This window comes from Toxotes jaculatrix, chromosome 5 (assembly GCF_017976425.1).
Source record: "Toxotes jaculatrix isolate fToxJac2 chromosome 5, fToxJac2.pri, whole genome shotgun sequence".
NCBI lineage: Eukaryota > Metazoa > Chordata > Actinopteri > Toxotidae > Toxotes > Toxotes jaculatrix.
In genome coordinates this window covers 21,602,843-21,663,790 of record NC_054398.1, presented here as the reverse complement: position 1 = coordinate 21,663,790, position 60,948 = coordinate 21,602,843, and the positions used below count along the sequence as shown (strand labels likewise).

The following is a 60,948-nucleotide window of genomic DNA, read 5'->3' as shown; positions in this document are numbered from 1 at the left end:
GATCAACTGTGGCATATGCAAATATTTACCCAGACTTTTTTCAAATGGGGCCTCATCTAGTAAGGGGTATCCTAATAAAGTAAAGGTCTCTCACATGAGTGCTCACAGGAGAAGTAAGTGAAGGGTACTTTACACAGATCCTAACACACACTAAGTCACTAATAACAAAATACTCAGCTTTGTAAAATGCTGCTGATTGCTCCACGCTCTCGGTTTGTGGTGGAAAATTTCTGCCTTTGACAGACAGCCAATGAGAAAACTGGCCATGATGGTTAAAGTAGGTAAGAGGTGTGTACACAAAGATTACACAGTGTGTCAACACTGTAATGACAGATTTGATCAGACCAAACTCATTTACCCTCTCTGACCAAACACGACAGAGAGAGCTCAACCAGGTTAACCAGTTAATTCATGTCAAAGTCTGACAGACAGCTGTTGTCTCATTGTGCTCCTAAAGGTGTATGCCAACATAGATTTGGCTGTCATGTTAAGGCTTCAGTACTACACTATAAGAATAATCATAATATAACTAAGTAAGCACAATGTCCAAAATCAATGTCCTGTGTTGGGGTGAATCACGTGATTTTTATAACAGTTTGATACTAAAACATCTAGGTAATATCACTGCTGGAGTCTAGGTAATGCTAAGGAACTATTCTCAACTGTGATTGAGCCATAAAAGGCTGAATAATAATGTTAAATGAGCACATTAATTTATGAGGTTATAGTTGTTGTTTTATGCAGTATATGATATGTAGTCGCATATATCATATGCGCATATGCAGTTATATACAATCTTTTCTTGCAGTTTATCAAAAACACAAGCAAACAAACAAACAAACAAACAGTATGTGTCAGAGGTTTGTAAATCAAATTTCTGTTCAGATTTCTCATTTTTTGACAGCTATCTTTATTTCCAAACCCACATCAGTCTGATAGTTTTTGATATGAGGTGTTCTGCAAAGAATGTTTGTAATGAATATATATGTAATAGATCTGATAATAGAATAAATAACACCCACCCCTCGGGCATGTTACCAAAGATATGTCTTTCAACACGATACTTAACCCAAAATTCCTCAGGGGCTGAAATGTTTGGATAGCAGGACAATGGAGGATTTAAAAAGAGACCACTTTGTGACACGTGACATGGTGTTGTGGTTGAATTTTGCTAATACTTGCTAAAAAGTGCCAATACAACCAACCAACCCTGACTGTTCTATAGCTGTTGTTTGCTCTAATCATAGATTATTTGATTTGACCATGGTACAGGACTTTGGTCAACTTGTGTGTGTGTGTGTGTGTTTTGTGTTTTCATGTGCTTCATACATTAAGTGACTTATTTGAAAACCAGGAGTGACAAACTCAATGTAACATATCAACACTGCAAGCAGCACTGCCTAAGAAGGAATGAGGCACTACTTGGCAAATCTAAAGTGGCCATTAGCTAAAAAAATGGATCGCTATATCAGCAAACCAGCAAAGCAATAATCAAAAAAAAAAATGCTCTAGATATGATGTATTATGATATGATGCCACATTCAATTCAAGTGGTCTGATATTCAAATGAAACTTTATTTGTAGCAGCAGTTGCATCAGTCCATTTCAAATCAGTTGAAACTAACAACTCCCTCTCAGTATTACACATGCTTCATGTAAGACTCATTTGAAATTAACATGCAAAAAATATACAGTTATCCATTTCACATCAAAGCTTTATGTTATTCTTGAAAACCTTCTTTTATCTATTTTTTAACCTTTGTCTTCTTCTTTCACTGTGAGCTAGAGCCCTCTAGTGTTTGCTGTGGAAGTGCATCAGTACAAACCTTCAAAAGTGAAAAAGATGCAGGGTAAACATCCTAGCAATTATTTGTGTAAAAAGCTTAAGTTGAGAAACGATGTACATCACAAAAAATGAAAATATCTAATATTCATCATGAAATGGGTACTCTGGATGGTCACTCCACCTGTGTCAAAACAGAAAGTTATTATTTCTACGTGTGAGAGAACTTATTTTTCTTTTATTACATTACACAGCAGATAACGATGCTAAACAACAATGCAACACATTATAATATGAACTACAGCTTATGAATTTACATAAAGATTAGGTACAGTATTAGGTTCAGTTCAACTTTCACACATTTCTTCCACATTAAAGCTTATACTCACATTAGCAGCTCCACAAAGCGAATATTTTTGTTCAGTGCTTCAATGGCTTTCATTTCTTCCTCAGTGAGTGAAAAATCGAATATCTGTATCAAAATACAATATAGTTTTATTAAAATTATTTATTTATGAATATTCTTGCAATGTACATTTTGTTCTGTGTAATGAACACTACACTGGGTAGGTGTAAACTCACCTGGAAGTTGTGTTTGATCCTCTCGGGACTGAAGCTCTTGGGGATCACTACAACTCCTCTCTGGACATTGAAGCGCAAAGCCACCTGGGCACTACTCTTGTTGTACTTTTTGCCAATTGATACAAGCAGCTCATCCTCCAGCAGGGGAGGACATTTTACATTCACCCTAAACCAGAGACAGAAGAAAACACAAGTGATGGCAAAACACAACAGAGTTTTTTTGTTTTATGTTTAGCATCTGTAATATGATGAGGGTTTAATTTAAAAATAATAGTGTAACACAGACATTTTTTTTAATTGTGCTTGAACATTGCCAAATAATGATCTCTACTCCAAATATAATGTAAGTTCTAGGCCTAATAAGTAAATAGGGTTTCCCCTCACTTTATATAAGTCTCACAGAGAATTTTAGTGTCATGTGATTGTCTAAATATGTTGTCTCTCTGACTTTTTTCACCTTTACATAAAGCTGTTTCAGGGGAGACAAAACATTGCAAAATATCAGCTGTCAGCAACTGATCTTTAAAAATATCATCCTGGCCTTGAAAAGTGCACATACCAGGATGCATCTCTGGAGGAGCCAACTGGGCAGTAGCCAACAATCACAATGTCATTCTGGCGACAGTACTCCAGAAGCTTGGGTTGTGTGAAATATGGATGGCATTCAACCTACAGGTAAGACAGACAAAACACAATTTACAAGAAACCCAAAGTGGTCTGACACTACATTACATCAGCCATAATAAAACTAAACGCAAATGGAGAGAGCCACCATTTTTTAAACAATTTAAGCCAAAGAAAGATGTCTTTTGAGATAACCTTTGACTGTTTTGTGACAAGGAGTATTATATAAGTTGGCGCAGTATTAAACTTTTGATATAAGGAAACCAAGGTAGGCAGATTTATTGCGGCATCTTCTGAATCTTGGTGTAATGTTGTAATGTTAGCCCAAAAAATCAAAATGAGTAATAGATATATAAATGGATCAGCTGAGGACAGATAAAGCTGATACTGCTTCAAGTAAGTTTGCAAAACAATGGTAAATCCTAACAAATAACTTAAATCAGCTCAAAGATTTATTGACAATCTGTCACTGATTTCTTTTAACATTTTCTGAATGGGAAGTGGAGAAGCAATGCCTTGTTTTTAACAGCCTATGAAGCTATTATATTCTGTACACCATGCTATTTCTGATATCAGTGGGGTTCTAAAGAGACAGGGAGGAGCTTTCACCTGGTTGGATACAGGTTTGTGTTTGAGGCCAGGTTTATTCAGCAGCAGCTCCAGCTGTCTGTGGTTGAAGTTGGAGACCCCCAGAGACTTAACAAGTCCTGCGTCTTTGCAAGCCTCTAAAGCCTGTTGAGAATAAAAGATTTATATCTGCTCAAAGACTGATAGTGATTATCTTTACAGACTTACTGAGACAGTGGGAAAAAAAACTAAACATAAAACAGTGAATAGGAAAAAAACAGAACACAGCTTGGCTGTTTATGATACTGTCCTTGACAGTTTCTGATGCTGCAGCACAAAATGTTCTGGGATCAGCATTCAAGTATGAAGGAATATCACATGCCGATTTCAAAGTAGTTTCACATCATTCGTTATTTCAGTGTTATTAATGTCATATTTTTGTATTTTCTCAAAAGTCATTCATGACACAATACATTACAGGTATCACTAAAACACACAGGAAAAAAAGAAGGTGAAGAAGTTCCAATGAATTACAGATAGCACACCTGAATCAAATAAAATTACACTGACTCTACATTTCATTAGATACTTCTAATAAAATCTGATGCAATCCAATGCAAGATCCATGCAGTTAGTCTTACTGTCATGTCAAAAAAAGTGTCATGAAATGTGCCAATGCGTCATGAAAATATATCCAGTGTTGAAGGAGGAGATGAGCGAAGTCATGCAAAGTCATCAAATAGCAGGAGCATCCATTGTGAGCTCAATAAAACCCACCTCCCACGTTGCACAGAGGTCTGTGTGGTGGTAGATGTATTTTCCATCCGGGCGTTTTGGATAGAACTCTTTTCCAGGCTAAAATTTAAGCACAGTTAAATCATTTGCGTTAACTCACTGTGGTGCCATGATCTGGTCATGGTGATGCTGAAATACTGTGAAAAGTGAAAGCACGGAGGTGCAGCTGGCTTCAACCTGACTATTTCAGTTAGTTTTACAACTCATACAAATATCAGACTATGCCCAAAACAACCTGAAGCATAGCCAAATGGCTCAGTTTGACCAGCCTTAACCAAACATTCCCCTGTCTGTCTGATCTTATTCCAGACCTAAAACTTATATGCAGCTACCACACATAAATATCAGTTAACTAAATAACTAAAACAAACTTTTATGCATGTGTGACCATTGAGATGTGCCATGAAGTTTGTGTTGACATCCTCCCTAATTCTCTTCTTTCTTTTATTTCTAATAGGTTTGGATCAGCACTTCTTGAAACTGAAGTATCTTTATGTTTCAAGCCATTCTGTTTGACAAGGAAAATCTAAAAGAGCATTATCTCTGTGTGTAAGGGCAATGTTCAGACTGTAAACGCCTGGCTGATAAGTTAGCTGCCATCTCCATGTGCATTACATACAAACCTTGAAGGCCATAGGAAGCTCAATGATGTAGAGATCCACATAGTCGAGTTTTAAGGCTTTCAGTGTCCTCTCCAAAGCTGGTCTCACCAACTCTGGTGGATGGAAGGTATTCCAGAGCTGAGGAAGATAATACAGAACTTGAAATGAATCACACAATTCTGCTGTAGGGAAAGTGTTCACAGATGAGTGCTCAAATTCTTAAGAATAACATTATGAATTCCTCAACTAAATTAATAATGTTCCAACTAAATTCAGACAAATGAGACACCTGACATATGTCAGAACTTATTACCTTCCCGCAGTAAAAGATGTCCTCTCTTCTAACGGTTCCATCAGCAATCTTCTCTCTAATGGCCTGACCCACTTCGTGCTCATTGAAATACACCAGTGCCCCGTCAAAGTGCCTATAACCAACATCTATGGCCAGCTTAACACACTCAAGTGCTGTGCCTTTGGGTGTCTACAGGAGGTCCACAGAAAATGTAAATATTATATAGTCTTGGTTTGAACTGAGACATGCTGTAGTTTGCGGAAACATTCATTCCTGTCTGAGAGATATATTCAGATTTTGCAGTGACATTTCTTATAACTTCTATTAACTTATGTTAATGTTTATCCAATCCCAGCCAGTAATAAACACTGACACTCCCACGTTATGGCAAGTCCTCCTGGTTAAGCAGTCATTAATAATACAAGTTCATGTCTAAATCTAGAAACACAGACATTTAACCGTTCTCACCGTTCGAGGGTCCCCATAGGTGCCGAGCCCCAGCAGTGGAATACGGTTTCCATCACTGAGAGGGATACTGTGGCTCTGTGCAGTCAGATTCATGTGTGTGTGTGTGTGCAAATGTGGTTAAACTGAACTGATCTCAGCCTGTTTAATCAATAATGTAGTGCATGGTCATGAACCATGAACCTTGAACCTTGACGCTTTAACTTCCATGCACGTACGTTGGTGGCTTCTTGCTGAGAGCATTTACAGACAGACTCCAACCAAAACAGCTAGACCTGACAATTATGATGAATTTAGTGAACACCAGTATTTTACATTGTGGCACACTGTGGTGTTGAAAAATGTGAAAGTCAGTTTTTACCCTTTGTTTCACAATCCTGTGTAAATATTATTCAGCTTTTCAACATGCGGTGTTTAATAACTACTAAATTGGCAAGAAGCGATTTAGATGAATTATTACCTGAGCACACAGTGTGAACGCTTTGTTAGTGGTGACGCCGTGTGGTCAAATTATCACCAGCACATTTCAGGTCAGACGGATGAAGTGGCAACGCCACGGAAAGTAACGTTACCAGAGGAGTAACGCGGTATAACCGGACTAATTAGCTGCATTAATGGGGGGAGGGGGGGGGGGCTTAACTGGTTAATAACGGTTAACAAACAAACACGCGGCTTTGACCGGTGGAGTTTGTCCTCCATCACTCAGCCAGTGACCCTCCTATCAGAACGCGCGCTGTTTTGATTTGATCCCACCCCTCTCGTGCCGCAACGAGCGCGTGCGGTGCAATTTGAGCAACATCTGCAGCACGCGAGCGTGCGACACCCTCACGCGGAGGCATTGTGTTTTATCTTTTGTGCTACAGGTTTGTCGCTACAGTCGATATATTAACAGAATTACAGACATATCAACAGCGCTGTGTTTAAAAAAAAATGCTGAACCGACTGAGAGTGAAGAGGAAAATGCAGGTGTGAGAAGATGCTCTCTTCGCGAAGGGTGGGAGGAACATGAGCCCGGTGGTCTGCTCACCTGTGCGGGTACATCTTGTGTACACAGATAGCTCTAGCCTTGAAGGATAAAAGTGCAGGAAATGGATGGACGAAGAGATAAAGAGGAGTCGGAGGATGCTCCTGTCATCATCGTTGAGAACGAGGCTGAGAGCATGCCAGTGCAAGAGGAAGAGTCAGGTGCTGCCGGCCAAAATTACCTGGACACTTGCCCCTTTTGCCATCTTAACTTTCACAGTCGAGAGCCCAAACTTCTGCCGTGTCTGCACTCGTTTTGCAAGAAGTGTTTGCCTTCACCGTCCAGGAATTTGTCCATGACAGAGGCGCCAAACTCCCTGGTTGACAGCGCGACCAAGCCACGTGAGTCACTTTGTTTACAAACATATGGGCATTAAAGGGCATCACCTTTAATCAAGGCCAAGTAAGCTCTGTAAGGTTAATGTGTTTAAGGGCATGGATTTTAATCAAACGTGTTTACTGCCTTTTACTGCCTATCTTGTGTCATGTGACAGTTATTTTTCCATAAAGCACATACATTCAGTTTTACTTATTTAGGCCAACATGTGTGTTTCTATTTAATTCCAGTGAATGTGATCCGCTGTCCCGTGTGCAGACAGGAGTGTATGGAGGCGGATGTGGTGGAAAACGTCTTTGTTAAGGACTCAGCTGAGGCTCCCAGTAGCACAGTGGAGAGGACAGTCCAGGTTAGTGACAACATGCGTTGCCATATGGGGGCAGCCTTGTTGCTAGTTTTTAGGATAATGACCATTATATTCCTACAAGATGAGCAAGGCCAACTTGTGCCCCGAGTGTTTGAACAGAGGAAATGTTGACAGCAGACTTGTTCCCTCCCTGTAAATATTTTTATTCTCACGCTTAACTTAGCTTAGGAGTTATAGATATTTAGGTATGTCAGAATTTTCCACTCTGATGTCATTCTTGCAGATAAGATCTAAAATAATTTGCTTCATCAGACAAGAGGTACACATTGGTCCTCTCCTGTCTCCTGTCTCTGATGCTTGTCTCATCTATCTGTAGCTCTGTATGACCTGTGATGACAACACTGAAGCTGCTGGGTTTTGCGTGGACTGTGTTGAGTACCTCTGTGCCACATGTGTGGAGGCCCACCAGAGGGTCAAATTCACCAAAGACCACACCATCAGACATAAGACAGAGGTATCACAAGGTATTCTAACCAGTGTACTTATCTCAGACCTTTTCATCTGTCATCTGATTTCATGACAAAGGCAAGAGAGTTATAATGGGATCAGTGCTACAGAATGGCACACTTGTTCAACACTGCTTTAGTGTTGAATTTTTTTAGTCCAGTATAACAGATATAAGGGGTAAAGGCATAAAAACTCAATGTCCTCTCTTTTAGGGCAGCCCATTTCATGTGACCCAGCATACAGTGTGTCAAAAATGAAATCATCTGCACAATTTTGGCATATGGTTTTACGGCAATATTTTACATTCTTACACTTTTGACTGCTATTACCGTTGCTTGAAATTAACTTTAATCTCAACTGCCAATTGGGGTAAAACTAAAACATTGCCCCCTTAGAGCATTTCTAATGGCCCAGAAGAAAAATATACATTTTCACATAGAAATCCCCCAGTTTTAATGCAATTTGGTGGTACTGGGAGGTAATTTAACACCTAATAACTCTGTTAAATAATGGAACATGCTTGGAATTGCTCATTAAGTGAGGAATTTAAATTAAGAAAGTTTGTTAGTTTAGTTGGAAAGAAGCAAAGACCAAAGCTGTGTTAACAATGGCTTCAAATATTATTGGCCCAAAAGTTACTTTACAATTGGCAAGTAACCTGAAAGAAAAATATTTTCTATACCTATAAATCCAACTAATTCCCTAACAATACAGAAGACATGAATAACATGAATAACATCATTACGTCAAGTAAAATAACAGACAGGCATTATCTTAATTATTAGCTTTAAAACTGCTGCATGGTCCAAGCCCAAGTGCCCAGGCAGTGAATGAACAGACGCTGTCTTCTCTCTCAATAAAGGTCCGAATGATGAGCCTTCTGTTGTTTTCCAGAAGTCCATGGTGTGTCGACGCAGAGGCCAATGTTCTGTGACATCCACAAACAGGAGCCGCTGAAGCTGTTCTGTGAGACCTGTGACCAGCTAACCTGTCGGGACTGCCAACTAGTAAAGCACAAGGACCACAAGTACAGTCACAATTTGCAATATAATGTAATACCGTACTGCTACATATACATTATGTATATGTATACATTTTTTTTAAACATTATGCTTAACGAAGTTGTACAGGTCAATGTGATTAACATCTATCTGACATTTGATTTTGCATAAACAAGCCATATATTGATCTCATACTAAAATTCTCATGGTTATCATGGTATTGATTTCAACCATATTGCCTGTCTTTGTTGTGCACTCTGGTGGAATATTCTCAAACAAGGTCCTGTATATTCCAATTTGAGAAGAAAAAGGGATTAATTACAGTAGAAGAGCAGAACACTATTATTTAATCAACATTTACTTTATATTGTATCCACTGACTCAGTGTTCCTTTTGGATTAGTTATCAGTTCCTTGAAGATGCCTACAAAAACCACAAACAGCACATGGAGTGTATGACCCTTCAACTGCAGGAGAAGAAAAAACTGATTGAAGAAGTGTCAGACTCCATAAACAATGGGTATGTATTTCCACTTACCACAAGATTACACATGTGAAGAATGCAAAATGTAAACAAAAGTTGGAGTTTATAGAACTGCTTGAAAAACACATGGTGGTCCTTCGTATGACCTCTAAATCCCATGAACAAGAACATATAGTAAATTATTCACCTTCAGTAATGAGATGTCTCTAAAATGTGTTTTGAAATATGTGCTGAGTGATGCTGAATATAGTGTGTGGAATGTGAATCTTCACTGACAGTTGTAATGTATGTCTTGCAGACTTCTTCAGGTTGATCAGAATCGTACATCTGTTCATAATGAAATAAAGAAGTCCATCTGCAGTTTGATTCTCGACATAAACAAGAAGGGCAAGACGCTAGTTAATCAACTTGAGGTATGACTAAAGCTTTTAAATATATCGTAAATAAAACAAGGTTATTTATTAGTTTTACCGCATGACGTAGACTAGTAGCTTACTGTGGTGTTGTTTCCAGAAGAACATTACTTGCTTGCAAGCTCGGATGACTGTCTTACCCTAAGGCCCAGAGCACATCCCCTCAAGCTGTTTGAACACTGCAGATATTCACTTATTCATGTTTTCCAGGCTGTAACAAAGGATCATGAGAGTGTCTTGCGAAAACAGCAGGAGGACATCGGCTATCTATCCAGACACCTGGATCATGTCATCAACTTCACCAAATGGGCCACAGCCAAGAATGGGGGCATGGCCCTCTTGTACTGTAAACGTCTGGTGAGGCCTGCCTGATCATTTATCCACTCAGCAGTATCTCATCACAGTCTTGTTTTCCCAACGTGCAACTCAGCTCAGCTCTGAGAGCCTGTTAGGAGCCGGGTCTATCTTGCACGTGATGAAGTGGGAGCATATGCCTTTTGTAACACACAAGTGTCCTTCTCTAAAAATTATTAATAACATCCCTTCTGTTGCAGATTCTGTTTCAAATTGGAAACCTCCTGCGGGCAAAATGCAGTACCTCATTTATACCACAGAGCACTGTACGCTTCCAGTGTCGATCCTCTTACTGGGCCTCAAATATTGATCTGGGTAAGATATAAATATGCATGATAAGAAATATACGATATCAAATATGATGATATATACATAATATGAGATATAAATGTCTCTCTGTTATAGAAGCTATTATAGAACCTGATTTATATTTATTTTTCATTTTCATATGTTACTTCAATTTTCATTTATCACGGCTTACTTTTAAGAATATTTTTGTACATGCCCTCTCTCATTATAATCTATGCATGGGGAGTCTCCTAATTGACTTCAACAGTTATAGTCCCTAAAAAATATTAAAATGGACTAGTGAACAATACCCATGGTATCTATCTGGAAACTGCATCAGCAGAGGTTTGTTCATCAAAAACCAAATCTCTTTGCATTTCACTGTTTCCCAAAATCTCTTTTTATTGTTGCTTGCACACAAGAGTTGGGACTTGTCATTTCATACATGCAGCGGGATAGAGGATGATTGATTCTGAAATGGAACAAATTCGAAATTTTTCCATCACTGCCAGTTTCTTCATGCAAATCACACCACTTCCCAGAGATTAGGTAGCTCTCCCTTGTCATTTGGAAGAAGAATGCTGAAGTGAGGAGAAAGCTCAGAAGGATTCAGAGGTTCCAGGGATTAACGTCGACTCAAAGCTGCAATTGCAGCAGTTGCAACTCATTTAAGCCTGACAATTGTGCCTGAAATATGAGCTCAGTCAATTATTCTGTTCACAGTGACAAATAGCAATTTTTGTTTTATATCATTGTAAGTTACATATCTTTGAGTTTGGCATAATTAATCTATATGTATAGTTGTATATACATTTTCAGCAGATTAATGAATACCATAACATATAACCAAACAGATAAAAATATCATTAGTTGCATCCCTACTTGACATGTTATTCCTCCCTTAATACTGCCCAAAATCTTCCTAAACCTTTTTCCGTATTATTGCACAAACCTTCTCTTTCCCAGAGTTCTCTGGAGGAGTTTTGTCTTTATTGTGTATTTTTCATCCCTACTTGTTATGCTCATCCTGTCTCTCTGTGTGTATCCCCTCAGGCTCTTTGGTGGTAGAGAGCGTACCAGGCCAACAGCTGGTGGGTTTTCAGGGTATCCCTCATCAGCTGTCCCACCCCGGGCAAGGCCCCTCAGGCTCACCCCACAGCTTTGCCCTGGGAGCTCCCCATAATACCCTGGCTCAGCTCCAGATGCAGGTGGACAAGATAAACCCGCAGGCCCACTGGCAGTCACAGCCACCTCCTCCACCGTGGACGTGGTACCAGAGTGTCCGACTACAGCGAACTGTCCCAAGGCCCCTGCAGGGAGGCTCTCCCTCCCATAGTATGCCTCCTCAACCAGGTCGCAGGTTTATAGTGCCCCCTCCCAACCACATCAGCCCAACTAGCAGCCTACCGAGCCCTGGGTTTACGCCCCAGGTTAGTGTGCCTTTCTGTGTGTGCATGTGTGCCTTTGTCTGTTTGACTGACAAGCCCTCTTAACAAGCACTGACAGCAGATGGCATTGTCCTAAATAGAGCTGACAGCCTTCACATCCTGGGCAATTTATGTCTTTCCTTGTCAGGATATATTTTAGTCTTGGATGAGCTTATGACTCAAAATCATAAAATAAAACAGCTAAATCTGCAGTAAGGCAGCAGCCAACATGTGACAGAGGACAAACCCAAGTTTCCACAAGAAAAGGTTGATAACATCTCGTCATCCAAGGTGTTTAGTCTAGTTCACAGGGTGTTTTGGTTCCAGCTCTGAAATATATGCTCGTTCACAGGACAATACTGGCATGTGAAGTGAACGCATAAGTTGCGTTGTGCTGATGTGAACAAGCTGTTACAGCTGCATAATGACCTCTCAAATGTTCTCTGTCTTAAAGACATATACTAGAATTTTTGCATGTTTTACTACAAAATAGTATTCTTTAAAGCATGCTGTAGTAGGTATTAAGACTGGCTTGTGTTGTGGCTAGTATAATTTTAAATGAAGAACTGATTGAGAACTGAGGAAGAAAAAAGGTTTTAAGTATATGTGATATGTGTAGTGGAATGCGCTAAAACATTGAAAATGGTGGTTCATAGAAATGCTGTTTGGTTTCATGGATTTGGGGAGAAAAAGATATGCTGCACCTGCAAGGTTAAAAATACTGTGGACAAAAAAATCTCAGACACATCTTCCTGAATCTTTTGTTTATGGTTTAGGCCTATCAACCCACACAGGCAGTGACAGGGTAATGAAAGTGCACCTTTTCATCTGCACCTCCATCAGCACATGCTTATAGATTCTGACAGGAGTGTAACTTGACAACGATTGAAGCATTTATCTCTATCTTTCTGTGTCTCACTCATTCAACTGTAGCCTCTGAGGGGGATGGAAAGCAACTACCAAGCCAAACCTATGGAGATTTTTTCTTCCTCACCTTTGTACAACCATGTTACACCTCTGCCCATCAATGGTGGCGTGAGTTCGTCTCAATCACGACAGACAGTAAGTGACTCAGTCCCTCTATTGACATACCTTAAGACTTTGTACCTACAGATTATAATTACATTATTTTCGCTATGTAGTAAATGACATGCAATGCTCTGTTTAGATTGAGCCCACATATCTGAACAGGAAGAATGATTCAGCTGGTCCAGTATATATGCTGAAACCAAACTATCCCCAGAGCCTGCCACCTTCTTTGCTACACAGAAATGGTATGTTCGCATCATTTGTACTTTTGTATTTTTTCAGTGGTACACAAACTATGTATTGTTGTGCTGTTAAGAAATTAAAACACAAACAGCTTTACATTTCTCTCAAGTGCAAGGACAGCAGATTTCACCAGGGTACACTGCTGTATCCCAAGTGGAGAAACCAGGGTAAGCGGACAGCTGTGCACACAAACACACACATACACATAGAAAGACTCTGATTCTTTCTCTCTCTAGCTTTGAACAGCAATGCCTTGATATGATCCCAGTCCCTTTGTGCCATTGGTATCTCCAATGAATTTCATGTTATCATAATTGGCTCTCACTTTGTTCCCAAGGACTGTTTCCTGGAAACCTCCAGAAACCCAACAGGCTAGTGGAGCAGTGGGCTCAGCTGTCAAGAAAAGACGAAGGTCGTCACCAGGACCCATCATTGTCATCAAAGATGAGCCAGAAGACAACAGTAGCTATGTAAGGAAACAATAAATTATTATTACAGTCCAATGAGTATTCCATATATAGATTTGACTTTTGGTGGGTACTTTTATCCAACGCAATGTTATTTTTGTTTTGGCCATTAGACAGCCAGTTACCATAACAATGTACGCACCAAAGTTATTGGGGAGATTTGGAAACAGAAAGTTAGACGTGGCAAGAAACGTAAGCGGTAAGACAGGATGTAAACAAGCCAACAGGTTTGCCAGACTGTCTAAACCTCTTTGTTTGGCGGTCAAATGTCAATAATCCATTATTGTGCAGAAATCTGTGTGGAGGCACAACTATGGAAATTACTGTAGGTCAAAGTTGAACCAAGATAGTTTGGGTAATAGTTTTACTGTTTACCTTCTATTTCTTCTCCAAATAAGCTTGGCCAACTTGAAAGATTGTTTAAAACTCTTATAATCATCTGACTGCTCATGTTTCTTGCCCCATCTGTTTCCTTTTCAGTAAGGCCACCACATTCTCAGATCCCAGTAATCAATGAAATGCTCTTTTGACCAGTAGGAAAGATGGCCCAGATTGTTAAAACTAAAATCCATTTTGTATGAAACCAAATTTCCCTTTAAATGTATGAATGTGACTGTGCTATTGACCTTAATAGCAATTTAGCCACATTGGACCTCTGTGTATAACAAGTGTTTAGCTCAGTGGAATATGTGATAAATGAGCCCATTTATCACAAATCGGTTAGATTTTTATCTCTGTTTGTGGATTTCAGATACAAAACAACAAAAGAGCCAGTCTTCCTGACAGCACAGGTGAACACCCACCAATCAGTGCCCAAGGCGAGGGGAACAAGGTCCCAACTCCTCTTCAAAGCACAGACGACAAACCCCTTAGCCCTTCAAAGCCTCCAAGCAGACCATGGGACCAGAGTAAGACTAATGTTCCAAGTCACATCCAGGCAGGGGAACAGCAGGTAGACCAAAATCAAGCTCGGCTGGAAGACACTAACGAAGTCTTGTGTGCCGTGTGCCAGTGTGGAGGAGAGCTGCTGTGCTGCGATAAATGTCCCAAAGTTTTTCACCTTTTGTGCCATGTTCCATCTCTCCTCAAATCTCCCAGGCAAGTTTTGTCACATGAAATTTATCTGCTGCTGGTCTCAGATGAAAATCCCATAATTCAAGTTTATTTTAATTCTGGTATTTATTCTAGAATCAGAGGATTGTGTTTGTCTGTGAAATGAAAAAAATAAGAATCTTCAGCTTTTAAGAACGAGGCTGTTTTTGACAAGTTGTCTTCACATTTTGGCAACGTGAGATTTTCATCTGACAGCAGCTTTATACACTTTCTAATGCATGTTTCTTTTTTCCTCACTTTTGCAATGAGTCTCAGGGCTGTCTGTTCTCTCTTTAGTGGGGAATGGTTTTGCTCTCTCTGCCGTGACCTGTTAGTGCCTGAGATGGAGTATGACTGTGACAGCAAACCTGAGGCCAAAACAGTAAAGAAGGAGCCAGATTCCGAAGGAGGCTTTCCCCCTGTGGACAAACGAGTCAGTACTTTTTTAAAAATGATAACAGTAATTTGGTTACAATACCAACTGAGCAATGATAGTAATTCTAATAAGAAATGGTTAGATTTAAACAAAGTTAAAAAGTTTAGCATTATCAAGTACATGTTGCAGTCCCCTGCTCTTGCTCTTTCACTGAGCAGTATTCAGTGTATTTGCTGCCATATTTACAGCCGGATTGTTTTACTGATGTTCATCAGTTATAATGTACAGTAGAAGAATAACACCGATAACAGAAGAAAATCTCAGATTGAATGAATTTATACAATTTTTCTTTTTTAATGCACAATGTGTTAAGCGGTGTATCTGAAAGTTGCTTGATGCTGTGTTTTGAAGTGACTTAACAGCTAAAAATCAGTGCCAGGCCTGACACAAAGAAGATCCATGTCATACAAGTGATAAATACGGCTATTAGTTGACATGTGTTAAGTTAGATGTCTTTTCCTACCACTGCAGAAGTGTGAGAGGCTGCTGCTGCACTTGTTTTGTAGTGACCTGAGTTCAAAGTTTCAAGAACCTGTATCCCCCTTGGTGAGTCTGAAAGCATGTCTGTCTGTACAGAGGAAAAGTTCACAGGATTAATGTCACATGGAGTTACTGTAACTGTAATCTTAATGATGTGTAATATGCAGTGTTTATCATTAAAGACAGAAAAATTATGAATCCGAAGCAGAGCAACTTTAATCAAGTACTATAAATATACAGAGATTTGTCTTGCTAACACAGAGCTTGGAGTATTTCTTACTGCCCAGAGTGGATTAAAATGAACAACTATAGCCTATAAACTGTACATTGCAGGACATAAAATGCTATATTTGTGTGCTGCACTTAACCACAATGTCCATTTTTGGCTTGAAATACCTTTGTTTATTATAAACCTTCACATAACAATATTGGGTAAAAATTCATAACTTCTTGTGCACAATGCTGACATTTAATATTTTATAAATATGAGATGTTAATCATGATTTTACTTCAACATCTGCCCATGAAATTTTATTCTTTTATTATCTCTCCCTTTCTAAATACTGTAGGTATGTGCTAATAACAGGCCCAGTCTTTCAACTGTGAAAAAACGTCTGGACACTGGGCAGAGTCTGTGCTACCAGAGTGCTGCAGAGTTTGTATCAGACATCAGGCTCATCTTTGGGAACTGTGCAGTCCTCAGTGAGGTACAGTGTTTCCCAAAAAAACTTTTTTCTGTATTTTTCATGACACCTGGCAATAATACTTTCCTTCTACTTGTATGTCAGGCAGCCACAGAGGTCACCGTGGCAGGCAGGAGGCTTATGGAGTTGTTTGCAGAGCAACTGAGGATCATCTTTTCTGACCAAACCTTCCCAGAAATCAAACTGGAGATGATACCTACTGCCCCCCCTGACTCTCAAGTCTCATCTTTTGAAAATATTTCCCAGCCTGCAAAGCGCCAGCACACATGTTCAGACTCCCAGGATACACCAAGCTGTCCCCATGGAGAGGGGGGACTGTTATAACAGCACAAATGTTCTTATTGGTTTAGTTATTCCACAACACTGCCAGCACCAACTAATATGTGGTGTGTAAAACTTTATTACAAGCAGTTTTGTTTTATGATGAATTGTACTAATGATGATACAGGGCACCAAATTTTCTATGTTCTGGACTGCACTGTGTTACAGCTGTTGGATTAACACTGAAACTGAATTAAAACTGAAGAGCTCAATTAATCCGACTGGGATTTATAGCTGGAAGTACATACGATACATGCAGCTCATTTAAGTACTTAACAGGGTACAGATGACTGGTTGTTATAGTATCCAGTCACGTTTTTGGTACATGGAAGTCATGAATTCATTCTAACTTTATCATAAGTCTTATTACACTGAGCTAATTGGTGGTGTGGACAGGTTTGGTGTGTGTTTCCTGTGTAATGCTGCGTGTGTAAATATAGCAGTGATCTAAGGAGGGATGATGATCATGAGGTTTGATGTTTGCGGTCTGTCTAATGTGGAATAAGATGTGTTATAGGATGTGTCATTTATTTAAACATATTATTTATTTATATTAAAAGAATATTTTATCTTTTTCATCAGATTTATCTGACTTTATTGTGAAGAACTAAACACATATACGTTTCAATACTTTCAGTACTTTTTTTTTCCAAGATTGGTTTTATTCAGTTAACATGTTTTCATCTACACACTCACCATTGTGAACTGTTATCTTATCCAAGAGCCAGAATCTCTATCCATAAACACTTGCATTTAACTCAACTTGCAAGTGCTTAAAGTGTACAATAAAATATTTTTTGTTCTGGGTAATAATGCTGGGAAATATTAATGTTATACACATCCTTCACCTCATAACTGCATGTTAACAGAGCAAGGCTACTTTCCCCTTTAACAAGTTTCTGTAGTTGTACTAAATAGCACTGAATAAGGCCTTTGGGCCCCAGAAGCCTGCAGTCTGCCTGACTGTGTTAGAGGCTCTCTGCTGATTGACACAGACGTGGCAAGACAAGCTTTGTTGAGCTTCAAAGGAACTGTACCACACCCCCCACAACAAGATTATCACTGTTTGAATGCGACTCTGGCCAGTCCAATTTCCTCCACCTATGAGCTAGGAGGTCACCTCATCCTGCTGTTTCTTGTTAAAGCCCAAATGTAGATTGGAGGTGGAGAGGAGGAGCGAAGGTTGGTTGTTTCTGGAAGGCTAACAGCCCAGGGAAGTTTGCCTTAGATGTTCACTGTGCCATAACCAGCCCCGGTTGGAACCAGGCATTGACTATACTCTTATTTTGGCCAATCCGTATATAGCTGTCAGGGGCCTATATCTCTTTTCTGCATTACACTAAGGCAAAGATAAGATTAAAGCCTGGTCAGCAGTAAAGAGGGTACTCCTTTACTGCTGGCTGTTGTTGTGGTAACTGTTACATTACAGAGGGGGTTGCCACATCCTTGACTGATAGATGTCTGCAGGAACCTTATCTATGCTGCCATAGCAACAGTCTGCTCTTAAATTACTCTGAGTTTCACTCATTAGTTTCAAAGATAGTAACACTGATTGGCAAAAATTTTGCTCGAGTTATGTAATTATAATAAACACCATGTCTGCTGTTGTTGTTGCTGTTATAGTATTCTCATGTGGCAATGTAAGTTCAGATCTCTTTTCTGCTTTACCATACAACAGTGGAGTGACAGACAAAAATAAAAACAGACGTGTTGTTCACTGTGATGGATTAGCCAAATGAGATCTCTGCAAGCTCATTTTTTATGACAGTGCAATGTTTTTCAACTAGATATATTTGAACTTAATGTTTTATTATTAAAGAATTATTTAAAATTATGGAGACAAGTGGTTGTCTGGAAGTCAGACAAACACCATTCCTAAATGTATAATTTACTTTTTGTGGCAAATGCTTACTGTACTGAAGAGCGTAGAGATTAAGACACAGCTCATCACACTCTACACTTTTACAGTGCAGTTATCCATTTATAACTGCCATAGACTTGTGGGCTTCCATGTATGCCTGTGGTGTCCCAATATCAAGTCCTTGGTGATGCTTCTAGACTGGCTAGACTGGTGGTGGAGACATATGGCTCTGATTAGAAGATCATTTAACCTCTCTCTGTCACCATGCCCAGAGTCAGTAGACTGATTGAATTTGCAGAGGGCCCTAGTTGGTACAAAATGTTTATAATGCAGTCTAGCAATTATTTCTCAGCTTCTTGCCAATTCTGGTAGACTTGTGTGTGTATGTGTGCCTGTATGTGAGTGTGTGGCTTGTTTATACCCAGCTCTTTCTCACAGTTTATGATCACTTTGGCTGACAGTGAGCCCACATCTGTGGCACTGTTACAAAAGCATTAATTTATTAACTTTGAGGGAAAATGCCTCATTTCTTTGGTACAGCTGTAGAGCTTAGTAACTAAAGAGAAGAATGAGCTCAGTAGGAGGCCTACAGGGGCCAGTTATACTGCTGTGCAGATATCAGAGAGGATTAAAATACAAGGGTGGATGCAACAGCACAGAGCCAGCTTCCAATTTAATTTATCATCTACCTTAAGGTGCAACAAACCCAAATGTAGCAGTGAATAACTGCAGTTATTTGCAGACACGGTAATGAAAATGTTTATTTTTTGATTCCCTCTATTTCTCCTAACTGAGATATCCAAAAAGTTTCAAGGCTTACAGTCTGGACATAGCCACAACGGATTTTTAAAATACCTCAAAACCAGCTCCAGATGTTGAGTAATCAGTACAATCATTAGTCACAGACAGAAAAAGTCTACATTGCTTTTGATGGGAAGACAGTTTCCATTTATGTATGTATACTTTGCAGCACAGTAGCCTGAAGATACTTGAAATTCCTATTGGAGGCTATGCAACAGCAGTGATGGCAACTCTTTCCAATCAATATCAGTCATATAAAACACCTTGTAAGGATAGGCCTTTTGTAGAAGCATTCCTGTTAGAATATGGTCATGAATTACATTTTAAACTCACTTCTGAGAATTATTACCAACCCCTGTAGATGTGTTAGCCAAAATGTATTTTTAATAATGTAATACAGTGTAAATGAGCTCCCAATTAATGGATTTAATCTGGAGTTTGTACCGGGGAAAAAAAACAGGTTTGATTAGTAATAAGTCGGTGTCTGTGGCCCCAGCCCGCCCCTCACAGTGCCATAATTAGACGCTCATTCCTCCAGTCACGTTGCAACTGCGACTCACATCCACCATCACATCCACCTCTCGGACTCGGTCTTTCTTTTTTAAAGGAGCACTGCTGTTTATTCCCACGTCCCGCAGAAAGAAAAAAAACTGCTTCGGGAAGCTCAAAGCGATCGGACACCTACTTTAAATCAGCATTTGGTTGAATCGCTCTTCATTCAATGGGTCCGCGTGTAGTGCTGCTCTGCTCTCTGTTCGGAGTTCTCCTTGGCCAAGGTAAGTTACCTCTCTGTGTAAATCACTACGACGTGACGATTTTTAATTAGGATAGGCCAAACCAAGCCAAACAATGGCTCTGGTACATGATACTGATGTGGGCGAATAATATACTGCAAGATATTTCTGCGTGGGTTTGTAAAGGTATGTACAGTAAGAATCAAACTGATAAGAGACACGGAAAGCTGATGAATTTGTCATAGGACTAGTTGAGACATGAGATGAAAGCTCACTTTACAAAGTTGGGTGCTTCAAAGTGTTGCAGGTCTGTACTGAAATGAAGAAGAGTTTCAAATTCCTATGATTTCATTGCATATATGTTTTAAATCACAATTAGTGATTAAGAGGGATGACTTTATTCATTTACAACTTACATCGTAGGTAATGATATTAAGTGTATGTGGTTTCTTAAACCTATGAACTCTGTGCACACTGCATTGTGTCTGACAAAATCCAGATACTCAGATACTACTTTTTTATGTAACATGAAAATGTTGTATCAAAAAGTAAACTCTTTAACTCCCTCTTTCATTCTTTGCGTGGCATGTATGGCATACCATAGAATCAACTCGATTTACAAAGTCATGAAAGAAAAGATGTCACATCAAATGAAGAGTTTTAAACTGCAGTTTCAAATAAGTTGTGAGAGAAAGTTCCCACTGCCCCGGTGGCTGTACTTCCTGCCCTGCAGGCCAAAGGCAAAGTACCTTGGTGTGCTGTGATGCTATGTCGGAACGACCAGTGTCTCACCAGGACGTGATGGTCTAGACAGATGGGTGTGATTTATACTTGAGCGCCCACAGCAGGGTCACCAAGGTGTAGGATGAGGCATACCCAAATGCTCGTGGTCCCCTGGTCACACATGGGGCAATTTTCACAGTCAGCGGGGCCACTTCTTTCTAAGCTGCCTTCATTGTAGGGGGTTGTGTCACAGGTCAGTCTGGAGTAAAATTCAGCCAGCTGGACCTGTTACATGACCGAAACATGACATAGATAGATAGATAGATAGATAGATAGATAGACAGATAGATAGACAAAAGCTAGAAGTAAAAAAATCATCTACCTCTTGAGTAACAGCCTTTTTATACCACAAAAACTGTCAGAGACCCCCAAATAAAAGCCTATGAAAGAGATGCACGCTTCTATTGTGACGACTGGCCAACTACTCTGTTTGGGCTCATTAAGCCTTGTTTACATGAGGAGTCTAGACACAGGCAAGCTCTGCTCTGCCAAGACAGAATGGCCCTCACAACCAGTACCTTCATCCAAGATGGAAATCAGCCCTCTCCAGACAGACAATGCCTCACATAGACACAGAACTGTGGCAAACTGTGTCTGCGCTGGAGGACGGCTGTGTCTGGTTTGCTTCTTTTGATAAAACAGAACCACACAATTTTAAAGAACTTCTGGTCTTTCAATTTAGGTTTGCAAAGTAGCAGACAGTGGTGGCGTTGGAATGACTGTGTGATGCTTAGTGGGTTAGAGTTAGTTATCAGCAGAGACCTACTGTGGGGAGAAATCTCCACAACAGATCACTGGGAGCAGTTTGAGTATGCGACCAACTATTCCTGTCATTTAAAATATACTTACTGTGCCCCTGGAAAGAAAGATTCTGGGATTAGTTATTTTGTGGAGTCTGGAAAGGTGCTCCTTGGATGCCTTTCCAGGTTTTAAATACAAATTGGGTGTTTTGGAAAGGGGATGTCAATTACTGGTAATGGTCAAAAAAAAAAAAAAAAAAAAAACTCGCAGAGTTGGGAAAACTGCTCTATTTGACAGTTGGTCGTTAACACCTTTATATGAGGCATTAATGGCATGCAGAACAAATTTATATCATCAGCTTTTTGCCAGCAAAGTATTTTGTTATAGTCTCATTGGAACATCCTGGTATTACCTTGTAGATAGAGGTCTTTAACATTCACAGACAGAGAGAAACTCCGAGAGGGTCTACTTGGTAGGCCCATGTGAAACGCTTTTAAAATGCCATCTCATTTCATCCAGCTGCTACAAGGTTTATTGGCCAGGGGATTTAGGGATGTGCCAGACTTCCAGAAGTCAGTAGTGAGTCAGCTAATGTGGCTGCCTAGTAATAAATCCTCTGTCCATATTCACTCCATTCTGTCAGGTTAATCATCCTAGTAGCAACAGTTTCAATGTTTTAATTCTCTGCTTTGATTTCCAGTAGCCTGCCTCGCTTTCTTCAGAAAAAACACAAATATGAATTGTAATAAACTATTAGTCATTGTTATATCTTGCTCATACTTTGTTCTGGGCTGCAGAGCTGGGTTTAGAAACCTGCAAGCAATTCTGAGAAACTGAGTTTCATCACAATGCTTAAGTTGCATTGTTATGAAGTTTATCAGTGCAGAACTTGTGATGATGTCTGTTCCTGCCTGTTCCTCATCTTTGATTTAATGGTTATAATAAAATTCCTCCTGCCCTTCTGAGCAAAAGCAGCAAGTCTGTAAAACTGAGGACTTCTACTCCAGACACTTGTCCTCCCTACCTAATCTAACTTACAATATGAAGTTGCTGACTCCTGCCAGACGTCATGGCAGACGCTGTGTCTCAAACAGATGGATTTGTTCAGTGCATTTCACAATCACTATTCCCAATAATTCAAAACGTTCTGTCACTAACCAGCAACAACTCGTATTCTATTACAGTGGATCAACAAAATTTATTTCACGGTGAGTTTGTTTTCTATTCTTTTTTTTTTCTTCTCAGAGAACTTATTGTTAACAAAAATTTGGCGCACTGATCCTGGTGTGAGCCGAAGGCAAAAAAAGTCCAAGGGGCCGATCTGCCAAAGCTATTTCACGTTTGGCAGATCACACAAACCACAGGCGAATGAATGTACTTGATGTGATTGCATCGGGTGATTGTTTACAGAGTTGAGGCATTCCACGCTCTCTAATCCACATGAATAAACAGCCAGATCACCACAGAGTTGGTTGTGCTCCAGTAAAAAAAAAAAAAAAAAAGCCTCTCTTGTGTCTGCAACAACATATCCATCATTTATTGTCTTTGGCAAAGAAATGCCTACAGGCAGCTTAAATTGCCAAAAACATTTTCAATTTTGCTTTTTTTTTTCGTCTCATAGAACACTAGGCAACTTGCCTTCGAGGACACTGGCAAGATTCTCTTTTGTTTGGGTTAGATATCCAAATCTGATCATTGTAATTCACTTAATTAGCAAAAATATAGGGTGTCAATCAGCATGTTTTATTTTTTTTGTTCCAAAAGAAAATGTGTTTGTCAAAGAAATAAAGCTTAACATCATAAGACAATGCTTAGGACTATACCGTTTCATGATAATCAGGAGCAGCTCAAAGGGTATAAAACCATAGTCTGAAGGTGAGTGTATAAACCACCTTATGTGGATACAGGTTGGTGTGTTAAGCGTCTGCAGTTTACATGTATCCACCAGTCACTGCTGCTGTAAATCAGATAATTCCCTGACAGTGAATGGGATGTTCAAAAATGTACCACCTTTTTTTTTTTTACCTGGTCACGCATGCAAAAACTTAACCTGTGTTGCTTTTAATGTCTGAAGGAGCAGAGCAGATCTCGATAGAGGACTGCTGTAAGGATGGCCAGAAGCGTGGCAGTGATAATGGAGACTGTGCATCCCTTCCTCTCATCTCTGAGTCAACCACATGCAGGTAAGTAAGTGAAGTATGCTACTTTGCTCTCACTGATCACTAATCTACACACCATAAGGCTGAGAGGGCTGTGTTAAAAGACTTGCCTGAGGCTTATTCAGATTTACAAGTCATTAACTACTGCGCCCTTTGTCACAATCTTTCATTTTCTATCTGCACAACAGAAGCTCCTGCAGTATTGGCCCAGAGAGATTTAGTCTGTACCATGTATGGGGGAAATGTCTCTAGGTGCTTAATATGAGATTGCTTTACCTTATACCCATAAATCTCCCAGCACATTATTCACTTCACGTGTGAGCGGGAAGCACTAATAGTGATGGGATAATAACAGGTCTGCTGGTAACCGTAGAAGGTGTGCTGCCACAGGTTCAGGGCTCATAAGCCAGGGAGATCTGCTGCTGTGAACACTGATGGCAAACACATTTACCATAGCCACCCTAAGTGATCCCAAATTTGTCTAAATTATAGTGTGAGGGGAAGAGAGGAAAAGGGCAGAGGTTTGTGGGGGAGTAGGGTGTATTTGGGGGTGGAAAGGGGTGAGGGGGGGGTCAGAAGAGGGGCTCTTTCAAAACCCAGGAAATACCTTAGAGGTGAAACGCGACATAGAGGGAGGATGGAGAGAGGCAATAACAGGAAATCTAAACGATTACTTCAGACACCAAAGGAAAAAAAGTACGGAAGAAAAGAGAGGAGAGAAGAGGAGAGAAAAGAAAAACAGGAGTGTGACTGTGCCCTTAAAAGGTTCTGCAGAGGAGGTGTGCGCCTTGACGTAAATTTGAGATCCACAGTGGTTTATGTGGAAAGAGATTTCTGGTAAGAGTTGATAAAGAGGCTTGTTGGAAATGAGAGAGGAGATGTGAGGGGGTGGCGTTTTTTGCTCTCTGTCTTGTAAAATTGCAGTGAGACAGAGATCCAAGCCAGACAGAAACAGTCACCCACTCTTAACTGATTGGACTGCACTAACAGACAGCAAAGGATAGACAATACAATGAAAACTGATCTAACCAAAATATTAAGTAACAGATATTTTGATAATAAAGGGCTGCGGCTGTTCCAAATTATGGCTTTGTCATTTTAAAAAAATGACATTACAACATGCAGTATTGTATTGATCCTTGTAGAGATATACATTTTATGATCCTTCTTTGCAGTGAGCTCAGAGTTCAAAGTCAATTAGCTTTTATTCCCTTTCTGTACCAACATGTTACTTACTTTATGATAATAGAAATGTTTTAAATCCAATCTAAAATATGTTATCTTGTATTTATAAGGAAACAGTGGAATGATTCTGCTCTGGTTGCGTCACAGGGACCGAGCAAACTATGTATACTTGCAAGTGTCACTCTGTTAGGACACAGCAAGCCTGTCTTAAGGGAGTGGTTTGTTTTAGTGATATCATTAGAAGAGTAATGCCTTCAAAAAACCACAATCCCACCGTGGGTGAGGACATGTGGAGGTGGACAAATGTTAATCTTGGGAGTAAAATATTGGTTTAGCTCAAGTCTAAAACAGCAGGACAGAGACCTCAGGGACTGCTCAACCCAGTTAAAATCCAGTGATGTCAGCATTGCAAAACAAAATAAACTTCCACTGAATCCACACAGGACTCACTCACCCCACTCACCCTTGCATTTTTAGTGTGACAACTCTGACTCTCTGAGCTCGCCTCAGGCTGATTTTAATGGGCTACACTTAAAGGCAGTGTTGTATTGCACTGAGGAGATTATTGATAGAGCTGAGAATAAATGCACTGCCTGTGTTTTGCATTTTGTTCTTGTTGACAGGGTAGTGCAGGAGCAGTGCTGTGTAACAGTGCTTGAGGATAACATGTGCACCAATGGTATCAACTTGGCCAAACAAGGAGCCTGTGATTCTTTATTCACCAACACCTGCGAGACCAAGACTACAAAGGTCTGTTTGTACCTGGATGTACACATGAATATGCAAATGTTTGTGTGTGTGTCTTACTAACTGAGAATACAGTAAACAGGAACCAAAAAAAGGGAATGAAATCTCTGTGTTGAACCAAAAACCTCCCTCTCCTCAATGTACAGTATATCACTCTACTGGACTGCCAGATTGGAGGCAAATGATTGGTGAGAGTGATGATGTGTATCTCTATGTGTGTGTGTGCTGTGAGCAGGATGAGGCATGTCACTCCAGGGAGGAATGGAGCTTGTTGCTGTCAGACAGATTATAAATTCTGACTCTCGAATCTTCCTCGGGCTCACATCCAAGCACTTTTTAGCCTCTCAGTGCTTTTATTCCCTCTCAACCTCAACCCTCTCTGTGCCCCTTTATTTTCACAAATAAAGAGACTTGGCAGATAAATGTTTGGCAAAATGTGGAAAGGAGGGGATACAAGTTTGTACATTTTCTTGACAGGATGAGGTAATTGTCAGTGGGACAGCTTATCTTCATCTATCATCTGTAAGGGGCAGGTAGTGACTCATACTTAAGTTTTAGCTATCACTACATAGCCAACGTTAGCATTAACAGCTGTTTACTTACCAATCTAGAATAACCATTGCAAGTTTGGCATCAGACTTCATTCCTTTTCTTGCCAAGAGAGGAAAGCTATGCTAATATGAACTTCTGTTTTGCCTGTATTTGTGTAGCTTCTTTTCTTCTACTGAAGTTAGCATCCTTATCGGCTAGCCCCGGCCTGTCCCGTCTTGTAATAACCCTTAGCAATAGTGAGTCACTGAAGTGTCCTTTCTACCTTCGAGTTCAGCATGAACATCAGAGAGGTTGCATTCCAACCTCTTGTCTTGTAAATGCAACAATGGCTGAAGCTCTTGGCAAGAAAACAACTGCTAATGCTAACGTTGGCTATGCAGTGATAGCAAAAGCCTTCAAATGCACCTGTAAACATATACACCAGGTAAGGCGAATAAAGCAAAAATATTTATATAGATGAGAAGGAGATTGTGTCACTCACTGTAACTGGATAAAATAATGGGCTAGTCAGCTTTATTTGTCTATTGCATCGCTACATTTACAATACCAAAGGACTTTGTTATATTATGAAACAAGAAATGAAAATCGGTCTCTAGCTTTAACCCTCGATGGCAGCTTGGAGAGACTCACGAAAAATTGTAGACAGATACCTCTCACGTGTCGTTTTATTATAAATTTTTGACCACTTGGGGCTGTGAAAACAAATTGTAAACACTTATAATCACCTTTTAAGTTCATATGACTAACTTCTTAGCAAACATTTCCCCATTCACACATTTAGCTGATACAGAGCAGTATTAGCATTTAATGGGGTCATATTAAGTATGTAAGTCCAGTATTTACTCTCCTTTTAGTTGTTTCCTCTTAATCCTGTGGGAAATATTTAACTGTGTAGTTCACAAGACAGTCACTGACTTTGCCTGTCTGCAATTTGGTGGTAAGCAGGTAGTGTACACTACGTCTTTAGAGCTTTTTCACTGAAATCAGCTACCTGCTGTGGCAGAAGAAAGCAAAACAGCAAAGTTGGAGGATGGAAAACCAAACCTATGATGTGAAAGACACTAAAAAGCTCAGTAAAACTGAGATGAACAGCAGAGTCTGGTGATAATTCTCTGTAGGTTTGTCACTAAAAGCAACCCCTTTTTACACATAGCCTAATCATTTGATTTGTATTATGAAAATATTGATTACACTTTAAATGCAAGTTTCCCGACTTTAAATTAGTTTTATGCATTTCATTTACTATTCTGAGGTTCGCAAGTAATATATCATCATCTGACCTGCCTTGATTTAGTTAACTTTGCTGATATGGTCCTTGAAGCAGATTAAACCATTTCTAATTATATTCAGGATTGGATAGCTTTGTGTTTGCAAAGTTTTGAACATGCCAATCCCTAGATTTTATCCAGCTACTATTGTTTGCACTGTCCTGAAAAGTTTTCTGAAAACTTGACAGTGTCAAGGCCACACAAGCATGTACCCACACATAAACACAGACAGACAGAGTAGCAGTTAACGACTCCTAGTGCACAACTTAAAAAAGCTACAAGCTTTGCAATACTTGTGGCATATATTCAGTCTTGCAGTCACTACTGTTACCACACACATACACCACAGACTGTCACAGTTCATGTATATACCCTCAGTGCCCTAACCGAAACACAAGCACACCCATTCTCTACACTCTGCACCTCTCATGCCCCTCCCCGGCTGCCATTACCAGGCTGCTATAATGATTGATTGAGCATACTTCAGCCAGAGGGGATGATGATCATCTCAGTACTGTTTTCCCATCTGTCTTTCTTGCTGACTTATTGCCTTTCTAGTCCTGTCTGTCTGTCTGTCTGTCTGTCTGTCTTTCTGTCTGAAGCCTGTCAGTTGGTCTGTCGTATCAGTCAGTCTCCTTTTCTGTCCATCTGGTTAACTGAAAGCTTGGGTGTCTATCTGTCTGAATCACCTCATCCTCATTTGTCAGTCTATCTAAAAGTCTGTCTCTTCTACCTACAGTATTTTACCAACCATCCCATCTATGTTCCTATGCTATCTAATATATTACATTGCATTCTATTTTCTGTAGATGTGCTGTGACTGCTGTCTTCTGGGGAAGGCGACCCAGGAGCAGGGCCTACCCTGTGATCACAACCTGTCGGTGGGCTATCAGTGCAGCCTAGTGTCCCGTGCCTGCTGTGTGGATGGAGCCCGAGATAACCAGACAGCATCTGCAGGACAACCTGAGCGTGGGTGAAAAATAATCATGCAGTAGGCAGCTTTTTCAAACATTTTTTTTTAAATCAAAGCAGGTAATTAACTTTACAGCTAGGATAGAAAAACAGAGTAACAGAGAAGCTGTGCAAACCACGTACAATTTCTCAAAATACTGGAGGATGAACATAAAAAAGAAAACAGAAATCAGAGCACCACTGGTGTCAAACATAAGTCTGTGCTGCCCTCTGTTGGACACATGTGCTCATTGCCTTTAGTTTTCAATGGAGGTCAAGAATGATATCACTCAAGGGATAAAAACTGCTATTTGAATAGGAAATATTACAATTAAATGAAACGTATTTATGATTTTAGGCAGGATTTTTGTTGGTCTAATTTATTAATTACAGTCCTGACATAAAAATCATGGCTCTGTGACTATGGTTGATGTTATAGCGTTAGCAATTTGTTGACCCTTTAAAAATCAAGTCAACAGATTATCAATCATGAAAATCATTCTTTAAGTGACCGTTGTTTTTTGTTTTTTGGACAAAAAAAAGCTCCACTTTATGATATGATTCAATGCTTAAGGTGTTAACATGTGACTGTATGAATAACCATGCTTTATTTTTCTCTCACACAGTACCAAACAAGGATGCTACCAGTGAAAATGGAGAAAATTCAATATTAACTGATCAGTGTGAAGGTATAGTATAATAAAATAAATAATAAATAAATATTTTTTTTAAAAAAAGTTTAAAAATGACGTGATCAGTTATTTGCATGTTTGCCTTACCTTTTCAGGCAAATGTGCTCATCAGTGTGTCGGCAATCACACTTGCACCTGTTTCAAAGGCTACAAATTGAAACCAGATGGAAAGAGCTGTGAGGGTAGGTAGCCTTCTTGACTCTTCTCACCCTTCAGTTTGAAGGTTAATGCTTTACACACAAAGAGAAATTTGTGTGATAAAGAAATTAGGTACAGATAACAGTAATGTTTGTGGAATGTATTTGGCTGGATTTGAGACAACAAGGACCTTGCTGAGAAGAATGAAGATATGAAAGCTCCTTTCCTCTTCCAGATATAAACGAGTGTTTGCTGGGAGCCAGCAACTGTCGGGGAGGAGAGCGTTGTATCAACACAGAGGGTTCATATCGGTGCCAGAGAGAGGTCAGCTGTGGAACTGGCTATGAACTCACTGACAACAACAACTGCAAGGGTCAGTTAAATTGACCAGTCTGGAGAGACTGGTAAAGAGACACTATGAACACAGATAATGTGCATCTCAGTCATATTTTTGCAGTGTGTTCATTGGCAATTCTGCTGTGATTTCTTCATCCAGATATTGATGAGTGTGAGACTGGTACTCATAACTGTGGCCCAGAGTTTGAGTGCCAAAACACCCAGGGGTCATTCCGTTGTGTTCCCAAGGTCAAATGTGGGGCTGGCTTTATCCAGGATGCCCTGGGCAACTGCATTGGTAAGCGCCTGCACCATAAAAAATTACAGTATAGAAATGTCCCGTCAGACAGCCATTTCATTTGCTCTTCAACCCTGTATGCCTTTACGTCGCACCTACAGTACAATCCTTGCCATATGATTGGTTTTTCACATTCGCCAACAGCACATCTGATGTTGTTGCATGTTGGGATAAAATTTAGGGGGAGACTGCTAAATTTAAATCATAGTAATTCTTTGAAGAGTCTAGCTCATCATACATGAAATGACACTGAGTGAGATGAATCAAAGCAATCTTTTTAACAATGTCACCTGTGTCTGTGTTTTCAGATATCAATGAATGTGTTAGCCAGACAGGTCCATGCAACAGAGGGCAGGTCTGTATCAACACAGTCGGCTCCTACATCTGCCAGAGGAACTCTGTTAACTGTGGTCGAGGATACCACCTTAACGAGGAGGGCACACGCTGTGTTGGTACAGCTGAATAACTTGCCACTCCTAGACACAAAACATCATACTAACCTGCCTAAGGTGCATATCATGGTGTTCTCTCTTGCTTACTGTACGTTCCTGTCCACAGACATTGATGAGTGCAAGGGCCCTGAAAAGGCCTGTGCAGGTCATGGTTGCATCAATCTGTTGGGCTCCTACCGCTGTGAGTGTGAGCCTGGCTACAACTTCAACAGCATCACCCGGCTTTGTGAGGGTAAGAAATGAACAGCTCTTGTCTGATGTTCTTACATAAGCAGCTAAACCCAAGTACATTATTTGCATTTAAATAAAACACTGTCTACTGATGTTATGCTACTTGTCAAAATGTGTACAAGAGAATTTTGTCATAACGTTATCATCTTACTGTGGCATGTGTTCACTCTGCCTTTTAGATATTAATGAATGCAGACACTACCCTGGCCGCCTGTGTGCTCATAAGTGTGAGAACACTCTGGGATCCTACAAGTGTAGCTGCACCACAGGGTTCAAGCTTTCTAGTGATGGCAGGAATTGTGACGGTAAGCCATATCCATATTGGGAGAATTGCCACATTTTACACTCCATATGTCCTTTGTAATTTGCTTTAAACAACTTTAAAAGCATCTTCCAAGTTCCAAAATATTACATCTACCTCGCCTACCTGTAATCTTGTAATTATGCTTCATATCAAGAGCTATGATAATGGTGTGAATGATACTGTGCTGTTTCTTACTCAGCTTTGGCAGTTCACCATGGACAGGAGAGGTATACTGTGTGGTTACCTGTTACATAAAAGAGAGAGGAACATTGTGTGTTCTCAACATGAACCCACAATTGTGTTGTGATATTACTCATCCTACTACTGTCTGTGCTTTACTTTTTATGGCACTGAGGCACTGAACACCTTTGAGTTTGTCAATCTTTAAAATCCCACCCAAGGGAGAATCCACCTCTCTGCAAGGGTAGTTTTTATTCTACTTACCGCTGAGGCGCAGTTGTTTGTAGGACAGAGTTCACAGTGTTCTGTAATCATCCTTCTCTGTAGATCTGAATGAATGTGAGAGCAACCCATGCAGTCAAGAGTGTGCCAACGTGTATGGCTCCTACCAGTGTTACTGTCGCCGGGGATACCAGCTCAGTGACATCGATGGCATGACTTGTGAAGGTAAAATGGATCCGTGCTGACAGGTATTTTGGTGAAGTACAGCAGATTCCTGTGAGATTAGCACTAGGTTTTGAGCTAGCTTATACTATGTGTCAATATGTACACTGTTAGCATACAGCTGCAGGATTTCCAAGCATCCTGTGATAACATGTTAAAAGATAAATTTTCACAATGTTTGACTTGTTTTTATTTGTCTCTGTGACCTTTCTAGATATAGATGAGTGTGCCCTGCCGACTGGGGGTCATATTTGTTCCTACCGCTGTCACAACACGCCTGGCAGCTTCCACTGTTCCTGTCCTATCTCTGGCTATACCTTGGCACTCAACGGGCGCAGCTGCCAGGGTAAGCTGTCCGTACAGGACATGATGGTTGTTGGCTTATGTCCTATACAAGTTCTTTTTGTGAATGTTTCAAAAACACATTTATCCACTTTTTGTCTTTTCACTCCCAGATATTGATGAATGCGTGACGGGAACCCACACATGCACAGTGAATCAGAGTTGCTTTAATGTACAAGGAGGATTCAAATGCCTGTCTTTCGACTGTCCAAACAACTACCGGCGCTCTGCAGAAACGTAAGTGTCTGAATTGTGTCTCTGTTCCACACACTTTGGTGAACAGGACACACATTGGTGAACAGATACAACTTTGAGTGTATCGTCTGTGCTGAGAATTAATGTGTATGATGTATGAAAATGAGAATTAATAGACAGATATACATAACACAAACATAAACAGCAAACCTCACACACAAACACGGAGCAAGGTCTGTGTTCCTCACAGTATGGTCTTAAACCAACCCTTATTCAGAAATATGGATCTGGAGGCTCTGCATGTCCAGTATGCTCAGTGCTGGAATGACTTCAGAAAGGATTTGGCTGTAGCATGTTTAATTGTTTTAGAATGATGTATATGGATATATTTTCAGCCTCAATTTTGGCACAGATTCAGGAGAGGCTGTGTACGACCACCCTTGTTTGGAGGCACCAGTGACAGAACTTCTTGCATGATTCCACAGAGGGCACCATGACTGGCCTGTTTAGCACTAGGCTGCTGAGACTGATGTTCCTTCCACTGCATGCCATGCACGGCAAATGAAATTTACACCAGGTCTCTCTTTCTCTTTCTCTCTGTGCCTGTTTTGTTCTGTCTTGTCCTGCCCTGCCCCTGCCCCCTCCCTTCTCTTTTTGCAGTCGATGTGAACGCTTGCTTTGCAATGACTCTGTCGAGTGCCTGGCCATGCCTCTGAGAATAACCTACTACTACCTCACGTTCCCCACCAACATTCCCGTCTTCACCAACATCTTCCGCATGGGCCCCTCCCACTCCGCGCCTGGCGATGACATCCAGATCGCTATCACTGCTGGCAACGAAGATGGTTTCTTCAAGATTGATCAGATGCCCACTGGTGGCGTGATGTCGGTGGCAAAGCTTATCAACAAGTCACATGACTTTGATCTGTCTGTGGAGCTAAGGCTACGACGCTATGGCACAATCAGCACATACCTGGCAAAAGTGCTGGTGTTTGTTACTCAGGAGGAGCCCAGAGTACCTTACAACCCCCTACTAGAATAAACACAAGTGTTATGTAGGGTTACAGAAGTTACTGCACTCTTAAAAAGGTTGTGTCATTTTAAATGAATTGTCCCATGAAGAAAAACACAAGTGTGTCCTCAACACAAAATGAAATCAACATGAACATACAAACATATATTGATGGCATAGCACAGTTTTGCAGTCTAGGCTATGGTGTAGCATAGCAGATGCAGAACATACTAGACAGAGGTACAAAATATACAGAAGAGATAAGTATGAAGCTACCACCAGCTATCTAACTTAGATTAGCATAATACTAGGGTGGCTTCGTCCAGAGGTCCACCGCTGAAGCTCACTGATGAACATGCTGTGTCTCGTTTTTGTTTTTTTGTTTTGTTTTTTTGTTTTTTTTTGTTTTGTTTTTAATCTACAAAAAAAAAAAAAAAGCAAAATGTAAATGACAACAAGATTTGTTTTTTGGGGGGTTAATATGTAAGACCATTTCTTGGCTGGGCACACTGACTTCCTGTAATCCTTTAAACAAGTTTAAAATTTTTGAAATTACTATAAACTAACAGACAAAGGGAGTCTAAGGCTGCCTTCTTTTTTCTGATCAATTATCCAGCCTGGTTTCTATACATCACTTAATAATAATAATAATTAAATATGATTCTTTCTCACACTTATCATATGTTAAAGATGACTCATATTTTTTAGGAGTGGAAATTAAAAACAAACCAAAAAACAGTACAATTAACAAAATCAGAAAGGAACAGTATTTAGTTCTGTCACATTTCACATAATCAACTTTTTAATACTAGAATTAAGGATCATTATTCAGGGGTATAAGCCCAATTGAATGTAGCTTTGTGGAAGTAGGGCATTGTGATAGCCGCTAGGTGGCGTTCTAGGTCAGGGTAACTTTTAAAATGGTAACAATCCAAGTCTGCCTACAACTAAGTGTAATATGATGATGGTTGCATGATAAAGTCTGACGTTTTGCAGTATTTTATGGTTTATGTGTTGGATGAACAGTTTTCTATTAAAATTGAAATAGAAATAACACATGTTCAAGTCAAATCCAGTTCTTGATAATGGTACATTGTGGGGTTTAATCAAATACAGCAAAGAGAGCAGCTGGAATGTGAGGCCACATCACAGATGGAGGCATGAAGTGCTTCCTCACATAGTTTCATATTACTGTTATTCCAACAGCTTTGGTGAAGAGGAAATCCAGCGATTCGTATAGTAATGCAAATATTTAAAGTTGAAGGTACAGCCTCTGATCTTATTGAGAAAAGGGTCATTTGATAACAAAAATAGTCTGTACACATTTGAATTTGTACACAATGTTCTTCGTTATTAATGTTTCTGTAAGATTTTAAAGATTTTCTGCATTAGTAATGTTTTTAGACGCCGAAGCAAACCGGGCTTCTCTTTTGCATTGGCTGAGAAACACCAAAGTCAGTTTTCACATCTATGAGTCAGACTCTTCAGTAATGTACTGTATGTGCATATACCTCAAATTTCACTATTTATAAAGTCCATAAAGTAATTCCACTTCTCCAAATTCCAGCCAAATGTCAGATTGGGCCTTTTAATGCACTGATTCCACTTCCCAAACGTCAGTTACCTTGCACTGCAAATACATCTTTCTTTGTCTGTTATTTTTATGGACATCTCTTTAGCTCCCATTACATTTTGGGCTTAATGTGAAATGCACAGATTTCCACTGCATACTGTGGGTGTAAACCTCAAAGCAGAGAGATAATCCAAATGAAGGCTGAGTAAGTGACACGCGATGGGATGCAGTGGCAAAGGAGAAGGAAATGTGCACCAGCAGGAGAGAGTATAAATAGTCTGACATGCTGTGAGGCTGCTGCCCGAGGGCTGTGGCTTATAATAACTGTAAATTCAGATGTCCTAGGTTCCTCCTGTCCTGAGCTGTCAGGCCAGTAAGGATGCACTTGGTCCCTAGTGGGGATATCCTTAAAATAAGAACATAGTGGCGCACAGGAGGTTTTTTTCCTCCCCTTTGACATTGAGTTATGGGGCTCTGGGCTCTGGCCGGTGGTCTGAACAATTTGTGGTACAGCAACATCACCGCGCACAGAATGAATGATGCCCTGCAGTGTTTGTGTTGGGGCGTTATCAATGTGCCGACTATAAATAATAATTACCAAAAAAATAAAAGGCCCTACGCTTGACCAGAGGACTTTCATCCAAAAAGTCTGTTTTTCTTTCTGGTCTGAAAGTATTGGGGTTTTTCTCCTGGGCTGGGCCACGTGAAGCATGGGGAGAAGAAGACGTGCATATGTGCATGCACACGCACACACACACGCATACACATGCACACAAGCATGTTTGCATGTACAAAAGCACACATGCACAAATGAACATAAACACACACATAAAGGCATATTTGATGCAGATACATATATGCTTTAATACACACATAGAGCTGTAATTAGCTCCACTTGCTGTCCCTGCTTTGAAGTGCCCATCTGTGTGTAAGGGGACAGTTTACTCTGGGTCTTTATCTTCTCATAAATTTACTCTTTACCCCAGCAGTGCTTTCACCTCGTCCTCTAGAGCCCCGCTCGGGTCTTTCTGCAGCTCAGGCCGTGGTATTATAAACTAGGAGAACATTTTGTGGGTTTGGCCTGGGCCAAAGCAAAACTTGGACCCACCCGCTAATTGCTAATTACAAGCCCCTACCCAGTGGTGGCTTGACTTTTTGTCAGGGGCTTCTCTCCTCACTCTCCATGAAAGGATCCCTGCAACCCTAGCCGGGCCTGGGCTTTGAGCTGCAGCCTATAGGTCCCCTGAGGAGCGCCAGAGATCCACGGCCCATGACTCACAGTGTGGCTATATGGCTGCCATGCACATTAACTGGACTTATACATGGCAACCTGGCTGTTTTCATAACCCAATATAACCATGTACTGACTTGTCTCCTTTGTAAAGACCAAGCTTGAATTTAACATCTTGGATGTCAAAGTCAAAGCTTTTATTTTGTTTCAAAAGTTCTCTCATGAGCACAAGTTCCTCATCATTTCAAAGACAAACTCTTGATTTATGAGGTTGTTAATGCCTTACAAACCTCTCTCAGAGCCTTATGTAGCAGACAGGTAGTGAATAGTGATACTTCAGGTGGCGTTAGCTTTAGGAGCCAGCAGAGGCCCTCCATTCCCTCCGACCTGTCACTGATTAGTCTGTGGAATAAACAAAGCCCTAAATAATAGGATGAGAGCTGCCCTGGGGAGAGGCTGGGGAGTTGTCTAGTCATGTTGCTCACAATTTAGGAGTCTTTTAGAACACTCCCTTGCCCCATAAATCCTCCTCAAGAGATTATCTGATGTGAAGCCGGGGATGCTCAGCAAATCCAAATATTTTCCTGAGCAGGTTGTGGATCATTCTCTGTGAGTGCAGTAATTCATTTCCCACACAGCTTGAAACAGTGCATCAGAAAAGCATCAATGGCAGCGCGAGTCTCCACAAGCTACAAAGTTTGGCTTCGGCGAGAGCTTTGGCCATTGCTGGTTTATTATTCTTCCAAACCACATAGAGTTTGATTGTTTTTGATGTTGACTGCTATATCCAGTATCCATTCGGCCTTGTTCAGATATTGTTTGTGTAGCGGCCATTGGAGTTGTCCCACTGTGTTCTTGATTACGCAGTGGGCTACTCCCAAGGATGCCCTGTTATTGTGAGCTTTTGTGAGCTTTAGAAACCAAACGCGGTTGACTCTGAAGTTTTATATAGACATTACCTAAAGGTCAGAGGCCATGTGTGTATTTGTGTTTTCTTTTTGTTTTGGGTGTGTATGTTTGTTCTCTCTTTTAGAGGGGCAAGACTTGAACACTCCTTCACCATACGCTGTATAAAGGCCTGTCAGCCTGGTGACATTGCCTGTGTTCTGGACCCCACGCACTCAGTGTCCCACACCTTCATCTCCTTGCCCACATTCAGAGAGTTCACAAAGCCAGAGGGTAGGTACAGGTCCATTTCTTTAATATTGATACCAAAATCTTGGGACAATCCAGATGGGCAAACAAACATTCATGTTTCATCAAAAGAAAGTTCTGTGGGGAATAAGCAAATCTTGAAAGAACAGTTGGAGATATTTGGGAAATTTTGAGTTGGATGAGAAGACTGATACCGCGCTCATATCTGTAGGGTATTTATGAAGCTTGAGCCAGCAGTCAGCTTAGCTTACCGTAAAGACTGGAACTGGGGGAAACAGCTAGCCTGTCCCTGTGCAAGGAAACAAAACCCACCTCTAGAGCTCACCACTAACCATGTTAATCCACACAAAGTGTAAAAACGACAATTTGCATATGTGAATTAATGAGCTGCAGAGGTGCTTGTGGGTAGATTTTGTTACTGTTAGGCAGAGCCCGCTAGTTGTTTCCGATTTTCCGATTGTTTCTGATAAGTGATATCAATCTTCACATCTAAATATTGGCAAGTAAGCAAAACGGTGTATTTCCCAAAATGTTGAACTGTTGCTTTATAACACATAATATCATTTATGGTTCCCTAACATTTGTTATATATACCCCTCTGCTATCATCACTAACCCACCAAAGCCCATATTTGTGTCTTTATTTTGTGACAGTCTCACTCTGTTAAAATCTTTGGTAACAATGAATCTGAGGACAGTATGATAACGTGTGTATTTTATTTTAGTGTCACTGTGGTCCTCAGCCTTTTTTTCCCCTTCGGCTCCACTTTATCTCTGTTAATCTCTGAGCTCTCATCAAATGCATTTCCCTGCTGTTGTCAGAATCCATATGACCACCTCTGACCCCCAAATTAGCTATTCCATGATGTTCTCAATGCAGTCTGGGCTTGGCTGGCCCACACCAGCAAGTAAGTGCCATGCTGGTTGGATATGAGTAACCACGGTAATCACTCGCAGACAGTGACAGCTGACAAGCATCTATTGGCCGGCATGGAAAGCATGTTTCAGACACACTCATGCTCAACGTCACAGGGAGTTAAGCTCTTGTCATTTCTCATAAGCTCCAAGTTGGGGTGTAAAGGACTCAAGGCCCTTCAGCTGAACGACAGTATTGAAAAGCCTCAACCTTCCTGTGACCCTCTCAGTGTACAATAAACACAGACCTTTCTGTCTCCCATTTTATTGTCTCTGTCTTGGAAAAAAAAAAAAAAAGGAATGCAAGAGTTGGCACAGGTTTGGCGGCGCAATCCCAGTGTGATTATGAAGGTTTAGGCTCCAAAAGCTTTTTGTGTCTAATTGTTATCTTCCAACAGAGATTGTTTTCCTGAGAACCACGGTGCAGGCTTACGGATCCTATCACCTAGGCAGTTACGACGTCAAGTTTGACATCCTGGAAGGCAATGTGGAGAACGCCTTCGACATCATCAAGAGGGTAGAGAATGGATTGTATGTGGGTGAGTACAGAGATTTTACTTTGTGTGTTGTGAAGTCTGAATTAACCAGCCTAGAGCAAATATTTGACAACAGAAACTTTACCATGCAGCCTGTACCACCCTACAGCCCATGTGACTGGAAACTGCATTTCTTTTTGAAAAGTTGGTGGTTTTTCTGACCTAATTTCTCAGTCTGAAATATATATTTGTATTTTTTTTTTTTTTTACAAATCAAATTCACATGTGCACACTGAGAAGGGACAAAAAGCACAGAAATCTTCCATAAGGAATGTCTGGACCTCCTGACAAAAGTACATCTGACACGGCTCGTTCTGGTCTTCTGCAGTGTGGTGGCATCATGTAGCTGTCATCATCTTCATGGGGGCTCTTGGTGTCTGTGCCTTCGGAGAGTTGTCCTCTGAGTGGCTCTTTGAGACAGACGAAGGCCTGTTTCTGTCTCACCAAATATTTGGCATCAATTTTCACAGTCTTGTGGTTAAACAAAGTACCATTTAATTCACTTATCCACGGCTATGCTTATCCCAAGCAGATCATTACTTTCCACAATGAGTTATGGAGGTCTGAACGCACAGGAATAGTGTATAAATCTATACTTGTGTATTTACATGCACGTATGCATGAGTGATTGCAATTGACATGCCGTTCATCATAACTACCTGTTCAGCGACCGCCAGCATGCAAAAACAGCCCTGCACTAGTTCAAGTAGGAGCAGCAGATACCATCTCCAGTGGTGTGTAACAACAACACATGTTTGGGTAGCAGCCATTCCCATCCTTTAGTCTGGTGGTGACCCAAGGCTGCTGCACGCCTGTGGGAGCGATGAACTGAGCCTTGGCCCTGGGAGAATGAGGGTGTTGTGAGCCCAAGGATGACACATTGTTGGGCCTGTCTAGGTGTTTTTGTTTTGGTTGTGTGCTGAGATGCAGGCAGGGTGGTAGTGGAAGGACAGCGTCTTCTTCTTATTCTTGCTGATGGATGAAGGGATGGCTTGTCAGTGTGCACATCTGTCTTTACAGAATGAAAGAGAGAGAAGGAGGAGAAGTGCGTGTGACTGTCACTGGTTCAGGCTGGATTGTGGGCGCACACAAGTGTTCTTCTCTTAAACACTTGTGCAGAAACAGATGTGTGCTTATCAAACGCACCCAAATTCAAGCAAAGACATGGGAGAAAAATGTTTATTACCAGCAATAATTCACATAATTCACTGTAGAAACAGTTATAATTATATTGTACTGTATTATAATGGTATGTTTTTGTTGGAATGTGCAATGGTGTAATTTTGCAGGAGTGATAAGCCTTATTTTGTAATATAATGTCTACTGTGAGTGTCTGTGTGCCTGTGTGTAAAGAGGATTTAGGAGAAATTCCCTGTTTATAGCGGTGCTCATTTGCAGGGGCAAGTATGCATGTGTGTGTGCAAGGAAGGGAGAGAGAGTAAAATCTCAGAAAGAGAAAGACAAAGTGAGACACTGTTATTCAATGAAGGAGGAAAGAGAGAGAGAGAGAGAGAGAGGGAGAGAGAAAATATGCGCAGAAGTAATCCTGGGTGCTTTGCTTCATGTGGTTAAATGTATTGTTCCATTTCCCCACGCTAGGCCTCAGTGTCTCGCCGAGCATTAGAGCACTTAAACTGACGACCACATGAAAGGCCTGTTTGTGAGGAGCCACTTCTCTCCCAAACCCATTGGATGCTTATTGGATGCAGCTCTTGCATGTTAGCACCAGTTGCCCATCACATATCCAAAGTGAGGCCCTGTGCACTGGAGCCTTGGTCACTGACTGCTCGCTGTGAAGTGTGGCGTCCATGGTGCTATGAAGGCCCTCTTGGTTTTGTTTAGTGGGTTGTGCTGCTGGTGCTTTGGCCCACAGATGCTGCTGTTGCGTAACCATTGTATGAGGCTCGCTGACGTGTCACTTAAGGAAGCTTAGTTTCCAGTATCTCCAGTGTCTCCAACAGTGGTATTACAGCTTGGTGGGATGTGAAGAGTAGCAGACATTGAGGCTCCACTAATGAACAAGTGCGTGAACTCAAACTAACTTTGGCCATTATTTTTGGCCACTTTTTGTGTTTTTGAAAGGGACAAAAGAGGCAATTAGGAATCCTCAGAATCCGTTGCTAACTTGAAAAAGTGTTTCTTAAAAGGTTTGATTGGCTGTTGCTCTTTTCCGTTCTGCTCACTTACTCACTATTTCAAAACCAGTTGGCTGGACACGCAGGCATCCCGTGTATGCAAAGACATATGTGCATATATACACACGCACATGCACACATGTACAGTACATTGGCTGACAGCACACCAAGTAGGAGCCGCAACACTCTTTCCTAGTTCCTGGTCATCCATCACTGCCTTTCCCAGCACTGTCACATCTGGATGACAACCCTGACAGCCTTACGCATCTGTGCAAACACAACCAACCCTCAGCACTTGGAAAAAAATGATCAGAACAAATCAAACACTTTCAAATTCCCATGACGACCACAGTAGCACAGCAGCGACCACACAAAATCCTTTCAGGTATGTAGACACGCAGCAGATCCACCAAAGTGATATATTTCATCCTCACAACAAAGATAACATTTGTGATATATCATACACATGTTTGGAAACACAGACAGTGGAGGAATGCATTACTCATGCTAATGCTGTCACCCACTTTTGATTCGGGACAGGTTGTTTGAATAGGGTTGATAATGGGATGATTGATTTTGGCTGTCACCAGGTGGACAGATGAGTCCTCCCTTTGAAAACACTGGCTAGGTTGTCTCTGCTGGAAACATGTGCCGAGTCTGGGGGATTTCCTGCAACACGGGTGACAACACTCACCGAGCACTTTATTAGGAACATCATACTAATACTGGACAGGGCCACCCTTTGCTCTCAAAACAGCCTCAGTTCTTTGTGGCATGGATTCCACAAGATGTTGGAAGCATTCCTTTAAGATTCTGGTCCATGTTTGACATGATTGCATCACATCATTTCTGCAGATTTGTCAGCTGCACATTTATGCTGCGAATCCCGTACGACATCCCAAAGGTATTTTATAAGTATTTTGAAGTACAATGAACTCATTGTCAAGTTCATGAAACCAGTCTGATACGACTTTTTCTTTGTGACATGGAGCATAATTATGCTGGAAGTAGCCAGCTGAAGAGGGGTAAGTCGTGGCAGAAAGGGGTGAACATGGTCAGCAACAATACTCAGACAGGCTGTGACATTCAAACAATGACTGATTGGTATTAAGGGCCCAAAGTGAGCCAAGACTGTGGAATCGCCTGCTCATGTTAATCAAATCTGCCCCCTCAACTGACTCCTTCAGTTCTTGACTCAAAACATACTTATTTACACTAGTGATTGAGTCACCCTGATCTGATAGGCTGATTGTATGCTGTGAATGTATTATTTTCTGTTTCTTGTCCATAAGCTGCCAGTGTACTGTGCTTGTATTTATATATGGTGCATGAGTAGCTGGCATATGGTAGGCTGTTTGCAAATCGCGCATGTGTTTCTCTTTTGTTTCGTTTATTCCCTGGATTGATGTTTTATTTTTGTGATGATTTTATTTATTGATCTCGTCTTTGTACAGCACTTTGGTCAGCTGTGTTGCCTGTGTGTGCTTTATAAATAAATTTGATTTGATTTGATTTGATTAGGTTTGCAAGAAAACATTCCCCACACCATTACACCACCAGCCCCAGTCTGGACTGTTGACACAAGACAGGTTGGGTCCATGCATTCATGCTGACACCAAATTCTGACCATACCATCTGTGAGTCTCCGCAGAAATCCATGTCTTTGCTTTAACCATGATTTAGTTATTGCTGAGAGACAATTTTTATGGGGGAAAAAGATGTGACAACCCATCAATCCCATTTCTTCCTGTTCACCATGAAGAATAAAAAGTTAACAAAAGTTATCTAGATTGTACGATGAAGTGAGTTATGTTTTGTTTGACTCAGCCAGCTGGCTGACCAATATGAATGTGCATAAATGGAATGTACAATACAATAAGTAGCCAGATGTGGAATCAAACAGTCAGGACATGTTTAGTCATCCACTGAATCTGTCCAAATGACTCCTCTTCATGAGTAATATTTGTCATGTGGAAGGATTTTTCTGTACCATTAATCACTGGTGTTTTTTTAGCAGGATTTTTTTTTTTTTTTAATGCGGTATTTATGTTTGTGTAACCGGATGGCAACAGATAATACGGAATCTTCTCTTCATAAATCATACACATCCTCTGGAGAAACTGTAAGTCTAAGACACCGCAGCTAAATTCCATTCATTTTTTAATGCAGGTGGAAATATACCTTTGCGGTTTACATCCTGTGCAGAGAGTAAATATCATTTGTGTTGGCACTGGCACAGGGCTGGCAGCCAGTGAGGCAGACAGTAAGACGAATAGACGAGGAACTGAACAGTTTGTCTCTGTGCAGGTAGTCATGGTCGTGAGTGCAGCCATCCACAGTGGCTGGTGGAATGTGAGCCTACTGTGTGAGACATGACTACTTCAGAGCCAGTGGAACTTGTGGCTCTGGCTTGTGGCTGTGCTGGTGAGGAGATGAGGACAGCTGTGGAGATAAGCAGATAACTAGCTCCTCAAGTCTGAGTGGTTGTCATTTGAATGAATCATGACATGGCAGCAGCAGGCCCGCTAGAGCCTGCCAAGCCCGCAAGGAATCCTTGTCTGTCCCAATAGAGATTAGTATGGTTAATCAAAACAGGGTCTTCCCCACCCAACAACACCACAGTCAAACATTCAACGCTCCCCTCGGGTGGTCCTCCACCATCAATGTGCTGATGAAGAGATGGTGATGCAGACCATGCACCATGTACACAGTCAAAAAGAGACTGGTATGTACACATAGAATATTACTTGCAATAAAACTGTCTCAGTAATTCATCAGATGCACTTATCTCCCCTTTTTTGGTGATCTATTATACTACATAGTACTCATCATTACTCCCTTCTTTCTGGCAATCTGATTTTAACTAAATGTAACATTGTTTAGTTAATCACTCGGTTCACAAAATTAATGCTGTTTTTATCCATGTTCATGTAGTGACATGCCAAAACAGATAAAAAAAAAAGTACTTTTAAAAGCTTATCAAGATGCTGTTTACTTTAGAGAACATGACATGAAATCTTGATTTAAAATGCAAACAAAGCAGGTTTTCCTCTCATCTCCTTAATATGTAGTCCACATTGACAAGTCTTATTTCTGCTCCTTAGTTGTGGTTCTTTGCTTTGAAACGTCATTGTAATATAGTGCAAAGGTTGTGGTAAAGATAATGGCGCGTGTTATGTCATCTCAGCTGCTCTGGCCCACAACTGCTAAAACAGAAAGTCCAAGAAAAGAACCAACCAGTTCCCTACGGCTACTTTTCAATGATGTCACTATCCAGTGAGTGACACTTTCCAACAATGACCCACGGGCCATTTGAGAGATCTGTAACTATGACTCACTGTTAATTGACCTTAAAATATCAAGCCGCATATGCTGGCCTTTCAGAACAGGGGTGCGCATGCATCCCACCTCCTCTCTGGAGTGGTCAGAGTTGTGTTTGGACAGCCTGACCTGACTGGCCATCTGTGTACCAGTGGCCAGTGACCTGGCCATAAACACAAGATCCGTTCCCTGAGGGGCCTGTACAGTCTTCATACAGTGAGTTATGTTGGCAGTTTGAAAGGATTATATTTCAGCCATGCTGACGGATTATCAAAACTGAAATTGGTTGCTTTGCTAATGGGGTAGCAAGGGAGCTAGTTAGCAATTTCTTTGGCATGCCTCCTAGATATTTTTGGAGAAAAAGTTTTAGGCAGTAAAAAAAGAATCATTGAATAAGAAACCACTCTCTGCTGTGTATATGTTTATGTAGTGCTCAGCTGTACATCAGTGATACGGTTACATACAACACATATCGCAGTTATAGCCACAATGATGCTGAAGAATGCCCTCCAGTACCCTCTTTGCATACTGGAACTTTGTACACCACCTGGATGCTCTCCAGTGGTTTCACTGCAGTGAGCATGCATAGCGCCACAACCAGCGTGTTATTATACAATACTGTGGTGAGGCCAATGCATACTTTTCATTTGTCTCTGGTGTTAAACCCGTTCATTTTGGATTTTGTCATACACTTCCTCGCTGAGTTGTAGAAACCAGAAAACCCAGAAATTGTACTGTTTACATGTAACCCTTCAATATTGCAGCCCTCGTGGCCATGAAGGATGACAAATGCCTCCTGGCATTTGCTTCACTTTGTTTTGTGGCACTGTCTCTGCTACTAGTATGCATTTATTTAAGGCTATTTTCTACTTAAGGGGCTACTTTATGGTGTGGCGGAATGTTTTGGAGAACGGACAGATTGTACAGCTGTTTGTTTGATGGTGGCTGTTTAAGCCAGCAGGGTCACCTTTGCACCCTGTGGCAGATACCTCAGTGAGACGGAAAGACACCACAAACCTTTCCAGCAGTACAACTCGATCTCCTGCTCGGGCACTTCAGGCCTCAGATGACATGACCTTGCAACTAAGTCACAGGACAAACTGTCAGCTGTAGGGCTGTGAAAACCTCCCCATGTTTATTTATATGAATCTCAGGTGGTATGGTAGCCAATCAAAGTCAACCTGTTATGTGGCTGCTGGCTTTTTGCCTTACAGCCCAGATGAAATGTTAAAGATGAGTATGCGGTTGTGGTTTCACCTCAGGTTCACTGTGAGTATGTTGAGGCCCAGCTGTTAGCTGATGCTTTCCCCTCATTGAGGATACCACTGTGCTTTTGATGGGAAGCTTACGGAAACACAGAGTCATCATGTTAGGAATTGGCAGAGGCTTCCAAGAGGTCACATACACTGACTTTGGTATCACGCTGCTTTGTGCAGAATTGGGCATACGAACCCATATTGTAATAATGTAATTACTGTTTTCTTGACCTCAAGGCTATGGAAAAAAAATAAGTTAAACAAAGAACGTTCAACAGCGAATTTAAAAATTTGAGGTGAGCAAAAACAAACTTTGTTTTGAGTGAAGGTTCAAATCATCAGCAGTGAGCTCAGGGGAAAGTTGGGGATTTGGAATAGCTATTGGACACTATAACAGAATTTCTGTTTCTAAGAACACAGTTGTGTCCTCCACATGTGCTAATTAGACCACAAACAAATTTACAAAACACTAACGAGCCTCAGACACATTCCACATATTGCACTATTTAGATGTCCTTAATAAATTTTCAGTTTATATGTGATGTGTGTCTGTGTTTTTGCTATTTATTTATGCGGTAAGATTGTTTAGCTTTCATTCATAGAAACAATTTTTTGTTCAGTGGAAAACTTACCCTCAGTTGACCCTGATTATAGAGTGTTTAGTCCTCATTAGATTTAGGCCACACTTACTGTACACTGCAATTAAAAAAAGCTTTAATGTGGACCAAAACCCATCTGTCTTTGCAGTGGTCCATGTTGTGCTCATAATGATATCTTACTCATCTTCATTGTGTGCTTCCTCAGCCCAGCACAGAAGCTTTTGAACTGATTTAAGTACACGCACAAATGATGAACCATCTGAACTCAGTTTGAGTTTGCATTGGTCAACTCAGAGTTGCGTGCCATCTCAACTGGCTTATGTCTGAAAATAATTTTCAGACTCAAAATTCAGTCTCTTTTTCCATGTCAGTTATTAATGTTGGGGCTGTTGTTAGGTTTAAGCAAAGGTTAGTTCTTTCTGATGGCGCTGACGCTTTGGAAACAATAAAATCTCAGTCCCGCGCCCCTCCATCTAGTGTCACTATGCAACAGAGTCCCAAAACACCAAAACAAGGGGGGCAACCCTGGTAGCAGTGGGCCCCATTCCACACTCCTCCTATTGCTTATCGCCGGAATCTTCTGGAATCTGTTGTGTGCCCACAGATTCGACTCAGAGAAGGACAAGAGAGCTAAAGAAAGTGACAGAGAGAGAGAGACTACAGTTCACGTTCCTATAGCTTGCCCCTCCCAGAGTTAAAGATGGATTCCTGGAGGAATGCCTCCATGGCTGTATTGCGTGACTGTGACTGCTCCCCTCCATCAAACACATGGGACTCATTTACCCTTGTGGGCCACAGTGATGGTGCCACAAACACCAGGCCCCCACAGGAAGGGAAGAGAGGGGAGGAAGAGAAGGAGGAGAATGAGTGGGTGGGGGAATCTGCCATCATACAACGCCAGTGTCCCAAAGGACGCAGCGGATGGCGCATAATGGATCATCATTTGCTCTGTGGTGAACAGTGACCAAATGGGTTTTATTATTTTATCAGTACCACAGCAAGGAGCCACATAATTCAGACCGATCAAGACAGTGATCTGTCGCTATTTTGACCCACGTTGGATTAAAAACTTGAGTCATCCCACTGAACACTTGAACACTCTACCAGCTCAGTGATGAGTAAGAGAAACACAAGAGGAGTAACTGAGAAAAAGAAAAAGGATGGCTGAAGGTGTGATAGGAGGACAGTGTGATGATTGTGCTGCCTGACTGCACTCTGGCGATGACTGTTCAAACAGGCCAGAGCTGAAATGTCACCAGCCCTCTGCAAAGAAAAGGCCCGCTGACAGCCTGTATAAACACTGGCATTTTTCCCCCTGTAATCGCATGTTCACTTAAAAAGAGCACCCAGTGAATTCCATGGGCATTCAGTAATGCTCTGTTTCAGTATGTTTATTCTCCCATCTGTTTTACCCTGATAGAGGGTCTTTTGTCCACAGAAAGAGTGGACGGTGGGAGGGAGGTTTAAAATTCGGATTGTCATGGACAGTCCTCACATCACCTTTGTTTAGCTCGTCAGCATCACACCTCATCTGAATACTCATCCAAATGCACCAGTTGATAACAAGACTCACCTGATGACAGAAACTTTTGTAGTAAGTGGTGTCACCAAGTGAAAGAGTAGTTAGAGAGACAACCTTGTTTTAACCTAGCTTTTATGCCCCTTAAATTCCCAGCCCCTGTGGGGAATTCAACTTTCTTTTGCCAAAATCATTGCCATAAGAGATCATTAGTGTCAGAGTTAGTATTCACTGGAACGTTTTTCTACTGAAGAAATGTAGACAGCTGTATTGAATAAAACTGAAGTATGTATAAAATTGACAGAACTGTCAGACTTGAGATGGATGACTGAAGAAGAAGGCTAGTTTAGACAGCCTGTGATCAGGACATTGTTTTTGAAAATACTTTGCGTCATTTGTTGAATGACAAATGAAATTTTTCAATGCGCTGAGCACCACAAACAAAATTCCATTGGCCTCAATTGAATTGGGGTGGAAGCAAAATTTCTAACTCAAAACCTCAGCACTTAAAAACAAAACTATCTGCATGGCTTAATACCACTAGGGGTAAGTGAGAAAATATGTTTTGGGTGACCCTTTAAACCAAATAGCAATACAGAAATCAAGCTCAAGTCAAAATGAACAAGCCTTATCTTGTTCGTTAGCTATAATACTGGTCAGTTGCAGCTCTATTTCTGAAGAAACAACACTGAAGAAACAATATCGAAGAATCTGCATTGTTGTCAGTGAAGCCAACCAAAGATAGGCTGTTGTCTGCTCCTGCTGTCTATTTATTGTATGGTACTCATTACCAACGTCATTGTTCTTCTTTGTCTCCTTCAGGTGTTGTTCGCCAGGTGAAGTCCCTGATTGGTCCATTGACTACAATACTGAAACTGTCCATGCGCAACCTGTCAACTCATAGCGACTCTGGCCAGAACATCATCAACGTTCATGTCTTCGTCTCTGAGTTCTGGTTCTGAGAGGTGGCTGCCAGATTTTACCACATGTATTAGGACATCCATTGTCAACACTGTACACATTGGCTGTGTTATATCAATGCAATGATCAGTGTCAAGGTTTTAATGTTATGTTTGATTACTTTTGACAGTTCCTGAAATGAAAGGCTACTAGCTGCTTCTGAGGTGAACACCACACTTTGTTTTGATGACAAGCTCAGTGTGAAGTGCACTCCTGTACTGCATCTGGCAAAATGGAGCTAAATATGGGGAAACTGTTGTTACAAAAAAAATCTCATGAGAAATGAGACAACCAGAACTGTTTTGAATTGAAAGTGCATGCATTTAGAGAGGTGGTTTAAGGATATGATGATGAAATTCAACAATATTCTCTTCATGACATTACAATATAAGCCTTTGTTTTTGTAACATTCACTTGTCCTTTCTTACTGTATGCATTGGATGAGGTATTTTTTCTATGGAATAAACACTATTTTAGTTACAGTATTCGTTTTTTGTATTTCTTCCCAGTAATGAGTGAAGATCAATGTTTGCATTTCTCACTGAATTTTCTCTTCTGGGTTGAGTCTTACACATACGTTGTTACATCATGACAACAGCATCACATGAAACCTGACTTTCATCATTGCCATGGTACCAATCATATAACCCATAGGAGTGTACCAGTGGCAAGTGTACCAGACCTTCCATGGTAACAATAATAAGCAAGCAGTAAAGGTTGTAGAATTGTCATGATTTGATTAGGTTTAGCCACAGTTAAAATAAGTACTTTGATAAGGTTAAAGGACCTTCATTGTCATGGTTAGAATAATAAAAGGCACAACAGTGACTATCAGTTTCATATGGGAAACCAACAGCGGGCCTCCCATGTGAAAGTCTTGGGTTTTGTCAACCCATCCTTCTAACGTAGACTATGTCGATCTTTCTACCATGTCATCTAATTTTCTCCTTTGCTCCCGTCATAATTACAATGGCCACTAGAGGTTGCCCAGCAATAAAATGTAACTATGGATCGTAATAAGCTGCTTGCACGGATAACCAATGGGGTCTTTATTATTATTATTATTATTTTTTTTTTTTTTTACAAAAGGACACACTACACACACCACAATTCACGTTCTCATTCTGCCCCATTATTTCGCCTTGTCCTGGCCTGTTCATGGTCCTTTGGCAGGCTCATAATAAGACGGCTGCAGTTCATCAAATGTGTATAAGTGCTTAGTATTTTAAACCTCATCTGACTGAATGGGATGTGACATTGTTATTGTTGTACTTGTCCATGCTTGGTCCCTCTGCCTTATGTGACGTAATGGTCCAATTTTTCCATCTCAAAATGGGCATAGTAATCTATTTTATAAAATGAGTCTATATCTAATGCCCACACCTAATGTCAACATATTATGTATGTGAACACATGTATTTCCTGACTTTCTGAGTCCAGGGCTGTGTGTGTAATCATTCCCTGTTTGCTATTTAGTACACTACATTAGGGCAAAGGGTAATTGTGTCCAAGTTCTGAGTGGGATTTTTATGCACTTCCTAGTGCCCTCAAAAATGTCCCTAAAAAAATAAAAAAATGTAGTGTCCATGGCATGTATACAGCTTTTTGCTAACAAGCATGCAGTGCCTTGTATGTGATAGATGTGAAAAATTACGGTAGTGTGGCTCTAATCTCAATTTACTGCTACTAGGTTTATGTTATAGAAGGAAAAGTGAAGGAGTGAATTTTTTTGGCTAACCTAAAACTGCCCTTTAAAATGTAAACATGAGATGTGTTTCCATCACATTAGTAGCTCAGTATAATTTTACTTGACGTATCTTGGTGTAATACCATGTCCAATGACAGGAAACTTGATTATGACCATTCGGACTTGTCAATATTAGCTAACAAACAGTGACATGCAAATAGAAATATCTTAGCTAGTTTGCTTTTGTTCATTGTGGTCAGAGGAACGTCAGTTTCCATAGTGACATTTGGAACATTCTGTTTATTTTTGTGCTCAATGATATCTGCCGAGGAGCAGTAAAAGATGTATATTAACAGCTTGTCCTCCGAATGCCCTCAGTAGGAACGTACATAAGCTACTCAAGATACACTTGCATGCATGTAAACACGCTTACTGTGGGTTTTATTTGTGGTCTCTTTGTCAATTTGCAAGATGGGGAGGTAGGATTTCCAGAAAATCTCTCCGTTGGAGTGACTGAGGGGGGTACAAGGTGGCAGCAGTAGTTAAAGACCATGAGCATGGGTACCAGCAACCACATTCCTAATTACATTTATCAGTGAACCAGAACTCCTCTCTCCATCAAACATGGGGCGACATCAGACAGAGTGAGCTGAACACATGTCAGTAACGACCTAACTATGAGACTGTAATCATCACTGTGGCCAGGCCAAGGCAAACCCTCCCAACGCTTCAAAGACAATAGAGGAGGAGACACATACATCAGGTTCTCAAGCCGTCTGCCATGATGGATTTTAAGACTCTACTGAAGGGGGATATCCTCTTCAGAGGAAATAGAGGCCAGCAGGTCAGCCTTGTGGTCGACATGAAAAGAGGGAAGAAATGCAGTGTATGTGCTTGTTTGTGTGTGCGTGCGAATATGTTAAAACCACACTGGCCAGTGTTTGATATGGTGTGTGTGTGTGTGTGTGTATATATATATATACACACACACACACACACACACACATATATATATATAACAAGAATGAGTAGAGTGAACCAAACTTCTGTTAAAAAAAAAGAAAGAAAAATACAAATGACCTGGTTATTTAAAACCTTTTTTCTAACCCACCAGAAAATAAACAGAATTTTGCCCAATATCTGTCAATTGCTACGTTAATAAAAAGAAATAAAAGTGCCCATTTGTGATTGGTTTTGAAGGAGGAAGAGAAGTGTACAGATGTACACATATAACAGAGTTAAGGCCAGATCTCTTAACTGTAGAAGTTAAAAGGAAAAAAAATCAATACATTGTCTGTACTCCTAACTCTAGTCTCAGTAGTCTGTCAGAAAAGAGACGGCATCCATCAAAGCTGGAGGAATACTCTAAATTGGCTCTGAGTAGTTTGCAAGATGAAACAATGGCTAAATGTTTGGCTAGTTCCTATTATGTACAAAAATCCAAAGAAAACACATTGTAAGGATGTAAACAGCTGAGTATGAGCAACAAAAAGCCATATAGCCAGACTGTGTGGGAGGACATTACCCAGGAACGGCCTGGCTGGCTCTGAATCTGGACTGTAAGAAAGGCTGGGGCAGCAGTCCCTAGCAGAGTTACCAAACCACATACATGTGTGGGGACAAATGAGCAAATATCTTCTGCCAGATTCTCCATCCAAAGCCAAGAGGGAGCTGCTCGCACTGGAAGCCTATGGTATGACTAAGCCGAGTGGGCTTGATGAGTCGACGTAATGGCAGGGGAGCAGACCTGTGTGTGTCTGCACTGTTTGTTTGTGTACTCTGCTGTGGCACAATGATGGTCAGGCCTCTCAATACAAGTGGTCATGGTGGTGTCTGGCCCAGAGCAGACAGGGTATGGGGCTGATGAGAGTCTAGCCCAGGGGTTGGTGAGGCGGTCTGATCCCAGACAGAGACCAGAGGACCTCAGGAGGCACGTGCTCGGCCGACTCCTGCACTCACCCACTCCCTCTTTTTCCTGGCGCCCTACCCCGGCTCCCACCGCAACACATGTTATAGGATATAAGTGAGTTCTTTTAATAAATTTGGAGGTATTTATTTTTTTCCTCTATTTTACAAACCACTGTTCCTCATTACCATAAACACAAAAATGTTTCTTTTAGATGGGCACTACCAAGAATCTGTGGTTTTGCTCCTGTTTCGCTGAAATTCTCATCTTTGCAGTGCATTTCATGTCCACAAAGATAATGGGTTAATTTATATCTTTTAAATGTGAGAAGTTGATAATCTTTGTCTGGATGCCCATTTCTTGCAAACTTGGCTCATGTGTCATCTGTGAAACTATAAATCTGAATAAACGGCAAACAAATTACCATTAACTGTCTCCACTGATAAGACTTTTTAAAAATATTTCACCTGTGTCAAAAAGTTTTCTCTTACTGTGCATTTAAAGGAATTTGCAAAGTGGTGTTTCTTGTAAGTCCAATAGATGGCAGACACATACAGCACAACGCTGCACAGGCAGAGAGTTTTAACATTGTATTCCCCTGAACAACTGTCACCACCTTACATTACAATGGAAGAAACAGCCAACCAAAGACCAATGTTTTTTTACTTTTCAGTGAGAAACCCCTCATGAATTTAGCTTTCTATCCAGTAGGAAAGACTCTGCAATAAAATCTGAACTTACTGAAATTTATGCCTATCATTTTTAAATACATTCCACTGGGACCTAAATAGTACAACATTAAACTCCTATAAGATTCTGACTTAAGCCTAACAAAGTGTTGGATTGCACAAAAAACAGTGTGGGAGTCTGATGTAAATGTTACAGAAAAGTCTACTGGGACTTTTACCCAAAATAGGATCATAAATGATTGGCTCCACAACACTATATTTCATGACAAACTCTATACAGTCTTTGTGATATGGGACTCACATTATTGCCTCCCCTTAAATCAATTAAATCTTTTGAGGTTTAGGGTGATAGACAGTCTACCAATTATACAGAGGCTCCACCTTGACCCAAAGAAAATCACAAAGCACACAAAGTGTGCCCCTCCATAACTTACAGATTTTAAACGTAACCATTTACAACCACTACTGAACTCAACCTGTTGCCAGAGTACACAGTGGATCAATCACATTTGGGAATACAGACCGAGGGTGTACTCATGAAAATTCAGTGTGCAGTCTCTCTGTTGTTACAAGCAGCTCAGAACACACTGTGACGTCCATAGTGCTTAAGTGGATGCATATCATAGGGAAGGAAGGGAAACAAATCCAACCACATATAACCACGGTGTGATGGCCACCTAAAACGGTCGGTGGCCTGAGACTGTAAAATAATCTTTTCTTAAGGGATAAACTGGGTGACTTTAACGTGACATTTATTTGTTATATATTTGGCCAACTTTTATTGCCTGTTGCGACATTTAAAACAAATGTGTTCATTGTTTATTGAAGAAACTATCCCTATTCCATGACACACTAGCTGTGAGATTTAAACATCCAATAATGGGAAATAACTCTTAAAAAAAATGTCAAACTGTTAAAAAAAAAATCCTACTGCCTGCCCTGAAAGCTTTTCTTAAAATTTGAAGCCTTTGTATTTGTGGAAAGTAAAATTTACTTAGTTCCATGACAGTCTTGTACATTATTTTACAGTTTGCCGCATAAAATGTAGAACAAAATGAAAGATTTAAAGGGGATTCTGGTCACATATCAAAGGTACGTCATAAAGTAGCTGTCTGCACTTTTAAAAACCTTTTCCAGTGGTGAGGCTCAGCCCTTAAGGACTAAAGCTATACACTCTGATGATGACCATGATCTCATGTCTTGTCTGCAAAAGGCTTCACTGACATAAGTGGCCTTTAGACCTCAAATGTTTGAGCTTTCATTGTACATGAAAATGAGCTGGGTGTTTGCTGTGTCTGCTAAAGTCCTGTTTTGTCTGTGGCTGAGTACACACACCCAACTGTCACCCCTCAGTGGACACCTTGCACCATCTAAAATGTCTCTGGGTCTCAAAGCAGTGACCAGATAAGGAGAAAGGAGTTTTCCTCTGTAAACACAGGGAGTTGTCAGTAGATTTTGGCATTTTGTTACAATGAAAACTATTACATACTATATGTTTTGATATGGAGTGTCAAGTATGTAATCATCGGAAACTTACATTGCACTTGCCCTTTGAGTTTGACATTTGGAATCATCACTTATAGTGGTCAAAATCACACCCAGTAATTCATCACTAAATCACTCAACAGGATGTGTAAGCTTTAACTGCTGAGTTTATGTTAGCACAGATACACTGGCTAACGCCTTAGGTGCAAAAACTATGAAAACTTTTGGCCTTGGAATTGCCACAAACAAATCACAAATATGTCACATAGGTTTAAAAATGCCAAAAAAAAAAAAAGCCTGCTAGCATACTCAGTCTGAACCAGTCATGCTCTGACGAGGGACGTGAAGAATAAATTAGCCCATGTGAGACAGAGTAAAATCTGTAATTGTTTTAGCGTGAGCTGAATGAGAAAAAAATGTCTATTTGATAGAAATACTATTTATGGGTTTGTAACGGCAAAGCTTGATCCTCCAGCGCACATCTGTATGTCATTGTTCCTAAACCACTGTCTCTGCATACACTAAAATTTTGAGAACAGAGATTCAGAGAATTAATTATCCAATTGTTCAGAGGCATCATCATGGGGAAAAGGACTTAAGGCGTCAAAAGACACATTTTTAATTTGGTGACAGTCACAATGCATTTGCCTGCTTTCCTATTAACATCATTGTGTCAGTGCCTGTTCAGTGCTCCATTTTACTCCACGCATAACTATGTAGTGAATTATCTTTCCAGGAACCACAATGAGACAAAGGTCATCTGTGATATTAATGAGTGGAAGGCCTTTGAATCTGGCACCCCGGTATGAAGCTTTTCAGTGTGACTAAATGTAGTGTACCATTGCCAATGATAATTAATATGTCACATTTTGTTTTTCAACAGGGTGTTTTCTGCCTTTGTAACTTCAGAGGGTCAGGGAAATCCATCAAATGTTCCTTGTATTGGTACTGGGTCATACACACAAAGTAGGTTTGGTTAATGGTTACCCGCTACAGTATGGACACCTGAAGAGCAGGCCTGTGAAGGCAATGCCACTTCATCACACTGACTCTGTACACCATACGTCTGTTGACTTAGCAGTCACCCTTGTGAACACACACATGTACTTCACAAAACAGAACAAAATGCCTACTTAATGGACATATGGCCTACATTGCTGGTAGACCACTGTGATGATGTCTTTTTCTGTTTCCTCTCATGTCTGCATGAATTAAACAGATCAAGCCTTCCTGATTCTGACTTTTTAGTGAAAAGTTCAGAGAGGCCAGACTGGTTGTTAGACACTATATCCTGTATGATGATGTTATACAAACACACAGCCTTGACTTGTTGTGTGGTAAGGGTAAAGCAGATGCTACAGATAAGGTTAGAGTTAAAATGTAGTTAAGCCGGGGGAGATTCTGGAAGCCATTGAGTCATTGATCTTAGAGTTCTCCAGTCCATACTGAGCCAGGGGTTATTCTCTATCCCCTCACCCTCCTTCCTTTTTTATCCTTTGTTGTGGTCACTGGGACAATCGGTTACAGCCCAACGGAATGGAAACCACTCAGTCAGTCCCCTGCTACAGCGAACTATTAAACAGAGGATCCAGTTACTATGACCAGTCTGGGAGGGAAGGCATCTTTAGGGGAGATTAAGCTCCACAGAATGCTTCAGTATGATCCCAGCCAACATAAAACATTTTCGTACATGTCTTTCGAAACATTTACAACATTTCACCTAATGGAATTCCTCAAATTACAGTGACTACCAAGAAATTACCTTTTACATGATGATTTCCCCAAAGATTACTTCCAAAGCCTTTGCTGTGTTTATTTCCTTGTAAACTTTATTTCTATTAAACTGTTCCACCAATATCTCTTTGCATTTGGGATTTCAGGTTGGGTATAAGGTGGCTTCATTCCCAAAGCTATCAAAGAAACAGCAGAAGACAAACACAACAATGATGATGAAGTGAATAAACAACATTCCCCCCGGAAACCCAATACAACTTGTTCCTGTGAATTGGTCTGTCTGTGTGTCTCACTGAGGCAACAATGGTGATTTCTGTTTGAGTCTTGTGGGTTCCAACCCCAGACCCTGTCTCCCAACTGGAGCGACAGAAATGGAGGGTCGTGGTTGCTGCAGATGCTTTGTTTTCCACAGTCCCTGCTCGCTGTTGTGCTGCTCACGATGGGACCATCTGCCTTCTCAATTAAAAGGCATGTTTGTGCGCCACATTTGTTTGTGCTCACAGATGATTTTTGTAATAAAACTCAGACTTTCTGGTATTTCTTGGATTCCTGGGTGATGACATTGCGCTTTGCTCTTTTGGGCTTGTGGCTGTTTCCCCTGGAAAATGTAGCTTTCAGAAACTACTGTAGCTGTTTTCTGGTGTGTCTGTGGGATGAAATGAAGAATAGAATGAGTCTTGCTGATGTTCTCCCTGCCACAATTAAGAGCAGACCCGCTGTGTGCTGGGGGAACGCACAAGATGAAGAATCAGCTTTTGCCATCTCCTCTGAGACATGACTATGGGGACAAAGTGTTTCATCCCAGAAAATGTCATCATAATAGTCTGCTCTATTGTTCTGTATTATCATCCCAGTTACTGATTTAATAATCATAAAAATTTAAGTCTTTTTGTGTGTGTGTGTTGCATTTGAATAGGATCCTATAAGGACTAAAAGCTCAAATATTCTCCAAATAGTGGAAATTGTTTGTCATTGTATTTGGGTGGCATGAAAAAGTGTTCTAAATACAGCTACAGCAACAATACATTAACAAGGACACTGACACATGTACAAACAAATGAAAATATTTACAGTAAATTCTAGGAGGGTAGATGTCTTTTTGTATATTCTTCAAAATATGATTTCCAGAATTCAAGGAAATGGTATTACGTTTTTACGTACATTGTGGATTTGGCATTGGCTTTCTTTTGGACAACACTGGACTGTCGTGGGAGCTCCATGGACCACACACAGCCCTTTGCCCAAAGTACACTCTGGCCAATGCCCACTTGCCGAGACACCAAGTGTGGGAAGAGGGTGGTACCGACACTGACCACCAGTCACCCTTTGGATCAGTACTGTCCAACAGATGGACCCGCCGGGAAGCCATCCACTTGTTGAGAGCAAAAGTTGAGAATACGATTAAAACTCATGAGAACAAATATGACTGAGATTTCTTGCTGATATTTGGTTAAGGAACATTGAATGCTTGTTTCGAGAGGGGAATAAGCTATAATATATCATTGTGATCTCATCAGTCTGTCAAGTTTCCCACTTCTGACCACTTGAGCAAAAGTAGGTAGATTTAAGAGGGCTCTTTATTTTAACAAGAGCACATTGCCAGTCAATGGTTTGTGTTATATATGGATAGCGGCTGTGTTTTGAAATGGACTATGTGTGTGGTATATGGTAATAGCTGAAGAGATTGAGAAGGCCCAGTTTGAATGCACTGTGGATTCTGAGAAGCCGTCACATTTGGTTGGCCTTTGCTAAGCGGCCATGGCGGCTTCTACAGCTTAAGCTCAAGGATGTGCAATTGGGCTGCAGGGTGATGAAGAAATAGTAATTCACATGAGGGTCTGTCACTGAACCTCCCAACAACACCACTCGACGAGAAGCAGCATGGATAGATTTCTCGTTAGGGCATGGTTGCAGTGGTAAAGGGTCTTACTCTGTAATGATTTTAACATATGATTCCAGAGCTGTGGCTTTTTGCTGGTTTTTCTCAAGACAGTCATGGGTGTAAAACTTCCTTCTGCACTTTGATGCTTTAAGTCTCCTTTCCACCATTATGAATGAAGCATGGCACCATTTGGCTCAAGGGATTAAAACCATAATGTGATTTCTCTGCATTGTTGTCCTTTTTTGCCCCAAACTGCAAGCTCACCCCTTAAAAACAAGATTGTCTAGTCTGTCTTTGGGGATGTCCTCAGCTGTCATTTATCAGTAGTCACTGGCTGAAATCAATAAACATGCATAATACTTGGCAATTCAATTCTCCCAAAAAATTGCAAACCAGAATACTTCCAGGCTGTGTTATGCTGCTGACGCTGTCTTTTCAAAGGCCTGATGACTTTCTAGCTGGATGGTTCAGTTTATCACAGTTATCACACAGGCAAAAAATAGAGTTAATACTTTAAAAAGTTAATTTATGTACATTTAACCAAGACTTGTGACTAATTGCTTCATGACATCTAGACAGATGAGGAAAGATCATAACTGTGAAGGTAGTTATTGTTTTTGATGTAAATGATGTGTTAAAGATTGGGTGTTGTGTTGTTTCTGTACATTGTCTGTATAAAATTTTGAATTTAAGATTTATTATTTTATTGAGAAAACCTCTGAGATGATGACCTATTTCTCCCTCTGACATCAGACCGTGTCATCCTAAAATTAGCTGTGTCAAACACGTTCAAGCCAAGAAACATATATCTCTGTTAGCTCTGAAATTGCCATCTAGGGCATCAACTTTCATTCTTGCATGTAGTAAGTCCCTTCCCTTGGAGGATCTGCAGTTACATAAACATGGAGTGTCTTATGGGGTTTTATAATTGTGTTATTCATACTGCATGATACAATCAACCATAAGCCAGGTCGGGTGCAGTGCCATGAATGGTAAGAAGAATATGTGAGCAGTAAACATGAGAAGGTCTGCTCCATTGAGAGGAATTCCACTTTCTGCTGCTGCTGTGAAACATGGCATACCTAATTGTACAGTGGTCACCCACTAGGTCTAAATAGGGTTCAAGACCACACAGTACGATGCAGTCCCACTGTAGGAAACTCTCAGAGACACAGGAAGAAACTGTGAACTTTATTTGCTGATTGTTTTACTTTAGGGTGATCCATCTGCGTAAGGTCTCAAATTACAGTATTCTCTTTTTATATCTGTGTAATTGGAACACTTCTTTTTATGTATACCAACAAAGGGATAACATGCCACGCACTTAGGAGTATGGACCCAAGTGAACCCAGGTGTTTGCTTTGTCTTAAAAACATGTTACACCCATTAAGCAGTGTCTTCTATTCAACACCTGCAGTAATCCTCTTTTCAAAAATAATATTCTTTGATTGATCAAGGACACATTATTGCAAATGCGACTGTATGACAATAATTAAATTTGGATCATACAAGTCCACTTCATGTTGAAGACCCAAAGCAACAAGTGAGAGAAATCATAAAAGTTTCAAGAAACAACAACTTGGTTTGGATGATTTGGAGGACTGATGAGGAGGTGAGAAGATTTATGAGGTGATAAGTAGTGTGCTTACTCTCGAGGCTATGGCCCCTACGTTCCCCCCAAAATCTCTCAGCAAAAAAGGAATAGCACGTGGTGTCTTTGGTAGTATGTGGATTTTACTCCATCACTGGCCAGCCCAAGTTTAGATCACCCCCTCCTGCTAATGACACATTCAAATTTGCTGCGGTTAGGGTTTTCTTCAAATACACAGCTAGATTCACACAAATTCTTCTCCCCACCTCACCTCTCTCTGGTCTGGCCTAAGAAAACCACATGCCGGGGTCACTGCGCTCTCCTCAAGCCAAACCAGACCCATAATTTTGCTTTTGTTTCAGATGTAGCCTCAAAGCCTGAAATATAAAGACCCAGGCCAGCCTGGGAAGGTCAGTATGTAAAAAGAAAGAGTGAGATAGAGAAAGAGAATGAGAGAGTCTGAAAGAAAGCAAGAATGAAAGAAAGTAAGAATGAGAGAGGGGGTAGAGAGAGAAAGAGGAACTCAAGAGTGCTGGTGAGAGTGGAGTGGTTTCCAATCTATTGAGGAAGTCTTTATTATACAGTATGTGTGTGGACAGGAAGAGCTGTGTAACGAGGAGCAGATCTCGCCAAACCACCGGCCATTACTGACCATTACACCCAGTGAGCTTTAACTATTTTGGATCTGTGCTCTCTCCAGGTTAACAGAGTACATTCACACTTAAGTGTAATCTCTTGATGTGACATGAGACCAGCTCACAATTTCTTGTCCATAACTTCTTTTGCCAGCCACCGACTTTAATATAGCTCAGGAAATAAAAACACAAACGTCTTCTTATGTGTGACCTTATAAAATGAGATGACTCAGTTGTCTATGTTTTTTTGACTGTACTGTTTATGTAATCTGAAACTGACTTGTGTCTCATTCAGTCTCAGTGTACATTCAGCGATTTGCCTTTGTCAAAGTAAAATGCCCATTTTTGTGAAATTGTAAATATTTGTGGCCCCATACAACCCAGTAAAAAATATGATACTGAATAAGAATGGAGGGACATACACTTTCGCAATAGCCATTGATAAAATGGCTGTCCTCGCAAAATATTTCTAAGTTCGAAGTACAATATGTTGTTTATTCTGTGTAATGTTCTCAATGTCAGACACATTCTTGACAACAGCGCTCCTTGACAACAGTCCCTCTTCACCAAATTTATACACAGCTGACATTTAGACAGGCCAAACCAGCGCTCCAGTCACGATGAAACGTGTTTTCTGCCAATCACCACCTTGTGCTAAAATCAAAAAGGTCAAAATGAACACACCATAAGGCTTCCATTGTAACAAATGCAGAGGAGTGGAGGTGGTGTGGTGCGGTGTGGGGGTGATGGACAGAAAACCCAAACCTCAGCCTCCTTTTAAGAAAAACAAACCAGTTTTATTTGAGAGCCAGCTAGTGCATTATACTACCCTGACCTCAGGAAGCTCTCCCTTTCAGTCCAGCTCTGGACACACTGTTCCACCATCAGGGGACCAGGCAGATCTATGACACATGCGATGGCCAAAATGCAGTGTGGCCCTGGCCACAAATCCAGCAACATTTGGCCCCTGGAGCCTTGTTTCATGGGAAGCCGACGCTCTGACCACAGATGGACAATAACATGGTTTCTGCTTGGCTCACATTGGTGTTTTGTATATTACGTGACATATTGCTTGGCTTAGCATTACCTATTGTAAAACTATCCATAATCGT

General features: G+C 40.7%; 3 protein-coding genes across 4 annotated transcripts; 2 read left to right on the top strand and 1 right to left on the bottom strand.

The window, feature by feature from the left end:
* Positions 1-1,554: 1,554 nt before the first annotated feature.
* On the bottom strand, positions 1,555-5,990 carry LOC121182008 (aldo-keto reductase family 1 member D1-like). Its single transcript, XM_041038276.1, has 9 exons — positions 5,714-5,990; positions 5,267-5,434; positions 4,975-5,091; positions 4,334-4,411; positions 3,599-3,721; positions 2,925-3,034; positions 2,366-2,531; positions 2,173-2,255; positions 1,555-1,967 (listed from the first exon to the last, which is right to left on the bottom strand). Exons 1-9 carry the CDS (start codon positions 5,804-5,806, stop codon positions 1,925-1,927), a joined length of 981 nt encoding a protein of 326 aa, XP_040894210.1. The 5' UTR covers positions 5,807-5,990; the 3' UTR covers positions 1,555-1,924.
* Positions 5,991-6,798: 808 nt separating this feature from the next.
* Positions 6,799-16,754, top strand: LOC121182250 (transcription intermediary factor 1-alpha-like). The gene is made up of 18 exons (XM_041038662.1): positions 6,799-7,075; positions 7,301-7,419; positions 7,754-7,901; positions 8,779-8,911; positions 9,288-9,404; positions 9,667-9,781; positions 9,992-10,138; positions 10,336-10,450; positions 11,477-11,853; positions 12,784-12,912; positions 13,019-13,124; positions 13,214-13,289; positions 13,460-13,592; positions 14,341-14,687; positions 14,979-15,114; positions 15,589-15,663; positions 16,167-16,304; positions 16,386-16,754. The coding sequence occupies exons 1-18, from the start codon at positions 6,799-6,801 to the stop codon at positions 16,623-16,625; spliced, it is 2,928 nt and encodes a 975-aa protein (XP_040894596.1). The 3' UTR covers positions 16,626-16,754.
* A 3,066-nt stretch (positions 16,755-19,820) lies between these two features.
* fbln1 (fibulin 1) lies at positions 19,821-48,709 on the top strand. Of its 2 annotated transcripts, XM_041038303.1 has the most exons (17): positions 19,821-20,060; positions 23,617-23,725; positions 25,510-25,636; positions 28,263-28,422; positions 29,031-29,093; positions 29,192-29,278; positions 29,470-29,607; positions 29,731-29,868; positions 30,177-30,320; positions 30,427-30,552; positions 30,731-30,856; positions 31,363-31,482; positions 31,694-31,825; positions 31,935-32,058; positions 36,866-37,011; positions 38,300-38,440; positions 48,090-48,709. In XM_041038303.1, exons 1-17 carry the CDS (start codon positions 20,006-20,008, stop codon positions 48,227-48,229), a joined length of 2,076 nt encoding a protein of 691 aa, XP_040894237.1. In that variant the 5' UTR covers positions 19,821-20,005; the 3' UTR covers positions 48,230-48,709. The 2 variants fall into 2 exon arrangements, with proteins under 2 accessions (XP_040894237.1, XP_040894238.1); XM_041038304.1 differs by lacking the exons at positions 36,866-37,011; positions 38,300-38,440; positions 48,090-48,709 and adding an exon at positions 32,677-34,082.
* The last annotated feature ends 12,239 nt before the right edge of the window (positions 48,710-60,948 follow it).

Coding starts and splice junctions, on each gene's coding strand:
- LOC121182008 (XM_041038276.1), bottom strand. CDS start 5,806: ATGAATCTGACTGCACAGAGCCACAGTATCCCTCTCAGTGATGGAAAC. Junction 5,435..5,713: donor CCTATGGGGACCCTCGAACG/GTGAGAACGGTT, acceptor GACCTCCTGTAG/ACACCCAAAGGCACAGCACT. Junction 3,722..4,333: donor ACCTCTGTGCAACGTGGGAG/GTGGGTTTTATT, acceptor TATTCTCAACAG/GCTTTAGAGGCTTGCAAAGA.
- LOC121182250 (XM_041038662.1), top strand. CDS start 6,799: ATGGATGGACGAAGAGATAAAGAGGAGTCGGAGGATGCTCCTGTCATC. Junction 7,076..7,300: donor TGACAGCGCGACCAAGCCAC/GTGAGTCACTTT, acceptor ATTTAATTCCAG/TGAATGTGATCCGCTGTCCC. Junction 11,854..12,783: donor GCCCTGGGTTTACGCCCCAG/GTTAGTGTGCCT, acceptor ATTCAACTGTAG/CCTCTGAGGGGGATGGAAAG.
- fbln1 (XM_041038303.1), top strand. CDS start 20,006: ATGGGTCCGCGTGTAGTGCTGCTCTGCTCTCTGTTCGGAGTTCTCCTT. Junction 20,061..23,616: donor CGGAGTTCTCCTTGGCCAAG/GTAAGTTACCTC, acceptor TAATGTCTGAAG/GAGCAGAGCAGATCTCGATA. Junction 29,279..29,469: donor AGATGGAAAGAGCTGTGAGG/GTAGGTAGCCTT, acceptor TTCCTCTTCCAG/ATATAAACGAGTGTTTGCTG.